Below are 60,948 nucleotides of genomic sequence, written 5' to 3'. Positions count from 1 at the left end.
AATAAAGTTTGTAGGTTAGTTAAATATCTTTATGGTTTGAAGCAAGCCCCAAAGCAGTGGCACGAAAAATTTGATAGTGCTATGCTATCGTTTGACTTTGAAATGAATGACTCTGATAAATGTGTGTATGCTAAAATGAAAGGTGATAGTTGTATTATCTTATGTTTATATGTAGATGATATTCTACTTTTTGGTTCTAACCTCTCTATTATTAATGAGACTAAGACCCTCTTAAGCGGTAAGTTTGGTATGAAGGATATGGGTTGTGCTGACATGATTTTAGGGCTGAAGTTGACTCGATCAACTGATGGAATAACAATTTCTCAATCACTCTATATTGAGAGAGTATTAGAGAAATATGGCTATAGCCAAGTTAAATCTGTAGTCACACCGTATGATCCTTCAAAAACTCTCCATAAGAATAAGAGTGGTGTGGCAGTGTCTCAATTAAGATACTCACAAATAATAGGTAGTCTAATGTATTTAGCAAATTATTCTAGACCTGATATTTCTTTTGCTATATCGAAATTGAGCAGGTTTACCAGCTGTCCGGACAGAACGCATTGGGATGCATTAGATAGAATACTCAGATACCTAAAAGACACTATATCCTTGGGCTTGTGGTATGGGAGATTCCCTGCAGTCCTGGAGGGATATAGTGATGCTAGTTGGATAGCGGACACTGCTGACTGTAAAGGCGTTACTGGTTATGTCTTTACACTTGGAGGCGGTGCAGTTGCTTGGAGGTCTGTTAAACAGACGGTTATAACCCATTCTACATCTGAGGTAGAATTGTGTGCTTTGGATACCACAGTAACTGAAGCTGATTGGCTGAAGAGTCTTTTTTCTGAAATTCCCTTGATGATGAAGTCAATACCTTCTATTTCAGTACACTGTGATAATCAAATAACAATAGCTCAGATTAGAATCTCCAAGTATAATCAGAAACAGAAGAGACATGTACGAATACGATTAAAGTCTATTCGTGAGTTAGTGTCTCTTGGAGTGGTGTCATTGGACTTTGTAAGTTCAAAGAACAATATTGCTGATCCACTCACTAAAGGGCTTGATTCTGAGAAAATCAAGAGATCCAGTAAGGGAATGGGACTGAGGCCTATCCTGGATTCATCTATAGCAGCAACCCAACCTATCTGATTGGAGATCCCAAGAAGTAGGTTCAATGTGGTATAAACAAGCTATAAGGATGAATCGTAAGCATCAAATTGATTGAGATATAATCTCATAGTCTCTTCCCTGGATAGATGCTTGACTGCTAGTAAGGATGAGCTTAGGAGCTCTTAATGAGTTCAAGGTCTTAATGACAAGATGCTTGCAGTACATCCTTGGAGAACTCACCTATGGAAGTGTAACTGTGGGGCCGCAGTATGGGGGGTCTAGGCAACTCTCCTTAGCACTTATGAAACAAGATTCGGTGGCATGGCCGTAATGCACCAACCCAGAAGGATTCAACCGTCGCCAGTGATGAGTTGTTACCAATTGATCTTCACATATAAAAGGTTTAAGATCAAGACTCAGTTCTCTTCAAACCTATGTGAATAAGATTGATGTACTTAGGTGAAAATTCAAACCGGAAGGTATTTTCACTAAAAGCTCATTGCAACCAAGCCTCAGAACTTATCTTTGTTTTCGACTAAAATAATTTGAATTAGTGGGGGATTGTTGAGTTTTAATTCACATTATTCCTTATGCTTTTAGTCACACATTGCTAAGCCAAGAAGGTTGGAAGGCCTTATATATGGAGTCCTTCCATCCATGCTTAGCAATGTTAAGGGGACTTACACGCATGCACGGGCTGAGCCCAAATCAGGTGGTTTCGGGGGGTTTGAGCAAGAAATTCATAAACCGGGCGCGACGCACGCGATCATCGCGCGCAGGGGGGGGGGGGGGGGGCAAATCCCCAGCTCATGGGCCTCGCGCTTGCGGGCGGCCTAGTCTGTTTTTGCCAATTTGGTGACCTGGTTTATTTTTGTTGGTCCGGTTTGGTTCTGTCCCTAGCACCTGGTGGTTTGGTTCTGTCCGCGCGATGAAGCGAAGCAGCGCGACGGCATCTGTTCGATTCTGTCCGCGTCGCGTGAGGATGTGAAGCAGTGCACCCGTGCGTGAGATGAGGAAGCAGAAGCAAAGCGTGCGTCGCTTCCTCTGCACTGCTTCAAGTGTATAAATACACTTCCTCTGCTCCTTCTCAACTCACTCCGAACAAAGCAAAGCATTCCTCTGCTCTCTGCTTTCTCTTTCTTCTTCTTTCCAAGTTTTGAGGCTTGGTTCTGCGATCTGAGATTGAGTCCGAGTGCGACGTTCGTCTTGGAGTGCACCTATGAACGACGCGAGCGGTTGTCGGATCTTGGGTGGATTTTACCGAAGAGCCTCTGCACCGTGAGCGGCAATAAATTCTCTAAAGACAGTCGGCAAGCCCGACGCTTCAACCGGAGATACACAAATTCTTAACCTTACTCTTATTACCGTTTATTGCATGCTTGTCATTTATTGGTGCAATTATAGATTACTGTGTTAGTGTAATCATATCACAATAGATGAGTCAACTAAATATCAGATTGACTTGATTGATGGTTGGTTAGTTGATTGAACAATTGAGTAAGGCTCAATTCAAAGCAAACAGCAAATATTTCTGTTTGTAACGAAGTTGCCTGAGGAGTTCAATTGAAACCAAGTCAACTGTCCAAGTTTATAATGCATTTGAAAATTTATACCACAATTTTATCTAAATGACTCAATTATCATGGGAAGGAGTCAACTGATATAATGTTGAGCCAACTGACGAGGATCAATTAGTCGATCGCATCAAGACAACCCAAGACTTGTGCCTGCAAGCTTATCTTGATGAGTCAACTACCAGGTGTCGGGGTTGACTGACATGGATAATAGTCAATTGGAAAGGCTTGGAGTCGACTGACGATAGCAGCTAACAAAGATTGATATTGCACAGATTAAGCTTCAGCCGACTAACCATGTAAAATAATCAATTGACATTAATACAGTATTGCTGTTGGAGCTCATCCATTGTCATTTTGAAAACAACCAGTCTCATAAAGTGCATACCAAACCATTAATAATATAACGAAAATATTATCTTTATAATCCAAAAGCGAAAGCTTACAAATAAAGATAACATGAACTAAAAGGACGAATCACTTGGACACGACTTCATTACCAGTCCCAACACATCTCTTGCTCCTCCTTCTCAACTTGTTCCTCGTCTTTATCTGGAGATGGGAGTAAGGGGGTGAGTGCTTAGGAAAACACTCAGTGAGTGGAATCGATCGAACATAGCATGACAGAATACAAAACATAGCAAGACATTCGGAATTCATGACAAAAACATATTTCATGAAACATGACACTAACATAACTTAATTGAAAACATATACTTTTAGCATTGTTAATCATCTTATTTTCTATGGTATTACTGATCAGTCTCTTATATGTAATTCCTCTAAAGGGTGAGACCATATATCGGTTATTATTACCCACCGCTTCAGGGTCATAACTTGTCATATTTTATCATGTTTTCAGAAATTTCCTTTAACTGATTAGTCCCCTATATGTAATTCCTCTAAGGGGTGATGTCATATATCGATTATTATTACCCACTGCGTCAGAACCATAACTTGTCATATCTTATCATATTTACGGAAATTCCATTTACCATGTCTAACTTAAGTCTTAACAGTGCATCTTGGCATAAAAAGAAATGAATTTACAATATAAAATGATGAAATGTAAACATAGCCCGCAACTATATTCGAAACGAAAAGCCCACTAGGTCAGAAACTTTTCGATTTTGGATAGAAATTTTACGGGACTTGAACTTGCACTTGTTGATTGAAACTTGGGCAGAAACTTGCACGAAATGTAGATGAGGTTTTGACAAATTTCTGCAGCACTTGGACAGGATGTTTTTCAAAGGATTCAAGTGTGCCTTTGGAAGACAATGCCTTGGCTATTTATAAGCCAACCATGGCTAAATGAAGGGGTGGACAAGGCATATAAAGAGATAGCTAGATGGAGGGTCATCCATTAAAAAGGCTAGGTGAAAGATCATGGCTAAATGAAAGGTCATCTATTAAAAAGGCTAGGTGAAATGTCATGGCTAGATGAAAAGTTATCCATTAAAAATGCTAGGTGAAAGGTCACCATACCATTACAACTTAGCACATGAAACATAGGCATAGCTAGAACAAGTCCAAATTACATAAAAGCATTAACACATGACTTATTATGTTATCATGATAAAACCAAAAGAAACATAGGCATACAATTTTAACATATGACTCACTAAGTCATCTTGTTAGGAAGCAAGAAGAAACATAGATATAATTAGAATAAAAATTTAAAACAGATAAAATTAACATGTGACTCATTAAATTATCATGATGAAGAACATAGAAGAAACATATGCGTAACTAGACCCAACATCCGAAGTCCCTAAGATCCAAACCTACACATGACACAAAGTAATCATAAACTTGGGTTCAATTTTATTTTTTTTATGGTATCAAGATTTCTAGGAGCCGAACCTGACTTAACCTTCAGGATGCGTTTGGTTCAAGTTATCATGTATAACCTTGGTTATGTGATTACCAAGTAATCACATAACCAAGGTTATGAGAAATAAAATATAACCAAATGTTATTTGGTTCAACCTAGGTAATGTAACAAAAACTTATTTGTTTGAAGGTTTTAATAAATAACCTAGTTTAATATTTTACTATATTACCCTTAGCTACAAAATCAACCATGTATATTATTATGATTCTTATTCTTATTATTTAAATTCTACGTTTTTTTATTTTTTATTTTTCACGTTTTCTTTATTTTCATGTTTTTTTTTTGTTTTTTTTAAATTTCTTTTCATTTTTCATTTTTTTTTGTTTTTTTTTAAAATTTTTTACATTTTTTAATTTTTTATGTTTTTTAATTTTTTCTATTTTTTTTCTATTTTTTAAAATTTTTTTACGTTTTTATTATCTTTACGTTATTTATTTTTTTAAAAAAAATTTACTTTTTTTCTTTCTATTTTTTATGTTTTTTATTTTTCCTCAATTTAAATTATTTTTTAAAATTTTTTTATGTTTTTTCTATTTTTTAATGTTTTTTTACCTTTTTATTTTTTTTAAAAGTTTTTTATTTTGTTCTTTATATTTTTCTTTTTGATCATATTTTTCTCTTATTCGAGGAAAAATTTCGTTAACCCCGGAATCAAGAAAAACCTCAATTTTTCGAGGTTTTCCAATTCTGGATTACATACCCCTTTTGCTGACGTGTCGGGCATGGAACATTATTCGGAAATCATCGATTACCTAACCAAACAAGGTTTTCGTTGATAACCTTGGATGGATAACCCCCAACCAAACGTACCCTCAAAGGTATGTCCATTAGTGTCTATCACCATGTCCAAAATGGGATCTTCACATTGGTAGCTATATCTTGAGAAGAATTATGGAATTTATGATTATGATTTTTGTTTGCATTAACAGATTCTTCCTGAGATTAACATCTAAAAATTTGGTATTTCGAAGATACATGAAGATGCTCTGAGTTTGTGGAGTCTTGATAAAGATGAGAATGATGTCAAATTATATAGGAAAAAATTGACCTATGAAGGCTTGTCGGATTTTGATTCATGAAGTGCAATGCTTAGGGTATTTAATGATGACCAACTATCCACATAAAGCATCTATATTTTTAGAAATACTTATCCATTTATCTATTAATCTACGAATCTAATGCTACTGTCTCCTTAGATGAATTTTAAAAAATGACTCAATCCCATCAAGTTGGGAAATGATATCAATATTTAATTGTGATTTTGTGGTTTCTTGACTATCAATATGCAATCTCAAAGATGCGTCTTTCTTGGGGGTTAACAAGGCTGGGCAAGGATTAAGATTATGTTCTGCAAATCCTTCAGCTAAAAGGGCCTTCTATCTGTCTGCATAGTTCAACTTTTTCTATAGGATTCTTTTTTTTTCCCTAGTACGCATGTTCTAATTTCTTTGTAGCACATAAGTATCGTACTATAATCCAGTTGTTCTCTCATTAATTTTTCTGTATTTATTTATTCATGCCTAACTACCATTCAACTTTTAGTCAAATGCATCTTCTGGAATGGGCGCTGCTGAGAATTGCAAAGAAATATTCCCTAGAGCTTCAGAGGAAGAAGACTGATCGTCATGATGAAAGTAAAAGCAAGTTGTCGTGGAGAAGACTGGAAACGCTACTGAAAGTTATGATGATTTTGTGGCATCTCTTCATTGCTTGGCAAGTCACTGTAGAGAATTGTCAGAAAAGCAAAATATTCTTCATTGCTTGGTAAGTCTCTCTATTCTAGATTGTTTTTTTGTTATTATTATTTCTTATATAGTTGGACTCTCTTCATACTTTTAATGCATGTACATATTATTTTAGGCTATGAAATGAATCTAAAATGCTCAAAATGGATAGAATGCTCATTGTGAATTCTAACTCTTAAAATGAAGTCAGTAGTTGGCTTGTGACATCCTCAAGAAATTTTATAAATTTGCAAATCTTGTCATCTTTATTGTTATTCTTGAGAGGGAACTGAAATTGAAGCCCGCCTTTTTTAGAGTAAATGGTTATAGTCTCCATCAGTGTCTCAACTGTGTCATTTATTAGATTGTTTTGTTGATCAATAACAGGAACCTGCTCTAGAAGTTCATCTCCTCCAGCGTAGCTGCAATTTATCATAGAAGCCTATTTAAGGGTGTAACTATTCTCTTCTTGTCTGTAAATATCAGGTCTCCTTTTGTGTCTCGAATCCGAGCTAAGATGCTGTATGCCACCTCCAAGGATCGGTTCAGGCGAGAACTCGATTTACGAGCTTCATGCTACTGATCTCACAGAATTGGACCATGAAATTCTGAGAGAACGAGCTCATTAATCTCACTGATCTCATTGACTCTTGAACTGCAATGCAGGCACTACCTTAAGTACTCATTTCATCGCAAGAAGATCATCTGAGATCCTGAGATTCCAGTAATCAATGGGTTACGCTGCTGGAATTTATGTTTGGGCAAAAATCATAAGCGACATCCCAAATTAAAAGGAATATCAGATGAACGCTCTTAAAAAAAAAAACATCAAATAGGCCCTCTCATGATTTTATTTTGAAATTATCAAATGATCTGATGAGGTTGTAAAAGTTATCGGATAATTTCTATGTGTAACAAGTAACAGCTACCGGGTAACAACTATTCGATAGTTGTTACAATATGTTTATGATGAATTTAGGATTTATGATTTATAATGTGTAGAAGCTGAAGGATTGTAAAGTACTAGAAGGGGATGAATAGCATGAGTCATTTTTTCATGTTTTTTCGTAAAACTTGAGAATGTAGCCGAAAATAGAAAGAGAAAAATAAAAAACTAATACAAATTTGTTTTACTTGGTTTGGAGCTTTCAACGACTTCTACTCTAAAGTTCGCACTCGCTGAGTGATTTAATTGGATAATCATTATGAGCTCGAATAAATCATTATGAGCTCGAATAATTATACAGATTTTAAGTACAAAACAAATAAGTAAAATATATCAACAACAAGAAAAGTAATAGTTTGAGCGTTAGTTGTTGGAGTAGCTTTTCGGTATCGTAGAGATCTTCTCGAAGTAGTGTGTGAGTAGAAAATCAGAGCAAATCTTTTATTGAGGCTGTTGGTCAAAGTCTCTTTTATCGGTCTTTCCAGGTGTGTGGACTACCCTCGGGCACCTCAATCAAGGTCTATCCGATTTTACTTTATTGCTGAGTTACTTGCCTTTGGGCACGTGGACTACCCCCGGGCGCCTTGACCATTGATGTTGTCACACCTCGATGAAGCTCTATTTGCAAAGTTCTATACAACTCTGGACGCTTGGATCGATCTGGGCGCCTGAATCTTGATGTGCGTCGACCAATTGGAACATGCCAACTTAGATGCACACGTGGCTTGTTTTGGTCCCATCCAAGCACCTGAACTCTTCCAGGGTGCATGGAGATTCTTTTTCTAGCCAACTTTCAATTTTAATTTCATATACCACAGAGTTAGCAAAACATACAATAATATGAAAAATAAGTATTATGTTTGATAGTGTCCGAACTATTTGGTCATGCCTTTGGGTTTCGCTGAAATCCTAGGCCTGACCGACGCTTACTGTTCCCTCAACGAGGAACACGTTCTCACTGAATTTCTCCTCGAGCTTTTTTACTTTTACTTACCATTTGTAGACTTAGTTGATCTTGATCTCTTGATCCACTAGGTCTTTTTGCTAGATGCCTATCTGGACTACAACCAATCGTCTAGCCCTTCCTGACCTGACTGGACTTCTTGCCAGCTGTCTAGTCCTCTCTGAGACTCTGACTCAGCTGGACTTCTTGCTAATCGTTTGGTCCTCCCTGACCTGACTTCAGCATGGTGTCTGGTCCTTATCAAGTCTTTCAGTGTTGCACATTTGATAAATGAATTAAAATACAACATATAACTTTAACTTTTTTTTATCATACATCAAAATCTGAATTTGATCGTCAGTGCTAACTGTACCAACATAAGCTTCTCGATAGCTGTTACGATATGTAGTGTAGAAGCTATAGTAGCTGTTATCACGTTGTTAGTGTGACTTTAGGGTTTAGTATATGTGAACATTATTATATCAAAATAGCTTGTACAATTATTTTAAAGTTCTTTTGATAAAGTTTAAATAATTTTAATTAAATTGATAAATAATATTTTAATATAATAGTGTGCAGATATCATAAATCTTAAACTTACATTAAATACGTTTTAACAGCTACTAGACAGTTTATATATAATATAAATCCTAAATCTTTACTCACCCTAAATAAGTTATAACATCTATTGGGTGACTTCTATACATTATAGTAGCTACCCTATAGCTCCTACAATAGTGCTAGGTTAAAAGATAATTTCAAAATAAAATCACGGAAGGAGTATCCATTTGATTTTTTTTTTTAAAAAAAATATCCTTAGATGATTTATAAATTTTGAAAAGCTCTTTTGATTTATGTCCTTCGGGTATTAATCAATGTGACAAAAGGTCATGTGTTGACCCTAGACGTCCCACACAGTTGGTCTCATAACCATGTATAGAGAGGTAAATTAAGAAATTATAGATGACCCTATGGGGAGGGTATATTCTTGATTTTTACTAAGATTTGACTTTTGCTCAATGGAGCAAGTCTACCACCCCATGGTTACCATCTTAGTTATGCCCTAAGACCCTTTATGTATTAATCAATTGTAACAAAAGGTGATTACGTTGATCCTAACGTCCCTCACAATTTGTTTTTAGATTAGGTAAAGCGAGATAAATCACGAGATCAACTTATAGCCGACCGCCAAGTGGTTAGGAGTTAGGAGGAGTTTTTTTTTCAAAGGACATGCACCTGCTGGAAATTGATCCCTACTATATTGTGGCAAATTTATTATCCTCTAGCCAATTTGATACTCTCGTAGGGACCCTTTATGTATTAATAAATTGTAGTAAAATGTAATTATGCTCATTCCATGTGTCCTTATAGTCCATCGCTAATTTATATGAAGGAAGGTAAATCATGGAGTGAGTTCACAGTCAACCGTTAGGTGACTAAGGGTGGAAGGAGTTTTTCTCCAAGGATATGTGTCATGTTAAGAATTGATTTTTATTCCATTATAATAAATATGTCACTTTTTAATCAATTGGGTAAAATCCCTTTATGTAATAATCAAGGATCAACCGAAACTTGACCCCACGGGTCATCTGAGATAGTAAGTGGTAGCATACTTGTCATATGAGGTCGCGGGGTCGAACCGTAGGGCTGTCGGGGTATAAATCTCTGGATCCTGTGCAACTCACCCCACCATCACTTGCCCTCTCGGCTGCCATGATTTACTTCCCTCGTGATGGCCTAGGATCAGATGCGATGGGGACACTGGGGACGAGCGATCTCATCTTTTACTACAAGGATCAACTGAAACTATATTGATAAATGGTAGAAACAATGAGCGTACTTATGCAACTGTAAGTACCTCTAAGATAAGTCTGTCTTTCTTTATAGTCAGATATTATTTATCGGCATTGTTACATTTAACAAATAGATAGGCGGTCATTCTTTATTGAATTCGACCGTTGCATAACGTTCGGGAGAATTATTGGCCTGCGAGCACAGCGAGAGGCATGTGACATTACTCTTCGCCCTATTTAAACTCCACTCAACCTTCCTGCTCTATCAACTCGCTGCTTGTTCACGCCAACCTACAACTACAGTGGTGACGCATAACTTGCCGCAGTCTGGTGAGAAGAGTAATTGGCTTGGGAATGGGGTTTGTTCTCGTCCTCTCTCTTCCTTTCATCCTCTTCACCGTCTTGCTTGGATTTGGGTGCTTCCTCCTTGGCAGAGCCAAAGGGAGGGAGGAGGCCCGCGCCGCCGTCTACGCAGCTCCGATGGCCCCGCCTGAAGTAGTTGCGAGGAAGGAAGGACCAGGCAATGTTTGAGAACTTGAACATGAATGAAGAGGAAAAGGAAGCACCAGGCCACGTTTGACAACTTGAATATGAAGAGGAAAAATCTACATGTACAATCTATATGCTTCTACTATGTTATTTTATCCGACTGTGAATTCTTTTATGAGCCGTCTATATGTCAAAAATAATTTTGATTTCTTTAGGAAAATGTGTTTTTATATTTAATGCATATGAATATGTATATATATTTTCTATGTGATTAGTCTACTCGATTCGCTTGACCTTTTTAAGAGGACAAAAGTTGAATGAATGAATAAAATAGTTTTATTTTTTTTTTTCAAAAAATATCTTATTTTTACTAAAACAAATATAATGACCATTATTTTTAATCCTATAAAATCCTAGATTTTTTTTTTTTTTGCAAAACTGAGAAGAAGGTATAAAAAATATAAGTTAAGCACAAAGCATAAGGAGTGATTATATAATTGTGTCCCCAAATATACGCTCACTCAACAGTTTATAGGAAAATATAATGACCATTATTTTTAATCCTATAAAATCCTAGATTTTTTTTTTTTTTTTGCAAAACTGAGAAGAAGGTATAAAAAATATAAGTTAAGCACAAAGCACAAGGAGTGATTATATATAATTGTGTCCCCAAATATACACTCACTCAACAGTTTATAGGAAAATATTCTCTTAGATTTAGTATATAGATAAGAAAATGTATTTTTGTGTTTTCTTATTTGAGCTAATTGTGGGAGTTAGAGGGCTTGATTTGATTAGTCAAGTCTAACACTTTTTTGGTCTGCCTAGATCACCTTAACCAATCAACACTTGCCTTGCCAATCAACTTACATTGATCAGCATACCCTATCTTGACTCGCCCAAATCGATCAATCCATGGATTTGTGCTTGATTTCCCTATTTTGCATATTCAACTCGATTGGTCTACTCGATGGCCTGCCTAATCAAGCCGATTTGTTGACTTGACAAACTGAATTGATTAATCAAATGAACTCAACTCACTTAACTATTCTAACACATCTAACTCATTGAATCCAATTGACTCATTTGGTATGTTGTGGTGCTCCTTCGGTACGCTCGAGCCCCTCCTTTCCTTCTCTCCTCAAAGCTGAGGGGGTATTGGTTCTTCGATCGCTCGGGCCTCGATCTTCTATGGGCCAAAGCACGTTAGCCGATGTCGGTGTGGACGGTGTGGTCTCTCTAACAATCAAGTTAGCTTGGAGCTGAAAGAAGAAGGATTGATTGTGGGAGCGCGAGGAAAATAAGTCTCTACGCACGAGAAAAAAAATATACCTTTACTTAAGCCATGTTTGGTAAGGTGTAATCTGTCTTGTAATATAATCAGGATTACATTATAAGATTGATTATTTTATTTGTTTTAACTTTAAACCTGTAATGTAATGTAATCTCAATTACAAAATGTAGTGAAGTTTTGTAATATGAATTACAAAGCAAATACTATGTAATCCGATTATATTACGAGGTTATTGTTTAATCAAAATTTGAATGTCGAATATACCCCTAGTCAGCCGTTGCCCGTCGACCGTCCGTTGCCCGCCGCCCTCCGTCGGTCATCGGTCGTCGGCCGTCGCCACTGCTGATCGTCGGCCGTCGGTCGCCGCTGTCGCCCGTCACGGCCGCGGCCGGTCGTCGATCGTCGACTGCCTCCGGTCGTCGGTTGTCGGCCGCTGTCGATCGTCGGTCGTCGGCCGCCACCGACCGCCGCCGGTCACCGGTCGTCGGCCACCGCCGACCACCGCCACCAGTCGTCAGCCATCGCCGTTGCTGTCGTCGCCCGACATCGGCCGTTGCCGATTACCGACCGTCGCCGATTACTGGCTGTCGACGACCGCAATCTCCAACAGAGGTGCAGCGGCCGTCGGTAGAAGTCGTAGGATATTTTTGTCAGTTTATAATAATGTGAATTACATTCCTTATAAAAAATAACGGATACCAAACAAAAAAATGTAATCACCTTTGTAATCAAAGATTACATACATTATATTACCAAATGTAGTAATATAATCAAGATTACATTCCATTATATTATAAATTTGATTACATTACAAACTCGATTATATTACATTCAACCAAACGTAGTTTTATTGTTGTTGGACCTTATATAATTGATGAAAAATAATTTCCACGTGTACTGCCCGTGTGACCTGTAGAAGGCGGGCTTGCTTGTGGGATTGCACTGTGAGGGCGACTACCCAATCAATACAAGACGAAGAAGAGGGCGACTACCCAATCGAATTCACCGTAGCTATATCAATTGTGGCAACCCTAGCTACATCAATATAATCTATTCACGACGTCCAATTGATCTGATTTATTCACGAGGTCCAATTGATCCATTTGATCAGATTAACTCATTCAGTCTACCTAAATTGGTTACAGCAAATCATTTAATTTGCTAAAATTCACCAGCTGAGATAAAACAAAATATTTTACAACTAAAAGTAAATATAATAAAAAAAATATTTAATATAGAAATAAATTTATTTACTTCACTATGTTTTAAAAAATTGTGAATAGTTTTAATATTATAATTTTCTCCTCTATATTTTAGCAAGTATTGTCATAATATCACTACAATTTATATATTGATCCTATTCGAAAATTTAAAAAATGGAAAGTTGAGGGTGTGTCGCTCCTACTGATTACATGTAGACTCCACTTTGATATGCAACATAGATGATATCAGTGTCGAGTCAGAGAAGGGGTCCCCGGTGTTGGCTCTCCAATGCTCAAGTCAGTCATCGACGATGAAGTAGAAGACGGAGAAAAAATGAATAGTAGAGAGCACAGTGTCTCGCGTATTGTGTATCTCCGTCGATGCTTGGACCCTTCTTATATAGAGCTCCTGTGGCGCGTGTGCACGCTTCCCAAGACAAGCATGCTTCCCAAAGTTTTCCTTGAAAAGACTTGTCAGTAAAGTGTCCCTGAATAGTATCTTAACGGGCAAATCATATCTCTGAAGTCACAATGGAAACTTCCGCTGTACGATCTTCTAGCTGTCCATGCCTGGCGTCGGCGACACCAATTCTCAAAAGGGTGTCGATGGATGTCAGAGGGAGTGTATTGCTAGGCCACGGGTTGGCCGCTCGACAGGAACTTCGCCGCTTTGGTGTCTCGTCTGGTCGACCAGAACCTCACTACTCCTGCGCATGTGTTCGCTCGACCGAAGTTCCACTTTACCATTGTCGAGACCTGATACCAGACCGAGTGAGGTAGTCGCTCGACCGAAGTTGAATTCTGGCCATATCAATTTCTACTGTTTGGCCGAGCAGGATAGCCACTCGGCTCGACTTCTGCACCTCGTCTCCTCTTCCGTTCGGCGTCCAATAATCCATTGAGCGTCGATTATTTACACCGCTCCGTGTCGAAGACGAGATCGGATCGAAACTTTCTCCCTCTGATTGGGGCATGATCACTCCGATTAACTTATGATATCTAAGCGTTGACCGTTTTTAACCTTTATTGTGACAACAATCTTCCACTGAATAAGACCCCTCCTCATTAACGCATCGTTTTCCATCATAATTTCACCCCTAACAAATTATAAATGCTATAGATTTAAACCAATTTTAGTTGTGTTCTGCTAGTGGAAAAACAATATATTTTTGTCTAATATTTTTTTTTAGAAGTTTCAAAATTTTACTACTTCATTTGGATAGCTGGGACCCACAGTCACGTGGCTGGGGTTCTGTTCTTCGCTCGGTGGAAACGGTTCGGTGTACTACCACTAAAATATTAAAGAAAAACTCCATCTAGCTGTTTCGTCGCAACTCTCTTTATCACGCTCTTAATCACACAAACTGCGATTGACGCTGCCGCACCGGTTACTGCCTGCCGACGCCGACCGGACGCTTCCCTGATTCTGGCGCCGCTAGCAGCCTCCTCCTACCATCCTCTTTTCCTATCTTCCTTTGCCTCTTTTCCTCTGGCTCTGTCTCCACGCGGAGTTAGCGCCGGACCGTATAAGCGAGCCAAGGTAAATGGCCGGGGGCACCCCTCTCGGCGGCAGCAGCGACCTAGGAGGCGGAATCAGCCCTTCCCTTGTGAAAATCGTTCTGGTTTCAATGGCCCTGGGCCTCGCCGGCTACATCGTAGGCCCCCCGCTCTACTGGCACATTGCCGAAGCCCTCGGCAGCTCCTCCTCCTGCCCTCCTTGCGCCGCTTGCGATTGTTCCGCTCAGCCCCTCCTCTCCGTTCCTGAAGGTTCTCCCTCCACCCTCCACCCTCCGCATTCGCTTTATTTTTCCTCCAGCCTTTCTCGACCAGATCTGACGACGATCTGGCGCATCTTCCCTCTTGGATCTTAGGATCCCCTCTTTTTTGTTTCAGAATCTGTTAGTGACATTAGGATTGTGGATTTTTTGTGTTCTAAAGTTCTGAGTAATATTTTTCTGTTTGCAGAGTTGATCAACGTGTCCTTCACAGGTTAGTTATATGCTTTCCATCCCTGATCTTTAATTGCTTTATAAATGTACATTTAATATTGAGTAGTTGAAATCATTGAGAATCGTGGATTCGAGTATAATCTAAGTAATTACTCTTACAGCCTATTTCTAATAACTTCTAAAATAGATGAACATAAATTTGATAATCTTATGTTAAGATGGTGACTGTTGAGTGTTTTATTACTCTTTTTTTTTTGGTGGCAGATAAATCTGTCCTAGGAGTTCAAAACGTGTCACATTGCTAAAAATAGAAAGGAAAAAAAATTACTTAATGGGTATCTTACGTGATTTAGAGTGTTTATGCTATGCTCTGTTTCTGTAGTACACCAGTTTAAGAAGAGAAACAAGATAGGTGTATCATGCTGAATTTTTTTATTCTGGATTGAATGTGTTTCTAACTATAACCTAGCGTCTTTGAGATGCACCATTATTGTTCCTTGGGAGTGGTTAGAATGATAGAATTACAATATATCAAACCACTTTGGATTTTATTTGTTGCACATCCATACAAATCCATTTGCTACATGTTATGTGAATTGCCTAAACGTGTTGACCATTTTGAGTGGAAGAATTAAAGAACAATCTAAAGGAGATTAGGACAATTAATTTGATGGAATTTTGATGTTGCAAAAGGGAGTTACTTAAGACTATGTTATGAAATATTTTTCATTTAAGAAGTTTCCAATTAGAGCAATTTAATTATAGACATGCTTGAGGATGTAGATTGATCAAGATGTCATCACTATGAAGATACTTCGAAAAGATTTCAGGAAAATCAAAGCATCAAGATGGTTGGTATAGGATAAGAATAATTGTAAATTGCTATGGCTTTTCATTTCTATCTTTTTAAGCCATTTTTCCTATACCTCAAATTCCGGTACCTTATAGCTTAGTAAAAACCTACATTACAATTATTATTGCATTCATCTACTGATTTTGATACATACAGTGTCAAATTTGGGATTAAATTCCAAAGCTCTTCCTTTTCCTTGTCTTCTTTCATCCCAAACAACTAAAATCATGCATGACCATAATAGTTACCGATAAACCTTCTACAAGAGTCAGTCAACGATTAAACTGGCTGTTATAGAATTTACTATCTATCTTATTTTTGTTTTCTTTCACCCCATCAGCTATGAGTCTCCAAACTCTATGTAAGAGTTCTTGCTATCCACCTATCTTATTTAGGTTCGAGTATCCTACATAGGTATAGATCTAGGATGCATTGAACTTTTAAAAAGTTTTATACATGGTCAGTAAGGTGATACTGTAAACATGAGTATTAGTGGCTGAATTTGACACAGGTATGATAGAGTGTAGACTAAGAGTCCAAGTAACATATCCAACCACCTACCAAAAAGATCTTGAACTCTAATTTATATGCTTCTGTTGGTAAAGAGAAATTTGAGCTCACTTCATCTTGGATCTTCAACATATTCTTTAATCTCAAGATATTCTCAAATAGGTTAAAACACATTATGGGACGTCATTATTCAGCATTTCTAATCCTCATGTCTCCCATTTAGACTAAAAAGCAAATCTTATCAGACTGTGTCACAGCCCATTGTAGTTTATGGTTTATTGGACTTTTAGGACATTACACCTACAAAATGTTTATGTAACAAAGATGAGAATTTTATGATGGATGTGTGGATCGATTAACAAGGGGAAAATGCTAATAATCAGAGCATTTAGGAGTTGTTCCACCATAAAATAGGTTGAGAACGTGTGTAAAGATGACCAATAGATTATAGTTACAAGACTCAAATATATTAAAGTGGATAGTACAAGAGGTAAAGGTTGACCAAAAACATATCAATCTAATAAAAATGATTTAACTAATTTGAAAAATACAAGTGGGACTGCCTTTCGTAGAAGCCATGGAGAGATAGGACTCATGTACTCAACCATAAAATAATCTGGATAGGCATGTCTCAATAAAGGGTAGTCCGGTGTACGAAGCTCCCGCCATGCAGGGTCTTGGGGAAGGATCCATTGTACGCAGCCTTATCTTGCTTTTTGCAAGAGGCTGTCTCCAGGATTCGAATCCGTGACCTTTTGGTCACATGGCAACAACTTTTGCAATAGGCATGACTCAATGAGGATGATTATGACAATGTTCATAAAAGTTGCCTAGATTGTTTGGTACTACGTGTGTGGCTTTTGCAATGGTGAGCAACCACTATGGATATGTTGCTGCATGTGTATTCGGCATTCTTGTCATCCAAATTATATATTACTTTCTGAATAGGTTTTATGCATTTTTCAAAATTGAATGCAAACTACACCTGGTCTCAGATTCTATACACTGACTGTTTGATAGGTATGAAAATGCAATAGCAGACAAGCAATCATCTGCAAGGTGCTACCCACACAAACTATCCATTTTTATGTAATATACTTATCAGTTTTCATTCTAATCATTCCCCCACAACTTAGGCTATGTGCGGTACCGATTATTATACCGATGATTAATTGGTGCAAACTTGTAGCTTCCATTGGTAAAAGAAAATTTCTGAATTGACCCCTTTTAAGAGGACCTGAGTAATAAGCATATGCATCTGAGAGAAATATACTTCTTGCAAAGAGAATTTTTACCGTTATTTCATGTGCTATAGGAACATGTTTAGTGGAGCTTTTAGTTGGCACTTCAACTACTCTGTGGTTGTGCCAGTAAGAATTAAGTCACAGTTAAATGCTTTCAGGTGCATCATGTGCTGTTAGCCACTTCAAGCTGATTATGTAATGCATGATTAAATAATACTATCATGCTCACTAATCATGATGCACGATTATGTCACTGAACATTGTTTTCATTCTGTTTGCTGTTCTTTCCCTATTCTGAGAAGCCTTTTTTTTTTTTTTACTTTTGCTCAATTCCTTTGTTGCAGATTGTGCAAAACATGACCCAGAGGTCAGTGAAGAAATGGATAAGAATTTCAGAGACCTTCTTGCTGAAGAATTGAAGTTGAAAGAAGAAAAGGCAACTGAAGCTCAACATCGTGCCGATGTTACATTGCTCGAGGCAAAGAAGTTGGCTTCACAATATCAAAAAGAAGCCGACAAGTGCAGTTCAGGGATGGATACTTGTGAGGAAGCCCGAGAGAGGGCGGAGGCAGCACTACTTCAACAAAAGAAACTAACTGCTATGTGGGAGCAGAGAGCTCGGCGGCGAGGATGGAAAAATGCTCATGCTTATTAATGATATCACGTTCCATTTCCTTGTGAACCAAATGTATCTTTCCGGCTGCCTCCGAAGCTCCGAAGCAATCTTCCAAGTTGTCCATACGAGATTTGCTCCTCAAAGGGAAGTGCACTAGTGAAAATTCGTTTCATATTTATGACAACGATTTTAATCCATACGCAGAATAACATCCTGCTACATACCGTCTTCCTCGCAAGACGCTTTTGTGTCCTTTTGTTGTATTAAAAAAAATGGTACCTCTTAATTAGAGGCATGATGTTGGGCCATGCTATTTGTTTTCTCAATATAATTTAGAGCAAATCAAGTCTGCACATGCCACAAACACATCAGTGCCACGTCGGAGTCGTGGAATAAATCTGAACCTTCTAATTCAGATTAAATGGTCCTCTCACAGCCCTAAACAGACGTGTCAATTTGTCTGCTTTTCGTCTCTCTGTTTTCTCACATGGGGCTCTGGCCACTGGAAAACGAAAGCCAACCACTACCTTCTGCCAATCCCAGACCTGTCGATAAGGGAGCCCGCTTGTCATCCTGATAGCTTCCCATCCTCTTCGATATCAAAAGCAACATTTCAACTAGAGATCGGCCCGAGCCAGCCAAAAGCAAGTACGTATTCCAAGCAACCTTAGCTGCCTCTGGGACTTGGAAGCTCCCATGCCTCCAATAATGGGTGGTCAATATCCAAGCCAACGATGATACATATCCAAGCTCGTAAACAAGGTTTTGATTTGCACTTACCCTTTACTATAAATGTGTGTGGCTCTCTTTCCTTATCTTCTCCACTCCACTCACCTTCATACCTCTACACCTATGCATCAGTCCCAACATTTGCTTCTCGCGCACCATGTCGCAAGAAGGGAACAGCTCCCCTTCGTGGCTGGAGGAGCTGCAGCTGTCCGACGTGCTGACGTCCGACGCAGTCCGCTCGCTGCACGCGACGATCGAGCAGGAGTGGGACTTCCTCCGGCGCAGCGCCTGCCAGACCGCGGCCGGCCGGGCCTTGTGGAGCCACGCTGTGCATGACCCCATTGCCGCTGTGTTAGCAGGGGAGAGCTACCTCAGGAGCCTCTACGAGAAGATGACGCAGGACAAGCTCAACAATGCCCAGGAAATTTCCGGCGTCATTCTTGCGGTCCGAACTTTGTGGTTCGATTCCCGGCTGGAAGCCGCCATCGACTCCTTCGTCACCAGGCCTGCTCAAGTTGTTCTGCTTGGTGCAGGTCAGTGTGAAATGGATCGAACGGAACGAGTCATTTATAGAAATAAATGAATTCCTCAGCGCAAGCTTAAGACCTTACAACTGACAGGGATGGATGCGAGAGCTTACAGGTTGAACTGCCTCAAGGAAAGCATCGTGTTCGAGGTCGACTTCCCGGAGCTGTTGCAGGTCAAGGCATCTCTGCTCAAGGAAGTGATGGTGTCGTCCAAAGAGCACCAGATTTCGATGCGAGCTAAGTCGTTGATCAGAGTGGCAGCAGACCTCAGAGAAGGAGACTGGATCGAGAAGCTACAGAAGAGTGGATACCTGCCTGAGAGGCAAACAGTGTGGGTGCTGGAAGGCATTCTCTACTACCTCCCTCACCTCCTTGCCATGCAAGTCCTGGAGGCCATCGCCGCCGGTTGCACCTCCACACACAGCGTCCTGCTCGCGGACTTCATGAACAAATCCTCCGTTTCGCTCTCGGACTCCACCTTCCAATTCTACAGTGATTGGCCAGATCATTTGCTGTCCAGTATGGGATACGGACAGGTCAAGCTATCCCAAATTGGAGACCCTGATGCCCACTTTGGGTTGCTGAGTGACTCCCAGAACCTGTTCCATAAGCTAAGGAGCTTGCCTAGGTCCATGGAGATCGACCCTGACGACGGAACTCCTTGCCGGAGGTTGTACCTGGTGGAGGCCTCTAATTAATCGTCTCTCTATACAACCAGAAAAGAAAATTTGTGGTTTTGTAATACTCTTCTAGTAAATTTGCTTGGAAATTAAGTAGAAGATTTGGCATAAACAAGACTGTAAGCCTGTAACACAAATTGTATATTTGCATGACTATTTGAATTTGGAATTCAAATTAGATGAGAAATTCCACGTGGACCTTAAGCTAACTTCCGGTTGACGGAAACCCTAACATCGCTCCCCAACGCCCGCCTTTATTTAAACTCCCTGGGCGAACCTTGCGGTGTGCTTCATGGCATTTGACGGCGTCTTAGCACTCGCCTCACTTTCTTCAGCATTTCCATATTTCTGCTCCTCCGATCTGTTATTGACCTGCGAAGATGAGAAAGTGCGTCTCGCTCCAGCATGGCTTCCAGGTTCGTTTTCCTTTCTCGATCTCCCTTTGACCTACTGCTTTCTCCCCATTTGTTCATGATCTCGTATCTTCCGTCCCAGAAACTTTAGATCTATGAATGCTTGTTGCGGTTGGTTGTGGGATCTAGCATTTCGTTGTTACTTCGGTGACCCTTGTGTGCTGATCTGTTTTTTATTAATGAAATTTGGCTTTTTTTCCCCCTTTTTACTTGCTTCTCATTGCTTGTAGAAATGCTGTGTTTTACTTGCAATTTTGTTTGTATCTCTATATGTTCTTCGTTACGCTTCAAATCCTTGTGCACGTCCGATGTTTTGCATTCTAATAATGAATGATTGTAGAAATCTGTTTGGATCTAGTTACCCCGTCTGATGATGTCCAAATTCTGAAGATGCACGTTATGCAATGTGTTGGAGACCATCTCTAATTACACAATGGCACTTAAACATTCGCCTCTGAAGGCCTGGAAGTCGCTCTCCAGGTCCCTTAAATGGCTTAATTTTTGCTTTCTTGACGCTTTCGATCAAGAGGGGTCCCGATCGCTCTTTTCATCTCTCCCTCCGTTCATCCCCCAAATTCAAACTTGAATTAATTAGCTTCTCTAAATTAGCGAAGTATACATGAGCGTTACGCAGGCATACACATGAAGAAACAAAGTAAACTCAGCATTGAAAGTACGATCGTCATTGTGGCAAAATCACGTACCAAAGGTTTCTGTAATCTGATGATCAAAGTGTCAAAAATTTTCTTTATGGTCTTAACTTTAACCTAGTTATAAAATTTTCTTCTGAAATGCATGTTACCAGTACCACCACAGCAATCAAGAAACATCGATCTGTCATGATCACTCCTATTCCGCTCATATGAACACAAGTGCGCAGGCGACGATCGCCACCAGGACGACCCTGCCGATAGCGAGACGGGCCACTGCCAGCGGTATCGGCGCCGAGCTAACTATCTGGATCGGGAACAGGCAGTTGCCTTGCGAGGCATTGACGGTGGTGGTAACGGCGAGGCCATCGAAGTCGCACGCCCGAACGTCCTGGTCTTGCATCTGGAAGTACATGTTGAAGGCATAGGAGGTGTTTCCCCTGTTATCGAGTTGGTTGCAGGAGGAGCCGTAGCCCAGAGAGGTGCAGTCGGCATTGTAGCAGGCGTAGTCTATGTTGGTCCCCACGAGCGAGTCGTCCTTCACCTCCGGTTTCAGCACGCACCACTGCGCCGGTAGGTACTGCACGCCCTTCGCCCCCACCAGGTACTTGTCGTTGCCGTTTCCAGAGAGGTCCATCGGGAACTTGGGCCGGCCGTCGTAGGTAAAGATCCCCCAGTGGCGCTCGAAGTTGCCCGGCAAAATGCTCTTCATGTCCTCGTCGATGAGGCCGAAGAGGTACGCCTCCATGGGCCCCGGACGCAACGGCGTCCCCACCTTCTCGGCCATCCGCTTCAGGAACCCGTCGTAGAAACGCTTGGCGCTGGAGAGGGTGGCGTACTCGTTGCCGTCGGTGGGCCACCCGACCTCCCCGACCACGATCTTCATGTCTCCCACTCCGGCCTTCTTCAGCGCCCACACCAGCGTGTCGAAGTTGGCGTCGAACACGTTGGTGTACTGGTGGTTGTTGTCGCTGATCGAGCGGCCGCCGCCGTCGAAGAAGGCGTAGTCGACCGGGAAGTTGGGGTTCAGGTTGAGGCTGAGGTAGGGGTAGATATTGACCATGAACGGGGATCCGTGGGAGTGCATGAAGCGCACCATGTCCACCATAAGGTCGTGGATATCGGAACGGAAGTCGCCGGACGACGGTACGGGATTGCTGGATGGGGAGTTGTAGACGTCGGCGTTGAGGGGAACAGTAGCCTTGATTCTGTCTCCGACGCCGGCCTCATTGAGGGCCGTTTGGATGTTCTTCAGCGCCGGAAACGTCGTCTTGATGAAAGTCCCGTTGTAACTGGTCAGGAATGGTTCGTTTCCAACGGCGACATAGCTAAAGAATTACAGAGCGATCCATTTATGATAAAAAGATAAGCAAATCAAGAACGATTCAAGATAACATAAAAGCAGCAGATCTCGTTTAATTACTTGATTTTGATTCCTGCATGATCATACTTGGTGACGTTCTCCTTGACCCATTCCTTGGCGTTTTTACAGTTTTCGCTCATTCGGGCGAGCTGGTTGTTGGGGATGGCGATCGTCACCTCGATATTGGTGCCGGCGAAGGCGCTGAGCGTCCATTCGTCGGCGTCGAACAGCTTCACCTTCTTGATCCCGTTGTCTTGGATCATTTGCACGACGGTGGAAGGGAGCATGGGGTGGGACATGATGGTGCCCCAGTTGACGCCAAGGCCAGGGACGACGGGCGTGGAGGCTGAGGCCAATGCGGCCGCGGCCACGGCCACCGCGAGGTAGGTCCACATCACGGTCGCGGGGCTGTCCATGGCGTGGAAGGAAATGCGAAGCGGGCAAAATAAAAATGGCGAATGGATAGGTTTTAGAGAAGGTGGTGGCGCAGAACAGGGAGGTCCCCTGGTTTGAGGAAAGATCCAGCGACACAGAGAGATGGAAGAAAATAGAAGAGGGATAGAGAATTGCGATATACTGATAGATATATCTATCTATCTATTTATAATTTTTTGCTTGTCAAGATCCAAGAAAAGAATTCGACAAATCCACTCTTAAAAAAATTTCTATTTATTTTCCCAGAAAAATAAATTCTACTTTAAATGAAGTCCAAGAGGGACTGCCGGACTGCCTGCACTTAGCAACAGGAGACTTCAGTCTGTCTTTATTTATTTATTTATTTATTTTTAATATGATTTCTTTTTAATAAATAATATTATTAAAATAGTTATTCAAATTTACTTTGATTTGAGTTTAAGCTTCAATCGAATTTTCAGCTCCAACTTATTTGATTATTAAGAGTTATTTAACTCTTAGAAAGGTTGATTAGGGAAATTATTGCAATTAAGGTTTTTATGGTTGAACTAGGATGTTTAGGAATCCAATTTATCGCTAATATAGTGTCAGATAACTAGATTCTTTGGTTGCTTCAACCAAACTTCAATAGAGTTAATTAAGAATTTTACAATCATTGAATAACAACGCATATGCAATGTTAAATTATTTTGAATGATGTATTTGAAGCATAAAATTGCGAACCATGTAAATATTTTTGTAATATAAGGCATGATTTTTTAAAAAATATTTTATTTATCCCAATTAATATGGAGAATAAGGCGTGACTCAAGGATAGTACGAGGGCGACAATAATCAGGATGATATTTCAATCAAAAGTTAGAGGAGGTGATGGTCAAAGTCAAGGACTATGCGCCTGGCTGGCTCTATGCAGGTCAGATACTATTATACTTTGCGTAGTTTCCGATCTATGCCGGGCCGACTCCATGTCGGTTGGATCCCATTCTACTTTGTATAGTTTCCAGTTTACGCTCGGCTGGCTCTATGCTGATCAGACCCCATTCTACCTTGCGTTGTTTCTGGTCTATGCCTGGCTGGCTCCATGCCGATCGAACCCCATTCTACTTTCCATAGCTCCTAGTCTATTCTTGGCTAGCTCAAGGCCGATCAGACTATTACTAGGAGACAACGTTGTTAGAGAATCACAATCACTTGTCATAGAGTAACGTCTGTTTGTTAAGGAATATTCTGATGCTTTGCCATATGCATGAAGCAAAACCTTTCTCCATCCAATGAGAGTTCATCGTACATCTCTATCACTCGACATATGTTGACATTCAACATTCTATGATGTTTGATGATTATGGAAGTTACGAAATGCAGTATAAAAAGGGAGGTCTTCTCTGTTGGCCAAGTATGCTCGCTCACTCGCTCACATGCATCTACTGCAGTTCTACTTTTTCATATTTTTTTCGCTCGACCTCTTTCTGACTTGAGCGTCAGAGGGCCCGCGCCAGGGACCTTTTCCCTGGTTCTCACTCTAATGCTCCCCGGTGCTTGGTCTGTGGTATGCGCAGGCCCGTGGGTACCATCAATAACCCCCACTTCGCATGAAGGTTGAGAGCTTGTGTCGAATCCTCCGACCCTAGGTCAAAATCTTCTCCCCGTCAGTGTCCCTACCCTCGTTACCAGCTCTTATCTCAACAATCGCTCTGTTTGGCTCTTATCTCAATAGCCGCTCTGCCTAGCTCCTATCTCAACAACTGCTTTGTCTGGCTCCTATCTCAACAGGCGCTTTGCCCGACTTCTATCTCAATAGCTGCTCTGCCCGACTTCCATCTTAATAGTTGCTCTGCTAGGCTCCTATCTCAATAGCCACTTTGTCTGACTCTTATCTCAATAGTCATTCTTCTAGGCTCCTATCTCAATAGTCCCTCTGTTGGCTCCTATTTCAATAGCCACTTTGTCTGGCTCTTATCTCAATAGTTGTTCTTCTAGGCTCCTATCTCAATAGTCACTCTACCGACTCCTATCTCAATAGTCGCTCTGCCAACTCTTATCTCAATAGTCGCTCGGCCCAACTCCTATCTCAATAGCCGCTCTGCCAGGCTCCTATCTCAATTGTCACTTTGTTCGGCTCTTATTTCAACAGTTGCTCTGTTTGACTCCTATCTCAATAATCGCTCTACCTAGCTCCTATCTCAATAGTCGATTTTTCCGGCTCCTATCTCAACAGTCGTTTTCCCCAGCTCCTATCTCAACAACCGCACTATCCGACGCCCATCCCAATATCTGCTTTACCTAGAGTCGTATCTCAAAAGCCGCTCCACCTGGCTCATATCTCAATGGCCGCTCTAGCTGGCTCTAAATGTTTGAACTCAAAAGATAATCATTGCGTTATAGAAAAGGGAAAGGCAAACAAAAAGGCAATCGAAAATAATGAGACAACGCAAGGATCAATATTTCATTATCCAAAATTATTAACAAGCACATAATACAAAGATATTCTGGTCAATCAAACTCAGAAAAAGTATTCTCTGATCTCTCTCCTACAATTATTAGAGGGTCTAAAATTTTCGGACGGGTCAGCCATTAGGTATCCCTTGTAGAGTTGTTGGACTGCTCCTCCAGCCCCAGGTGAGAGCGTGTGGTCGAACTACAACCCAAACAAAAATACACTGCTCACCGAGCCTCCCAGTGTTTGTTCTCCACGTCCTTATAGACCCTCAAGGCAAACTTGGAAGTCTCTACCTCAAACTGTTCATTCTAATTTGGCTTGTAGGGAGTCTAGCTCAGCCACTTGTGAATCTGGGTTCCATCACTGCTGCAATATTGTCAAGTCCTTGGCCTTTGCCTCCTTAGTCGTGTGGGACATTGCGGGAAAACACTTCATTCTCAAGTCATGTAGTGCCCAAGACTTATCGACTAGGTCTAATGAGGCTTTTTTCTTCAGGGCAATATTGGTATGGACTCAGGACTTGATGATGAGAAGGCACACCTCGAGTTCCTTCTGGTTCAAGCAATGAAGATCCATGACTTTCAGTGCCTCTGCTAAGGCTTTCTCCTTCTTAGCAAGTAGTTGAGTTTGGTGGTTCACCTCTAGCCGTAGCTGCTGGATCTCTCGAATCATGATCCAGGGATGAGATTCTGACTCCATTACTATGGTGGGATTCACCGGAGGAAGATGAGAAAGAGGCACAATAGAGACAAGGGATAGGCGGGTGCTAGAAGTCATTGGTCCTTTTAAAGAAGGATCGTGTGACACAAACCATATGATCACATTGAGAGATGAGCCACCCCCAGGACCGTTGGATCAAGAGGTAGGTGAATAGTCACTATATAGGATGTCACATGTTAGTTATGTTGGTGCAATATCCCCTGGGTCAAGGTTGACTAGGTTGACTAAGCTTGAGTTGGCTCATGCCTGAGTCTAGATGTTTGAGTTTCGATGTTTGACAATACATGGAGATTGCAGATGCAATCGTCCGTTTGGAAAGATTGTTGATACATTTCCCCTCTGGTCAAGGTTGACCAGTTAGATGTGAAGAAGAGTCAAGTAGGTTAAAGGGTTAACTAGATACTTGACTGGGAAAGTCCTAACTGGAGGTTAGGCAGTTGGAAATCCTAGTGGGTGAAGCTACGTGAAAATCCTGGTGAGTGACGCCAGGCAGCTGTAAGTCCCGATGAGTGAAGCCGGGCAGTGAAAAAATCCTGGTGAGTGAAGCCAGATGAAAACTCTAGTGAGTAAAGCTAGGTGAAAGTCCTGGTGAGTGAAACCAGACAGATGGGAAGCCCTAGTGAGTGAAGCTAGGCAGATGGAAAGACCTGGTGAGTGAAGCCAGACACGTGAAAATCCAGGTGGGTCAAGGTTGACCGGACACTTGGTATAGAAAAGTCCAAGTAGGTCAAAGGGTTGATTGGATACTTAGCACAAGGAAATCTAGATGAGTCAAGGATGACCGGACATATGGTGGAAGGAATTCCAAGTGGATCATGGAGGACCAGACACTTGGCACAAGATAGTAAATCTAAGTGAGTCAAGGTTAACCGGACATTTGACACGAGAAGAAAAGTCCAAGTGGATCAAAGGGATTGATCGGACACTTGGTAAATAAGTCCTAGTAGGTCAAGATTGACCGGATGCTAGGCATAATATTCCAACAGGTCACGGTTGATCGGATGTTGGAATTGGAGACCTTGGACTTGGTTTTAGACAAGTCAAAGGGAGACCAATTGATCAACTTATCGATTGAACAAGGGTTCAATCGATCAACCGATCGATTGAACAGGGGTTCAATCGATCAGCCGATCGATTGGGGTTGTGCTGCACAAGAAGTGACCCAATTAATCGGTTGATCAATTGGGAGCTTATATCACGCGCACAGAAGTGTTCCCAATCGATCAGTCGATCGATTGAGCATCTCCAATCGATCGGCCGATCGATTGGGGGCTGGAAATCACGCGATAGAGGCTGAATCAATCGGGCGATCGATTCAGGCGATTTCCAGAGAGCACAGAGGTGCTTTGAATCGATTGACCGATCGATTTAAAGTCTTCCCAAATGATTGAGAGCCATTCAATTAATTGAGATCCGACCGTTGAGCAGGTTATAGCTATTGGTGAGTGTTTTCCTCCGCAGTGCTTCGCATCCCTCTCCAGCGACGACAGTGCGATCTCAGCGACGATTCATGCAAATTCTCCACTACTCACAGCCGGTTCTTGGAGGCTCTTGGAGACAAGTGCTGGTGCACTTCCAAGGTTCAAGAGGCAACAACAAGCAACAAGTAAGTAAGAAGAAAGAGTTCTCATTTATATTCTTGTATTTTTCTTCTTGTGTGTGTTATATTTTGTTGTGTGGATTTATACGAGGCTTCTCCACCTCCGCCTGCGATCGAGAAGGAGCGTTTTACTAGTGGAGAGCGTGTGGATCCTTGGATTAGTCACCTCTTCTTGAGGTGAATACCAAGTAAATCCTTAGCGTTAGTGTTGTGAGTGTGTTTCTTGTTGTTTATTCCGCTGTACATCACCGAGTGCGACGAGCTATTCAGCCCCCCTCTAGCATATTTCGACCCTAACAAGTTATCTAGCTTGGGAAAAGTAAGTCGAATAGAAGTATGGTAGTATTGGAAAGAAGCAATATTTATGGTAGTTGCAGAAGGAGGAGACTCCCATCTTTTCTTGCTAGCTGAATAAATTGTGATGTTTTATGATGTTTGGAAGGAGTTAAATCACGTGGTTTTATAAAAAAGTATCTTTTTTGATTTTTTTTTAAATGTGAGTACATAGTGGAATAAAATAAAGCAGAAATCTAAAAATAAGAACTCGAGAAGTTACTTGGTTCGGAGCCTTTGATGACTCATATTCCAAGACTCACAATCCCTTGGACCGTATCAATGAACAATCCACTAAAAACCTCTTATGAAACTATTGGAAGAGGAAATCGAGTATAATAGAAAATTAAGGATAAGTGTAACAATCTACTCTTTCATTTATGTAGTAATTAAACACTTAATTAAAACTTTTGTTACCCAACACTTGAAGATTATTGGATCGAGCTTAGTATCAGATGACTTCTCAGCAGTAGTAGAGCATAGCAGCGTCGTAGCGCAGCGGGAGAATGAAATCAGAGCAACTAGAAGCTTGAAAGATCGCTTGTACAAGTTGTTTCTAAGTTGTGTCTTGATGGCTGCTTGAACAAGGCTTATATAGACTATTGAGGGGGCCTCTAGCTTCGTCTGAGGTGCCTCTAGTAGTAAATTTTATCCCCTCAGCTTCAGAAATGATAACATCTGCAACCTGCCAATTGTATCCTCTGGAGGCCGCCTTTAAATCTCTCCGAGGGCCTCCAGCGTCAAGCTTTCAGGCGCCTCCATCTGCATGTGAAGCGCCTCTACGCCCTTCTATGCGGGGACTTTGACCAAAGCCTCCAAGGTGCCTTCAGTAGCACAGGAGGCACTTCGAGCACTATTCACCCAAGTTTTCTTGTTATTTTTGCTCCTGCATAACATTTTAGTTCAATGGAAAAATATCTAACCGATAAAACCAAGTTAGCACAATGATAAAATAATGTTATTAATTAGACCCTATTTATCCAAGACTAGGATCTAGTCAATGTCTCAGTTTAAGGATCCAAAATAGACCTAAACTGGACTTGCGCCTAAATTCCCAAATTGAGACTTATCCTCATTGGAACGCTCTCCTCTAGTAACTTACCTTACTTACCATGCAGAATCGCTTGACTCTACTTTGGTCCACCAAGTCTTCCCACCAATTGGTAGGTCCGCAGTCTCAACTAGACTTCGGCCAACTATTAGGTCCCACAGATCCAACCAGATTTCCCGTCAGATATCGGGTGCTTGACCTATCCGGACTTCTACACCAGCTATCAGGTTTTCTAGACCATGCTGGATTTCATCCTAGTGCCAAACTAGTCAAGTCCTGTACACTTGATAGAAAAGTCATATCACAACACATCTAACTTTAATCTATTTGTTATTTATCAAAACTTAAGTTTGATCATTGGTGCCAATTGAACCAATGATCTCCTCCTTTTTGATGAAATGACAACCTATATTAAAGTTAAAAAATATGTAAAAAGAAATAGCAATAAAAAATGATTGAAGGGAAAAATAAATAAGTCAATTTCTATTTTATTCTCTTGATTATTTTAGGGTTAAGATTTTTAAATTTTCAGATTTGTCTTTAGTTTTTCTTACTTAACTTTTACCCTCTCCCTTTGACATTCATCAAAAAACATGCAAATAAGTAAGAGAAAGTATGAAATAGATAAATAGATTAAGTAATTGTTGGTACCCCGTGATAGTTTTGATGTGATCAACTAAGTCAGGTTAAGTCTTGTTGGTGTTTAACCCTGTGTCTAAGTGTGTAGGAGCTTAGGAGCACAGGAAGTCGAGCGAAAGATGCGACTAACGAGAAGGACGACACAGGAGAGAGCCGACGGGCTCGGTGCGTCTAAGGGATGAGGTGCTGCGGAAAAGTACATCGGTGGGTGAGAAGGGCGCGCGCGGCGGTCTGAGGGATGAGAAGCCACTTTTCCCAGGGGATATAAAAAACCCCCGAACCTAGAAAATAGAGTAACAACTTCTGTACTTATTTCCTAGCTACTTTCTGAGCTTCCAACGAGTCTAAGAGGTTTCTCCGTCTTCAAAGAAAGAGATCTTTAATGCGTTTACTTGCCTTGGATTAACAACCTCCCCAGTTGTGACCAAGTAACTCTTTTGACCTCATTTTTTTTGTTGTTCATTTATTATGTTTTTTTACTACTAATCTGAGTTAAAACTCGAGGAAGGTTTTTTAATAGCCAGTTCACCTCCCCTCCCTCCGGCCTACCTAGGCCAACAATAACCACATTAAGCAATAAACTCTTCAAGGATTTCATAAGAAAAATTACAGGTCTATTTCAGAGAAGATTTGCCAAGTAAAAATTTCAAGGATTTTGTAAGGCAGTTTTCAAAGAAATTTTCAAACCACTTTTCAAAACATATATTTGAAAAGTATAAAAGCATTTTCAAACTATCTTCAAAGACATTTTACGTAGCATTTCCATGTATTTTTCAAGATCATTTTAAAAGTAATAATGTTCATAAAAAGGCACTTTTCAAAATATTTTTTTTAAAAAATTTGCAAGTATTTTGTAAAACATATTTCAAAGTATTTTCAAATCAAATTTTGAAAGTCAGTTCTGAGAGTATTTGCAACTTGCAAGACATTTTTTAGAATAATTTCAAGGTAATTTTAAACCATAAATTTTAAAATATTTTTCTAAAACTTTGCAATAATTTTGTACAATATTTTAAAAGAATTTAAGCAAAATAATTTTGAAAACATTTTAAAAATATTTTTCAAGTAAAGTTTAAAAATATTTTTCAAAGTACATTTCAAATATTTTTTCAGTTGTCCAAACATATTCACCCCCTTAACCTGATATTACTTTAAAAATAATATTCATCTAAAAATAGTCCTTAAATGTCTAATGTTTAGTTACTAACTAACTACCAGAAGATAACAGTATTCACTTTGTTAGTCAAATTAATTATGTTAATCTAGCTAGTGATTTACTAAAATGGACTACTTAACTTGATCAATGTATTTTTTGTATTTAACGCCCAAATTTATTTTGATTCACTGATGTAAGCATCTGAAGTCTAGGCACAGTCCTAAGCATCTCACAACATTCTATGTTGTTGAATATACAAGCAAGGTAATCCTAGTGTGCTTGCAAGATGTTGGCTGCCTAAAACTATAGGATCATGATTTCTAAGGGAAGTTCTAGGATAAGTCCATAACAGTTTTGAAACATTAGAAAAATAGGAATTTTGAGAAAACATAATTAATAAATTTTCCTAGAATTTGAAAATTGGTTAAGGAGAAACACATCCTATCCTTTAATTATATTTTCAAAAATAATTTACTAGATTATCAAAATAATAAGTAACTACTAGATATATAAACTAAATAAGTCAAGTAGATAAGTCAAGTCAAGTAAACAATATATACAAGTGCACTGAATAAGGTCTAATTATCATCGGTAGGTGGAGGTGGGGGCTGATCAGTCACGCATAAGGCCTGAAGTATAACCTGTGTCTGCTGGTCAATTTGCCTAAATCCAACAGTCATCTCATCGCGGAGAGAGGTGAAGCCCTCTGAGATTGATTGTCAGATCTATGTGGAAGACTGCTCTAGTTTGACAAGGTGCTCATCTAAGAGAGTGAGGTTGAAGGCTGGGTCGTGGTCGGAAGAGGTGCAAAGAACTCGTTAAATGTAAACTCTAGCATCTCTTCCTCCGTAGCCGTGACTGCCTTATCTACCTCGGCTGGAATGACTGGTGGGATGCCCTCATCGGCCTCGTCTAGAATGGCTAGTTGAAGACCCACTCTCTAAGCTAGTCCCCCCTGAGCTGTAATCTCTATATGTACTAATGCAAGCTGACACTGACCAATATCATCATACTTGCTAAGGGTAGTGAGTGTACCCTGGGTTATGTCTAGCCTATGGTCGAAAATATGAATGTCAAAATATAATAGTAGGACATATGAACTCATCTCCTAGTGATGAGACTGGATGCCTGAATAACATTCTGAAACATATGTTGATATGGGTTATAATAAGTGGACCCTTTGTAGGAGAAAGAAAGGGGATAACAAGGACAAGGAAGGCGGAAAAGGTTTGACCCGATGAGGGGGTCGTTACACGTATGGCAGACAGAGATCGGTCGAAATTAATAAACCGCCCGAGCATATAGGTTCGGCAGGCAAAGGCCGACTGAGGGAGGGTTGACCAGGCGAGAGGGCTTATATATGCCCAATTGATAAACTTCGGTCGACAAGGCATGATTTGCCGAGTCCCATAGACCGATTAAGTACAGTGGATCTGTGGAGCATATAGGACCGGCAGACGAAGACCGACTGAATATAAAAGACTGATCAAGCATGTATGGTCGGTCGGATATAACGAATCAACCCGGTGTAAGGAAAGTTTAACCTTAGGTGATCCGGAGCAAGACAAGGTCACTCGAGCATATGAGTTTGGTAAGCAAAGACCGGTCGAGGACGGGTACCTGATCGGGCATACATAACCGACCGAGCATAGAGAATCGACCGAGTGTAGAAGTTCTTAACCTTGTACACACCAGACAGAGATCGGACGAAAGTAATAGACCGATTAAGCCTATAAGTTCGGCGGGCAAAGGCCGACCGAGTTCCATAGACCGGCTGAATATAGAGACATTTAGTCTCACATAACCCTTAGCTTACGACCGACTGAAGGAAGGGCTATTGGATAATAGTGTCTCTATAAGCCCTACTGGTTGATCTTGGTAAATGATGTAGGATCAGTCGCGCCCAATAGACCGTCCGAGCATATGAGTTCAGTAGGCAAAGACCGATCAAATGTAAGAGACCGATCGAAAGTAGAAGCATTTAGCGTTAAGCTATCCTGAATGCCTATATACGCCCGACCGATTAGTCTCGGTCAATAAGGTAGGATTGACCGAGCTTAATAGACCGGTCGAGCGCAGAGGCAGTTAACATCATACGATCAACCAAAGGGAGGGTTAAAAGACAATGGTGCCTTCATACGCCTGACCGATTAATCTCGGCCGGCAAGGTATGACCGTCCGGGTTCAATAGATAGGTCAAGTATGAGAAGTAGATTGAACATAAAGGTCTTCAACCTTATAAGGTGATCCTGTCCGAAGGTTGAATCAATGAACGCTGGGCACGGAGCGCTCTTCGACTACTGACGTGGCTCTCCTACTGCTAGAACGAAGCTCCGGCGAACCTGCACAAAAATCGAGCCGGGAAGGGGGTTCCCGGCGGTGACCCTCTGACGCTCAAGTCAGGTAAGCAACGATGAAAAAGGTGGCTCCCAAAGTCTCAGAATGCGTACCTCCGGCGAAGTCTGAGGCTCTTTATATAGAGTTGTGAAGGGTTAGGGCACGCATACCGAGGTGCATATGTGTCCTCTGTCCTTTCCTCGGTATGCGGTTGTCAGAAAGCTCACTTGACTCATACCGCTACAGTCAAAGCATGTCCTCGATGGGACAGCAGAATCCCCTGTCACAAGATTTGGAGCATGGCCTACACGTGAAACATACCTGCTGTCAGAAAAAGACCTCCCTTGTCCTTTTCCCCTTTGCTCCAGATCTAGCGTCCGGGCGGACAACTCCCTCAACATCCGGCCGGACATATGCGGTGGTTTACTTGGGGAGATTCTCCATCACATGCTTTATGGGGACTATTAGCAGTGTTACCTTATGGCTTTGGCCGAGCGTGGGGTCCGCTCGGCCCACGACCTTTTCTCCTGAGCGCCGGAACCTTGCTTTCGACAGGGCACCTTTAACCATCAGCTGTATATCGTCCGGTCGGCAAGCCGATAGGACCCATCCCTCTCCGGGCGTTCGATTTCATCGGCCGGTCGGACGTCCGGTCGGACCCTGCCCTTTCCGGACGGACGACTACCACTATGGCTTCCACATGGCGTTGACTTCCCATGGCGGGGCCCCCTGCTCTTACTACCGGATCACTTGCCTCTCCTTCAAGTCTAGTCGAAGGAGGCGAATTGTCCGACTGACTGGACTGCGAATCTAGCCGGGCAGATCCTCCGTGCTAGTATCCTCCGATCAGCCTACCGCAGAGATGGCCTTGAACAAATCAACAATGGCATTCGCCGGATCTCCTCGGGTTTTGCGCCAATCTCCGACATTAAGGTTGAGCATGCTTTCATTAAATGCTCCGAATGGTAGAATGCCACGTGGCGCAATGCCATCAGCCTACGGCGGCGGTGGCATGGTGTTTTGATGCGATCGAAGCGATATGAAATGGACGGCGAGATGCACGCTTTGATTCCCGTGACCTGGATCCAACGGTGGAGGCCGGCCGGCCTCCTCCCTATAAAGCCTTCGTTTCCTTCTCTCCCTCATTTGCTTCCGCGTTCTCGACCACTGCTTCCAGTGCTTTGGAGCTCCAGCGATCTTGTTTCTTCCCTCCGACACTCTCCGGCGCCTTTTTCGCGATCCTTTCCCTCGCAATAAGATTTTATATCTTTCCTTCCTCCTTTCCGGTGTTTCCTCAGCGTTTTTTCCTCAATTTCGATCCTTGAAACCTCCTTTCGTTTGCTGTCGTTTTTCTCCTGCCTTTTTGCCTTTTGATTCCTTCCGATCGGCCAATGGCTAGTTCTTCAAATCCCGAAGACCAGTCGCTCGGCCCATGGTACACCACCATGCAGTCCCGATTCGAACAGCGGGACTTTGATATTTTGACTGACAATTTCGAAATCCCAGAGGATTTCGAAATTCGTTTAGCCGGTCCTTCCGCTCGGCCTCATAGGCCGCCGCGCGGAGCTTTCTATGTCTTCCGAGACCAGTTTACCGCCGGTCTTCGCTTCCCTGTGCATCCTTTCATCATAGATGTCTGCAATTTTTTCGGTGTGCCGCTCGGCAGTCTAGTACCCAATACCTTCCGTCTCCTTTGCGGTGTTGTCGTTTTGTTTAAGATTCACAACATCCCCCTCCGACCGGAGGTCTTCTTTTATTTCTATTACCCTAAGCAAGCCGAGCCAGGCACCTTCATGTTCCAAGCTCGACCCGGCTTGGTCTTTTTCAACAAACTCCCTTCTTCCAATAAACATTGGAAGGATTATTTTTTCTACATCCGCATGCCCGATCAGGCCACCTTCCCGACAAAGTGGCAAGTCAACTTGCCTCCTACTCCCGAGCTGAAGAAATTCAAGACCCGACCGGACTACTTCCATGCTGCAAACATACTAGCCGGTCTGCGACTCGACATCAATAAGCTCCTTCATGAAGGAGTGATGTACATCTTCGGTCTGAGTCCTATACGGACTCCTCTTCCGACCGGCTTCGATAAGAACTTTACTTGGGCATTTGCTTTGATCGCTAACTGATTTCTTTTCTTTCTTTTGCAGCGGACATCGTCATGGATTCGGTGATGGCCGACGTTTTGAAGAGAAGGGCGGCAGCGTTAGAAGCCGCGGCCGCCAAAGAAATGGAAGCACTGGGTATCCAGCCGGTCGGATCCCACGAAGGAGGAGTCGGCCGCTCAGGCCTCTCAACAAAATGTGGCCAGCGGAGCCACCCCTCCCCAAGAACGAACTGCACCAGAGGAAGGTTCCGCTCAGGAGGAGGAGCAGCCTCCACAGAAGAGGCGCCGAGTGGAGACTCCTCTGCCCTCGGCCACGTCAACGGTCCAACCGTCCGAGCGAGCAACCGCCGCCGCTCGAGGCAAGGCGCCAGAGGTCGAAGCCATTTCGTCCGACCGGACTCCTTCTGAGTGGGACGAGCCGGAAGCCCCCATTAAGGCTATTCCGGTCAGCACCCGTCCACCCGTTCGGCATTCGGTCAAGAGCTCAACTATCCATTCGCAGTTTTCTGCGCCGGCTTCTGATCCCGGTCGGACGATCCCTGGTCACGGCCGCACAGTACGGGTCACCCTTCATCTCCCTACTGAGGAATTGCTGCCAGAAGCCGACCGGCCAACCGCGCCCGAGCATACCATCACCTTGAAAGGGCCCCTGGCCGAGATGTGGGCCGACGCTCAGGCGCGCATTGCAATGATCCCCCTCCGGAACTTGGCCAATAGCCACATGCAGGAGTCCACGGGGGTAAGTTTTCTTTTATGAAGCTTCACTTGCATTTTTCCGCTTGGCCTTTGACAATTTCGCCTTTTTGCATCAGCGATGGGTGGAAGAGATAGCCGTCTCCAACCGCCTGGCTATGGTGGACGAGGAGCTGAGGCAATTGAAGGCGGCAGGCGGTCCGTCCGGCTCTCAGGGCCCGTCTTACTCCGAGCTGCAAAAGGAGCTGAAGAAAGCTCAAGATCTGTTGGCGGCCAAGCAAAAGAAAGCGGCCGATCAGGCCCACGCCCTAGCCGAGTCCGAGCGACAAGTCAAGTCGCTCGACACAAAATTAACCCTGGCCACCACCCGAAAAAATACGGCCATCTCCGATTTGGAGAAAAAGAACGTGGAGGCTCGGGGCCTGGAGCTTAAGGTAAAAGAGCTGATGGAGCAGCTCGACAGAGAGAAGGTGGGCCGCTCGGCCGACGCGGCAAAGCTTCAGAGTCTGAATGAGGCCCTCACTGGCTCCCAGGCTGCCTTCAAGGAATATCAAGATGCCGAGCCGAGTCGAGTTGTTGCCTTAAGACAGGGCTACATCCGCTCGCCTGAATTCTCGGAGAAAATCTGTGAGCGGATGTACACAGCCTTCGACTTGGCTATGACCGCGACCACCAACTATCTGAAGTCCAAGGGTCTTCTACCAGAGTCCACTACCATTCCGGCCGACGATCAAGTGGCGCTCCTGGAAAGCATTCCCAAGACCCTTTACGATTACATAGAGTAACTTTTGTAATTCGGCCACTTGGCTAGATATGATCCTTTTTGTACTTAGGCCACACGGCCTAAGGTTTTAATTTTAATGAAATGCTTTCCTTTCGTGTACTCTATCTTTTCGCACTGTCCCCTTGCTAATACTTGTGCTGCCCGCTCGTCTACTATCACACCTTTGGCACTCGAGGTGTATTCTTGCAAGTGTTTTCCCCAGCTCTCCGTTCGACCGAATATCACTCTCGAGTCTGAGCGGAACTTAGCGTCGGTCTAACGATATCGGCGGAGAATACGGATAATTGCAGCGACGGAGCTCGTCGATTCGTCCGCTCGGATTATTTATAGATGCCGGCTCGTCTCTCGATCTTTAACGACGGAGCTCGTCGGTTCACCCGCTCGGATTATTTATAGACGCCGGCTCGTCTCTCGATATTTAACGTCGGAGCTCGATGGCGCGGATATTTATAGCCGGACGGCGCGGCTCTATGGTTTAACGTCTGGGCTAGACGGTATTCTGCTCGGAGGGTTTATAGACGCCGGCTCGTCTCTCGATCTTTAACGACGGAGCTCGTCGGTTCACCCGCTCGGATTATTTATAGACGCCGGCTCGTCTCTCGATATTTAACGTCGGAGCTCGACGGCGCGGATATTTATAGCCGGACGGCGCGGCTCTACGGGTTAACGTCTGGGCTAGACGGTATTCCGCTCGGAGGGTTTATAGACGCCGGCTCGTCTCTCGATCTTTAACGACGGAGCTCGTCGGTTCACCCGCTCGGATTATTTATAGACGCCGGCTCGTCTCTCGATATTTAACGTCGGAGCTCGACGGTGTGGATATTTATAGCTGACTTGAGCTTTAACGACGGTGCTAGACGGTATTCCGCTCGGAGGGTTTATAGACGCCTCGCCTCTCGATCTTTAACGACGGAGCTCGCCGGTTCACCCGCTCAATTATTTATAGACGCCTGCCTCGCCTCGATATTTAACGCCGAGCTCGACGGCGGATATTTATAGCCTGACGGCGCGGCTCTACGGTTTAACGACGGTATTCCGCTCGGAGGGTTTATAGACGCCGACTCGTCTTTCGATCTTTAACGACGGAGCTCGTCGGTTCACCCGCTCGGATTATTTATAGACGCCGGCTCGTCTCTCGATATTTAACGTCGGAGCTCGACGGTGTGGATATTTATAGCCGGACGGCGCGGCTCTACGGGTTAACGTCTGGGCTAGACGGTATTCCGCTCGGAGGGTTTATAGACGCCGGCTCGTCTCTCGATCTTTAACGACGGAGCTCGTCGGTTCACCCGCTCAGATTATTTATAGACGCCGGCTCGTCTCTCGATATTTAACGTCGGAGCTCGACGGTTCTTCAAGGCTAACTCCTTACCAGGCCGAGCGGCCTTGGCCTTCGTATTCGAGCGCTTGGCTCAGATAATCTACCTCCGGTCGAACGATAAGGCTGAGAATGCTCAATGAGTTCATCTTTTTGCTTCCTGCATTACGAGTACATAGGCGACTAGCATATACACCAGAATAAATTACATTCGTGCACCTTTCATCTAGCTCGATAGGGCTGGAGATGATTTGCACTCCACGGTCGATCCAGCTGCCGCCCTTCCTCATCCTCCAAGTAATATGCGCCCGAGCGGAGCTTCTCGATGATTTTGAAGGGACCTGCCCACGGAGCTTCAAGCTTGCCAACGTCGCCGACCGGCTTGATTTTCTTCCAGACCAGGTCGGCAACCTGGAATGATCTGGGAATGACGCGCCGGTTGTAGTTTAGCCTCATCCGTTGACGGTATGCCATCAGTCGAACGGATGCCTTGGCTCGCTCCTCGTCAACCAAATCCAGCTCCATGCTCCTTCGCTCGGCGTTGCCTTCATCGTAACATTGGACCCGGACGGACTCGACGCCGACTTCAACCGGAATGACCGCTTCGCCGCCGTACACCAGATGAAAAGGTGTGACGCCCGTTCCTTCCTTAGGAGTCGTTCGGATGGCCCATAAAACGCCCGGCACTTCATCCGGCCAACTCCCTCCCAAGTGGTCGAGCCGAGCGCGCAGAATACGGAGAATTTCCCGATTGGCTACCTCGGCTTGACCGTTGCTTTGGGGGTAAGCCACGGACGTGAAGTGTTGCTCGATGCCGTAGCTTTTGCACCAATCTTCTAGCACCTTCCCTGTGAATTGCCGCCCATTGTCGGAAACCAATCGGCGAGGGATACCGAACCTACAGATGATGTGTTGCCAGATGAATTTTTTGACCATCTGTTCGGTGATCTTGGCTAGTGGTTCGGCCTCTACCCACTTGGAAAAATAATCGACCGCTACCAGCAAAAATTTCCTCTGCCCGGTCACCATCGGAAATGGACCCAGAATATCCATTCCCCATTGATCGAACGGACATGAGACGGTTGATGCCTTCATCTCCTCTGCCGGTCGGTGGGAGAAGTTGTGATACTTCTGGCATGAAAGGCATGTAGATACTGTCCGAGCGGCGTCTATTTGTAAGGTTGGCCAGAAATATCCAGCTAGCAGGATCTTCTTAGCTAGTGATCGTCCGCCCGGATGTCCCCAACATGATCCTTGATGTACTTCCTGGAGGATGTAAGCCGAGTCCTCTGAGCTTACACATTTCAGCAACGGGCGCGAGAAAGCTTTCTTGTAAAGCTGATCTCCGATGAGTGTAAACCGACCGGCTCTTCTTCTGAGGAGCCGGGCTGCATATTCATCGGATGGTGTGGTGCTCGAACGGAGGAATTCTATAATAGGTGTCCTCCAGTCGCTTGGAAACGTGAGGCCTTGCATCCGGTCGACATGCGCCACCAGCAGTATTTTTTCAATTGGTTGCTGAATGGCGACCGGCGTTATTGAGCTTGCGAGTTTGGCTAACTCATCAGCCGCCTGGTTCTCCGTTCGGGGAATCTTCTGAATAAGCACCTCTCGGAAAGTAGCTTTGAGTTTTTCAAAGGCCTCAGCGTAGAGTTTAAGCCGAATGCAGTTGATTTCAAAGGTGCCGGAAAGTTGCTGAGCGGCCAACTGTGAATCCGAATAAAGTGTCACCCGACCGGCTCCCACATGCCGTGCTGTCTGCAATCCGGCTATAAGGGCCTCATACTCTGCCTCATTGTTGGTAGCTTTGTAATCTAGCCGGACGTATAGGTGCATCTTTTCTTCTTGAGGTGAGAGTAGTAATATTCCGATCCCACTTCCGAGCCGAGTGGAAGACCCATCCACATATATTCTCCACATGGCTTCCGGCTCTGGCCTTTGTACTTCGGTCACAAAATCAACCAAGGATTGTGCTTTGATCGCTGAGCGGGGTTGGTATTGGATGTCAAATCACTCAACTCCGTCGTCCATTTGATGAGCCGTCCGGACGCTTCTGGATTCAACAACACTCTTCCTAGCGGGCTGTTCGTCTGGACAATGATGGTATGAGCCAAGAAATATGGTCGAAGGCGCCGAGCGGCTAGGACCAAAGCAAAGGCCAACTTCTCGAGCCCGGTGTAACGAGATTCAGCATCTTTTAAAATGTGGCTTAGAAAATACACCGGCTGCTCTTCGCCGCTTGCCCTCACAAGTGCTGAGCCTACAGCATGCTCAGTTGAAGACAGATAAACATAAAGTGACTCACCCCCGATCGGTTTGGCTAGTACAGGCAGGGAATTAAGATACGTCTTCAATTCTTCGAATGCCCGATCGCACTCCTCGTCCCAGTGAAATTTAGTGGCCTTGCGCAAAATTTTGAAGAAAGGGAGGCTCCGGTCGGCCGTTTTGGAGATGAATCTGGACAATGCGGTTATCCGACCGGTCAACCGCTGTACTTCCCTTGTATTTCTTGTAGAGCTTTCACCTTGCTGGGATTTGCTTCGATTCCCCGCTCGGTCACTATGTACCCCAAGAAACGCCCTCCTTTTGCTCCGAACAGGCACTTCTGGGGATTTAGCTTGACTCCATATTTGCGTAGCGCTCGGAAGGTTTCTTCCATGTCCTTGAAGAGATCGGCCGCTCGGACGGATTTGATAAGAATGTCGTCCACATAGACTTCCAGATTCCGCCCGATCCGCTCCCCCGAACACTTTGTTCATCAAGTACCGATAGGTGGCCCCGAGTTCTTCAATCCGAACGCATCACATTATAGCAATACACGTTCTGGCTTACTTTTTTGATCTTCCCAAGAGCGCACTTGATGATATCCTTGGTAGGCGTCGAGCATACAAATTAATTCGCAGCCAGCCGTCTATCTATCCGAGCAGGGGATAAAAATCTTTGGGGCATGCTTTGTTTAAGTCCCGAAAGTCGATGCAGACTCTCCACTTGCCGCCCGGCTTGGAGACTAGTACTACGTTAGCCAGCCAGCTCGGGAACTGCACCTCGCGTATATGGCCGGCTTCCAGAAGCTTTTCTACCTCCGCCCGGATGATGACATTCTGCTCGGCGCTGAAATCTCTTTTTCTCTGCTTTATTGGCCGAGCGTCCGGTCGGACATGTAACTCGTGCTGCGCTATGCTCGGCGAAATTCCAGGCAGTTCATGTGTCGACCAGATGAAGACATCATGATTTCTCCTGAGGCATTGGATCAGCCCCTCTTTCTGCTTCTCCTCCAGGTCGGACGCAATAAAGGTGGTGGCCTCCGATCGGATTGGATGAATCTGCACTTCCTCTTTTTCCTCATAAATTAAAGTTGGTGGCTTCTCGGTGATGGCGTTTACCTCGATTCGAGGCGCCTTCCGAGCGGAGTTGGATTCTGCTCGGATCATCTCGATGTAGCATCGCCGAGCCGCTAACTGATCTCCCCGTACTTCTCCCACTTTGCCTTCGACGGAGAACTTGATCTTCTGATGGAAAGTTGAGACAACCGCTCGGAATTCGCTGAGCGCCGGTCGCCCCAAAATTACGTTGTAGGACGAGGGAGAGTCGACCACCACGAAGTTTGTTGTCCTTGTTCTCCTGAGTGGCTCCTCTCCCAGCGAAGTAGCCAGCCGGATCTGTCCGACCGGCTGAACTTCGTTGCCCGTAAACCCGTAGAGCGGGGTCGTCATGGGTAGCAACTCGGCTTGATCAATTTGCAGCTGATCGAACGTCTTCTTGAACATGATGTTGACCGAGCTCCCTGTGTCAACGAATATGCGATGAATAGTATAATTTGCTATTACCGCTTTAATGAGCAGAGCGTCGTCGTGGGGCACTTCAACCCCTTCTAAGTCCCCGGGCCCAAAAGTGATCTTGGCAAGCTCCAGCACCTTGGCGACCTTGGATCCCCTCTTTGAGTTGCCGACGCCCGCCTTTCCGCCGCCTTCTGATGCGCCTTCGCCACGTCGTTCTGCATCTTCTCCGTCGCCTTCGCCCGCTGCTCGTCCAGCTTCCGACTGCTCTGGACGCTCGGCGATTCTCCTGCCTTGGAGAACGATGCCGATCGGGCGTATGTTGATGTCGCCTCTCGGTACGGGTCCGGTCGGCTTCATGGATCCTTTGTCTCCTGTCGATGGAGGGAGATTGTCGTTCGGCACTCCTGGGAACGGGATTAGCCACGAAGGGAAGACTTCGACAATCCCTCGTGTTATGCGTGTCCGTCCGGTGGAAGGAGCAGAACATAGGGGTCCATTTCTTCTTTGGCTTGCTCCGAGCGGCAGCTACTTCTTGCACTTGGGACCTTGCACGAGGGGAGCGGATTGCTTCGGCCCTTGGTCCTTTCGGCAGTTGATGAACGGCGAAGGGTTTTCGCTCGGCAGGTGGAGCCCGTTCGGTTGGTGTTTCTTTTGTCCTGGCCGCTTGCGCTTCCTCCACGTTGATATATTCATTGGCTCGGTGTAGCATGTGATCATAATCTCGAGGCGGTTTCCGAATGAGTGATCGGAAAAAATCGCCATCCACCAGGCCTTGCGTGAAGGCATTCATCATCGTTTCCGAGGTGGCCGTTGGAATGTCCATTGCCACCTTGTTGAACTGCTGGATGTAAGCACGAAGCGATTCTCTCGGCTCTTGCTTGATGGCGAATAAGCTGACGCTTGTCTTCTGATAACGCCGACTGCTAGCGAAGTGGTGGAGGAAGGTCGTTCGGAAGTCCTTGAAGCTTGTGATGGATCCGTCCGGCAGCCTCCGAAACCACCGTTGAGCCGATCCCGAGAGAGTGGTAAGAAAGACTCGGCACTTTACTCCATCTGTGTATTGATGGAGCGTAGCTGTGTTATCAAACTTACCCAGATGATCATCCGGGTCCGTTGTTCCATTGTACTCGCCGATCGTCGGAGGCACGTAGTGCTTGGGCAGAGGGTCTCGTAGAATAACCTCCGAAAATTGGCGATTGACCCGCTCGGGGGGCTTTCCCCTTTCTGTCATCTCGCTTAGGCATTCATCTGAAGAAGATCCTCTATCTCTTCGGGCTGGTACAGCTTCAGGGGTGCGAAATAAAGCACGATGGAATGCAGGAGTGGCTTGAGGTGCTTCCGCTCGGCCACCCGACGCAGATGTTGCTTGTTGCTCCGGCCGCTCGGCGGATGCTTTCTGTTTTTGCTCCACAAGTTTGGCGGCCCTTATCTCGACCAGAGCGTCGAGTTCTTCCGTCGAAAGCGTCACCGTGTGTTGTCGTCCAGCCTCATCCATTGTTTCTGGTCGGATGCAGGAGCGTTCCCACAGACGGCGCCAATTTGATCCTGTCCGAAGGCTGAATCAATGAACGCTGGGCACGGAGCGCTCTTCGACTACTGACGTGGCTCTCCTACTGCTAGAACGAAGCTCCGGCGAACCTGCACAAAAATCGAGCCGGGAAGGGGGTTCCCGACGGTGACCCTCCGACGCTCAAGTCAGGTAAGCAACGATGAAAAAGGTGGCTCCCAAAGTCTCAGAATGCGTACCTCCGGCGAAGTCTGAGGCTCTTTATATAGAGTTGTGAAGGGTTAGGGCATGCATACCGAGGTGCATATGTGTCCTCTGTCCTTTCCTCGGTATGCGGTTGTCAGAAAGCCCACCTGACCCATACCGCTACAGTCAAAGCATGTCCTCGATGGGACAGCAGAATCCCCTGTCACAAGATTTGGAGCATGGCCTACACGTGAAACATACCTGCTGTCAGAAAAATACCTCCCTTGTCCTTTTCCCCTTTGCTCCAGATCTAGCATCCGGGCGGACAACTCCCTCAACATCCGGCCGGACATATGCGGTGGTTTACTTGGGGAGATTCTCCATCACATGCTTTATGGGGACTATTAGCAGTGTTATCTTATGGCTTTGGCCGAGCGTGGGGTCCGCTCGGCCCACGACCTTTTCTCCTGAGCGCCGGAACCCTGCTTTCGACAGGGCGCCTTTAACCATCAGCTGTATATCGTCCGGTCGGCAAGCCGATAGGACCCATCCCTCTCCGGGCGTTCGATTCCATCGGCCGGTCGGACGTCCGGTCGGACCCTGCCCTTTCCGGACGGACGACTACCACTATGGCTTTCACGTGGCGTTGACTTCCCATGACGGGGCCCCCTGCTCTTACTACCGGATCATAAGGTTTCTGGTATATTTATAATAGTAAAGTCCTGGTCGGGTATAAATAACCGACCGAGCATAGAATACCGACCGAGACTAGTACAAACAGAAGATATTCCTCATATATGTAGAATGAGCTTATGTGACTAACCAAATATGTGTAACAGGTGAACCATAACCATATATACAATCATATGACAGCTTAATTAAATTGGCGGCAAATAACTTCTAGAAGTCTCCGTAGGTATGCTAAACGACAAAGATGGTACACCTGGTGTAAGAAAAAGATTCCTTAAAAACTATTATTGCAGTTCTGGCTTACGCCATCTCTTAACAAACTTTAACAAACCGGGGTCACCTCATGACTGTGGAGGTTATATGAGTTAGAATAAAAAGGGGAATCCTCTTCACTGGCAAGGTACGCAAACATACGCATTGCATCCGAACCAAACCCTAATTTTCATCTTCTTCACTGCTTCTTCTTCCTCTTGCCGGAGACTAACTTGAGCATCGGAGGGCCTAGCCAGGGTTTCCCACCCCGGTTTTAGGTCACTAACGCTTTGTCGGTTAGCCTCATTGTGTGCAGGAAGACGAGGCCATCTACTGGATTGTTGAGTCTTGATTGATCCACGGTGTCACCTCGCCGGAATTCCTTTTTGCGAGGTATTATTCATAGATCCACTTTGGTTTTCTCGGATCGATCATTCTGTATTCAAGCATCGGTAAGGTCCACTGTGGGTTTCTCGAACTTTTCCCCATTCATCGATATCAGAGTTATTATTTGTCACCACTCATCGTCGCCCAGTGCTTCATCTCGCAAGCTCTCAAACAAGATCAAATTTGGCACCGTCTGTAGGAATCTTACCTAAATCTAAGACTACGTGATGGAGGACGCTGGAAAGCCTAATACTATTACTCTGACCCAAGAAGACTTGGAGTTGCTCATCAACTCCAGGGTTCAAAAAGTATTACAACAGCAACAGCAGCAGACCAACACTGGAGGTACCTTACCGATAGCAATAAATCCAGCGATCTCAACTACAGATCGCCGTAAAAATAGAGGTATGGAAGAAGATGATGTGGCTTATATAACCCCTGCTCCTGTTTCCCCCACTAGACATCCTCGGGCATTCTTTCGCACTCCCATGGAACAAGGAGGACGAAAGCTGGCGCTGCAAGAATCCTCTGATGAGGCACCAGTAAAGGAAAAGCGCAAGGGAAAAATGGTGACCAGTGATAGCTCTCTTGAGAGAATTGTTACTCCATTCTCTCAGAGAGTTCTTGATGATCCATTGCCAAAGCGATATCAGAATTTGAATGTCGAAGAATACTCTGGAACTACAGAACCAGAGGATCATCTTGCTAAATTTGAAAACGTCGCTCTGCTATAACAATTCTCTGATGGGGTTAAATTTTGAATGTTCCTTACCACCCTTGGTGGAGCAGCTCAAAGATGGTTTAAACGCTTACCAGAAGGCTCTATTCGACACTTCAAGGATTTCCGTAAGTTTCTACATCACTTCTCTAGCAACCGAAGATATCATAAGACCCCTTGGAGTCTTTTCTCTATCAAACAAGGGCCTAAGAAAAGTATCAGAGCATATATTAAGAGGTTTAATAGAGAAATATTTTGACCAGTTGCAGATAGAGTCGAGTGAGCTCCAACCCATGATAACTCCTCTTTATGGTTTCACGGGCAATGAAGTTTAACCGCTCGGTCAAATAAAGCTAGCCATTTTTTAGGGGAGGAGCCCCTAATGAGAATCAGGAGATCCTATTTCATGGTGGTGGATGCACCTTCTGCATATAATGTTATACTGGGTCGACCGACCTTGAATGAGTTTCGGGCGGTCGTTTCTACTTTCTGCCAGAAGGTGAAGTTCCCCGTTGACGACCAGGTAGGGGAAGTCTGTGGAGATCAATTACTCGCACGAAAATGCTACATGGAGATCATCCGAACGGAAGCCAATGTCGTTCATAAAACTCAGAGGATGGAAGTTAATGCTATCTAGGAGAAGCTGCCCAGTTTGATATACGAAGAAAAGGAAGAAGTACAAATACAGGCCGAACGACCAGAAGCTGTAACTTATGTGGTGGCCGACCTAGACCTTTGTTAATGACCCGCAAGTGTACGGATACGTCGTCAGTAATAAAGAAAGATATCGTATCCACAGGGACTGGTATAAGCACTAAATATATCTCAACACGAATTAGCTAAACAACTAATCAATTGATTTATGAAAACTAGAGCAACTATGAAAAGTAACGAATAGAGATAAAAGAATAGAAATAAGAATAAGAGCTATGATAAAAGGGTTGTTCTAGGAGTTTCAGTTTCTTTGTAATGTTATTCAATGTAGGTGATCTACCAAATCGTATCTCTCAATTGTCCATCATTTGTAGAAGGTTGCCGGTTCTCTCTTGCAATAGACAAACGACCTAGGACTGAAATCTATACCTAAATGTGATCAATTAGGAATGATTCCTATGTTGTCCTTACACGGGCTTACCTGTCACGTGCGTCCCTCGAAAAATCAACATAAAAATTCATTACTTCTCAACCTCATCAAGATATGAAAGATTAATGCATCCAATCTATCCTACCCCCTTGAATGCCCTTATTTCACCCTTAAGATCATCCCTCAATCGTCCTTACACGGGCTTGTCTGTCACGAACGTCCTTCGGATAATCGAGTGAGGAATCACCTCTACAAGATCCACAAGATACCCAAACATTCAATCAAGTATAGTAATTAAGCTCAATCACAACAATCCACACAAGATCAAATAGATACAAACAGGACAAAATCATAGAAATAGGAAATTGACAAATCCACAAGAGTTTACATCAAATTCACATTACAAATACTCCCTCCATCCTAGAACATAGAGATCTAATCCATAGAATAAGAAAAAAAATCCAAAGACAAGAAGTTTTCAAGCATCTTGATCCCAAAACCCAAGAAGATAAGGGAAGAAAAGCTTATCTACGATGAAGAACCATCTTCGGATCCAATCCTCATTCCCCGGAGTCGATTCGTTGAAGATCCATCCTTAGATTATCGGAAAATCCCTCCAAGAAGGTGGAGGAACGCCCAAATCTTGATTTCTCCCAAAAGGAAGAACTCCCCCTTTCAAATGAGGGAGAACCCCTTATATAGAGCTGGGGTTTGGGCACCACACGACCCTGAGACATGACCGTGTGAATCTTACACTGCTTGGTCCATTTCCTTCACTGCCCAAGTGACACGGCCGTGTGATGCTCACACGGCTGTGACATGCTCTGCTACTGTCCCCTTGCACGACCGTGTAGATCTACATGACCTACTCTGTCTCTGGCTCTAGAACTCCTGCACGGCCATGTCTGGGACACGACCAGGACTTCCTTGGCTTCTGGAAATGTTGCACGGCCGTGTGACACACACGACCATGCACTGCTTCGGCTCTGGAAGGCTTGCACGGTCGTGTGATTCTCACACGGCCTGGGCACTCCTTCATTATGCCAGGGCTGCAGGGGTGAGGATCACCACACGGCCTGGGCAACTCCCCATGACAAGGACGTGTGGCACACAGGAATGGTGCCTTCCTCCTTCGTTCAATTGTAGATTACGCCTTGAACATCAATTCTTCTCAAAAATTGACTCTTGCGTAAAAAAAATGTACAAAAGCAGATCTCCAAATAAAAAGAGTAAATATGCTAAAAACAAAGCTGGAAGTACAAAAATACATAGATAAAGCATGAGCAAAATATGTGAATGTGCATCAAAACATGCTAAACAAGTGTATACAATCTAAGCACATCAACCTTCCACTCAAAACTGAGTTAATACAGTGTTTGAGCCAAAATAGCGATGTGTTCGCATGGACTCCCAAGGAGGTCACAAGTATTTCTCCTCTAGTAATGGAGCATTCATTACATGTTTATCCTGATGCTAGGCCTGCCAAGCAAAAGAAAAGAGACTTTAGGGCCGATCAAAACCAAATCATCAAGGAAGAAGTGGATAAGTTACTGGAGGCGGGATGTATTCGGGAGGTACAATTTCCTAGTTGGTTAGCCAATGCCGTCCTAGTACCTAAACTAGGAAATAGGTGGAGAGTGTGTATTGACTTCCGGGACCTCAACAAAGCTTGCCCAAAAGATTACTATCCTTTTCTGCGCATTGACCAAGTGGTAGATTCTACCGCTGGATGCGAGTACATTTGTATGCTGGATGCCTACCAGGGCTATCATCAAGTACCTCTTGCTAAGGATGACCAGGAAAAGGTTAGTTTTATTACGGATGAAGGTACCTATTGTTATAAAGTTATGCCTTTTAGACTAAAGAATGTAGGGGCAACCTATCAGAGGCTTATGAACAAAGTCTTTCGGAAACAGATAGGAAGAAATATGGAAGTATATGTGGATGACATCTTGATTAAATCTCTTCAGGCTGTTGATTTGTGCAGAGACATAGAGGAAACATGCTGAACCTTAAGACAATATGGACTCAAGCTCAATCCTAGCAAGTGCTTGTTTGGGGCCAAGAGTGACAAATTCCTGGGCTATATGGTGACCGAGCGAGGAATAGAAGCAAATCCCAACAAAGTCCGAGCAATCCAGGATATGGAGCCCCCACGCAATATGAAAGAAGCTCAAAGATTAACTAGACGAATCACTGCGTTATCCCGCTTCATCTCTCGATCAGCCGATCGAAGTTTTCATTTCTTCAAGATACTTCGGAAGGCCAATAAATTTCAGTGGGATGAAGAATGTGACAACGCATTTCGAGAGTTAAAAGATTACTTGTTAACTCTACCTGTGTTAGCTAAGCCTATAGTAGGAGAAACCTTATGGGTTTATCTTTCAGCAAATGAGCATGCTATAGGCTTAGTACTGGTGAGGCAGGAGGGTAAGGGACAACAACTTGTGTATTTTTCAAGTCATCTAATGAAAGGAGCCGAGTGTAGATATGCTACACTCGAGAAATTAGCTTATGCTTTGGTCTTGACCTCTAGAAGATTGCGCCCTTACTCCTTATCGCACACAATCATAGTGCTAACTAATAGCACTCTTGGGCGAGTGCTCCTTAATCCAGAAGCATCGGGGCGATAGATCAAGTGGACGACCGAGCTTAGTGAATACGATATACAATATCAGCCTCGTTTGGTAATTAAAGCACACGCTCTGGCAGATTTTATAATAGAAGTGCATGGTCTCGTAGAAGAACGGACTTGGAAAATTTATGTAGATGGGTCTTCTACTAGACAGGGTAGTGGTATTGACATTCTTCTTATATCTCCCAGCGAGGATCGAGTTTAACTTTCTGTCAGACTAAGTTATAGAGCCACCAACAATGAAGTAGAATATGAAGCATTGATAGCTAGCTTACAAGCAGCTCGACATGTAGGAGCTGCTAAGGTATGAATTTATTCTGATTCTCAGCTGGCAGCACAACAATTGTCGGGCAAATTCGAGATTAGCAGTGATTGACTTAAGTTATATGCAGAAGCTTTTGATAAATTGAAAGCTACATTCCAAGAGGTAAATATACAAAAAATCCCCCGATCAGAGAATCAAGTGGTGGATGAACTAGCAAAGCTTGCGTCAGTAATAGTACCTAGGAACCGAGACCAACCAGTGGAGCAAATAGTATTGGTGTCTTGTATTGAGAGACAAGCTAACACAGAAATACAGGGCGTCTGGAGAGCGCCGATCATATCATTTTTGCAACAAGGTGTCTTACTGTTGGAGCAATCCCAATGGTTCGTGTGACCATGTGTTTTAGTGTTTTGGTAAAGGGTTTAAGTTAGGTTTACCCTTGTTATTTGATATGTGTATGTGAGTGTGCAGTTTTGCAGGATACACATATGACTCAGCTTCATGGCTTCGGGTCCGGTGAAGGATGGAGCATCCGAGAAACCGTGGACAAGGCAGCAAGGACAAGGGCCGAGGGAAGCAACTTCGAGGCATACGCGAAGGATGACATTGGGGACGAGCCGCGGGCTTGGATGCATCCGAGGGACGAGAGCCAAAGGAAATAGCTTGAAGGCAAGAGGTCAAAGCTGCAAAGAAGAGTCAAGTGAGTCGTGAGGGTCCGAGTGTTGAGAGAAATGTACTCGGGATGAGAACCCTAGGTATAGGGTTGTACCAGTAAACTGGTACTGGGATCAGTCGACTGGTGGTGAGCACAGAAGCTCTTTGTGCCCGAAATGGCTGGGATCAGTCGACTGGTCCTAGGACCAGTCGACTGGTAGATAGTCGTTGGCATGCTGTTGGGCTAGCACCAGTTGACTGGTGCAAGGACCAATCGACTGGTAACGGGCAAATCAGCTTGCTGATTTCTTCCAAGCTCTATAAGAAGGAGCTTGGGATGGTCGGCCAAGGTGACGAAATTAGACTTGGTTAAAGCCTAATTAGTAGTCACTAAGTGCTCAAGGTTTCCCTTGTGTCTAAGTATTTTGGTGAGTGTTGTGGTGAGGTTTCTCCACCCACAAGGAGGTTTGAGCTAGCCAGAGTTTCCGGGGACTAATCCACTGACGGATTGAGGGATCGTCCACCTTACGGACAGCCGTGGAGTAGGAGCAAGTTATCTCCGAACCATGTTACATAGACATGTATTGGTTTGCATTTCTTTCTTGTTTATGTTTGTATTCATATTTGTATTTGTTATTGTATTTTCGCTTGTGCACTAACAAATACGTAGGAAGTAATTGATTTGAGGGCGTTGTCTATCCAACCCCCCTTCAAGCCGGCCACCGATCCCCTACAAGTGGTATCAGAGCAAGGTCGCTCTCCATCAGACTAAGCGCCGAGGAAGCTAAGAAGATGACCGGCTTCATAGAACCGCCAAAGTTCGAATGAGGAAGTTTATGGGACATCACCTTTTGGATGGTGAAGATGAAGAACTTCCTCGAGACGGATTGGGACACAATGATGGTGGTGGAAGAGCCATTCGAAGTCCAGAGAGAAAAGAAAGGGAAGAAGCTCCGACCACGACATTGGACGGAGGAGCAAACCACACGGGCAAAGGTAAATTCAAAGGTAATATCAATTTTAATTGATATTTTGCCTAATGATGTAATGAGTCATGTAGGTGAATACAAGAATGCTCACGATTTGTGGAGCAAAGTGAAGAAAGTTCTAGGAGAAGAACTCATGCCTACACAAGAGGAGAAAAGATTCGAAGAAAGTGATGAAGTGATCCAAGAGGAGAAGAAGGACCAATCGGATGTGGAGACCAATTCAACATCAAAAGAGGAAGAGGAAGTGAATTTGGTCACATTCGAGGAGAAGGAGGATGAGGAACCATCATCAACCTCCTCAAAGGTTGAAGAAGAATCCAAGACAAGCAAAGAAGAAGAGGAAATCTTGGAGGTCAACCTAGTGAGCACCTCCACCGAAGTAAAGTCAAAGGACCACATAATATGCTTCAGCTGCAATGAAAAGGGACACTACAAGAGTAGATGTCCTATGGGTAAGAAAGGTATCTCCTAAACTCAATTCAATTCCTTTAGAATCTAATTTGAGTTATAGGAAAGAAGAAGTCCAAAAGAGGAGAATGCGCATCGTGTGCTTCACGTGTGGGGAGAAGGGCCACTACCACACCAAATGCCCTAAGAAGAGGGAGATTAAGAAGCTAGCGCATCTAAAGAAGTGGGAGAAGAAGAAGAGGAGCTTGAGTCAAGGGGGAACTTCAAGGGTAAGGGAGGTATACCCTAATTTGAAATGCAAATATAATTCAATTTTTCATTCTTCTATGCATGCTAGGAGAAAAGATCGTGTTAATCATAGTATGACCATGCAAAATTTTGGATTTAAATATCATGATAGGAATAGGATAAATATCGATCATAACCCTAGGAGACCTATGCATGATAGACCTAGGAAAGTTAAATTCTCATTACCTAAGGAGAAGAAGGTAATAGAGAACCAAGGAATTAATCCCAAGAAGGGGAGACATATGCCTAGGAAGGGTTGGTCTAGGAATGTCCAAGGTGGACATGTTGACTCTAGGTTTAGGAACCTAGAAAGGGAAAATCAAGCTTTAAAGTCAAAGCTTGATAATTTAGAGAAATTCCTTAAGAGATTCGCTATTGGATCTAAGGGTTTAGATATGATGTTGGGTAGTCAAAGACCCAACAACAATAGATCGGGTTTGGGATACCGATCTAATGTCTCCAATGTTAAGGAAAAGTCTTATGCTAAGATTGCATATGACTATAGCAAGGATAAGTCAAGAAATGGCAAGGGAAAGTCATTTAAAAGTAAGGAGAAGTTAACCAAGGACAAGGTGTCCAAGGTTAAGAAGGTTAGTTTTGTAGGCCAAGTGTCACCGGGGGTGCACTGATGTGGCCTAGCAATTGTAGATGAGTCACCTAGGGAGGTGGCTAAGGCTAAGGGCTATAGGGAGAGCTCAAAGAGTCAAATTGGGACCCATGGCCAATGGATCTCAGGTGGGTACTACTTGGGAGTCTAAGTTGGGTCATGGAATGTGCCAAGTGGTTTGGAGACAGACTTGAGTCTCAAACCTAGGGATTTGGCACAATTGATTTGTGTTTCATGCAAGAAATATGACATTTGGGGTCATATAGCATGATAATTGATTTTGGATGTATAGATGTCATATAAACCAATGCTAGAGATGCATTATGGGTTGGTATGGGCAAATACATCAAGAAGAAGCCAAAACTAGGACTTTAGGTCAAGGTTTAATTGAACAATTTAGCTAGTTTTGGATTTTGTGTCAATCTTGGGATTGGTGATAGATACATTTTGTAATGTATTTTTCCCAAGTAGACATGGGTAAAACGAATCTCTCCATAAAATTTGAGAATTTTTAGAGGTCTTTGGAATTTTTGGTGCATTTATGAAGTTAGCCTGAAAAGGTTAATTTTTTGAGAAATAGGGTATCAGTCGACTAGTGCAGATACCAGTCGACTGGTAACAGTATTTTTCAACCACAGAATGCTTCTGTAAGGTTGTGTCGAAGGAAGCAGTCGACTGGTACTTGGGGCAGTCGACTGATACCAGTCTGAAAGTGTTTTTCAACACTGATCTTGACCATGTCAACTCGTTTAGATGTATGAGATCCATGGGGGGGGGATAAATATATGAGTTTAGAGTCTGTTTGAATGATAAGTTTTCAACAATTGGGATATTGTTGGAGAACTTTTTGGATGTTAGGCAAAGGGGGAGAAGTAAGGTTTAGTTGGGAAAACCTTAAGTGCCTTTGCGTAGGGGGAGCCTTGTGATAGGTTCTTAAAAATCCCTGTGGAAAAATCCTAGCTCATTGGGGAGCTTAGGTGTAGGGGAGCCTTGGGCTAGGTTCCAATGTATGTTTCTTTTTGTTTTGGCAGTATAAGTTCAAGTGTGTAGCGTTGGCAACGTAAGTCCATTCGGCAGTGTAAGTCCAAGTGTGTAGCCTTGGCAACGTAAGTCCATTTGGCAGTGTAAGTCCAAGTGTGTAGCCTTGGCAACGTAAGTTCGTTCAGCGGTGTAAGACCAAGTGTGTAACCTTGGCAACATAAGTCAATTCGGCGGTGTAACACCAAGTGTGTAGCCTTGGCAACGTAAGTCCATTGTTTCTTTTTAGCATGTTTATTTGCTATATGTTTTCCCTAACTTAAACGTATTGCCAAACATCAAAAAGGGAGAGATTGTTGGAGTAATCCCAATGGTCCGTGTTGATAGGATCTTTCGTACGGCTAGAGAGGGGGGTGTGAATAGCCGCCCCAAATCGCTCTCGTTTCTTCCTACAATTAGGTTAGTCGCAGCGGAAAATACAAAGAAACGAAAGAGAAGAAAACCAAACCTTAACACGAGGATGTAACGAGGTTCGGAGATTAGGGCTCCTACTCCTCGGCGTGTCCGTAAGGTGGACGAGTCCGGTCAATCCGTCGGTGGATGAGTCCCCGGAGAACCGGCTAATACAATATACTCCTTGTGGGTGGAGAAACCTCGCCACAAACGTTTGCAACAGCAAACAAAGAGTACAAGAGCAGTAAGAAAAGCAATACAATATGAATACAATCGCACTCTACCAATTGCTTGCTTTCTTGTCGACTGGAGGTGAAGCAGCAACTTCACGCGACGCCTACAACAGCAGGAACCCAGCCGGAAGCTCACGCGAAGCTTTGGAGGAGCTCAACAAAGCTCAAGCACAGCAGCACTTAGAACAGCAAGAAGGAAGAAGGAGATTTTTTCGCACAGAAGATGCCTCGATCCTTTATACCTGCGAAGAAGAAACAGTGAAGAAACTAACCGCTGTGTCGCAACGTTAGAACCTCGACGGTCTACGCACCGATCACCCTAGGCGCATGAGGCTTCGCTTGTCACCGATCGTCCCCGGATCGATCAGGTGTCGCGATCAAGCCCCGATCGGTCTGTGGACCGATCAGGAACCTCCGATCGGTCCATAGACCGATCAGCCGCCCTCACGCCATCGATTATTCCCGACGGCCCGCATCGATCAAATGGGTGGATCGGCCGCACCGATCCACGGTTTTCTTCTCGCGAGGTTCCCGATCGGTCTCCGCATCGATCAGATTGCAACCGCGAGCCACCGATCCGATTCTCGATCGGTCACCGATCGATCGGGCAAACGCAGATCACCGGATCGGTCACTGCACCGATCCAACTCCTGCTTAGAGTGCCCTCTAACCTAGTTCGGAGAACGAGCCACCGAGCCCTCTCCGACTCCATATGCCAAGCTTCACTCACTTGGACTTCTCAACACCGATGTCCGATCACCCTTGATCCATCTGGATTTTCCTCGCCCGCCCACTCACTGTGACTTTCCACCGCTTCACTCACCAGATTTCACACGCCAACATCCCGCTTAGGACTTTCTCATTCACCTAGCTTCACTCACTAGATTTTCACCTTCTTCACCAGGATTTCCAATCGCCCGGCTTCACTCACCTTCTGGCTTCACTCACCAGACTTTCCCTTGCCTGGCTTCACTCACCAGGACTTCCCAACCGCCTAACATCCCAGTTAGGACTTTCCATCGCCTGGCTTCACTCACCAGGACTTTCCAACCGCCTAACATCCCGCTTAGGACTTTCCACTGCTTCACTCACCAGACTTCTCCGCCAAGTCTTCATACTTGGACTTTTCCTGCCAAGTCTCCATACTTGACTTTTCCAGCCAAGTCTCCATACTTGGACTTTTCGCGCGCCAAGCTCCTGCTTGGACTTTTCCAGCCAAGTCTCCATACTTGACTTTTCGCCAAGCTCCCTGCTTGGACTTTTCCGCTGCCAAGTCTCCATACTTGGACTTTTTCCCGAATCAGTCAACCAGTCAACCTTGACCTACTTTGCACCAATAATCTGCCAAACATCTATTCTTGTCCCATATCAAGAATAGAACTCTCTCACGAGTGTCAAACATCAACATGCAACACAACTAGGTCAACCTTGACCTAAGGTTGCACCGACAATCTTCCCAAGTCAAACATCAAAATACAACTCGAGTCAAGTCAACTCGAGTCGGGTCAACCAGTCAACCTTGACCTAAGGTTGCACCAACAATCTCCCCCTTTTTGATGTTTGACAAAACCATAATCAAGTTAGGTTAACCCGATAACCTAACTTAGGTTTTCCAACCATCTTCCAATGTCCAATGTTCTTTCCTTGAACATTCTCTAGACATTCTCCCCTTAGGTTAACCCGATAACCTAACTTGGGTTCTCTAATAATTCTCCCCTGACACACATCAAAAGTATTCCAATGTTCTTCCTTGACATTCTTTCCCTAGCTTAGGTTAAACCGATAACCTAACTTGGGTTCTCCAATAATTCTCCAATGAACACTCTCCCCTTTTTGACACACATCAAAAAGAATAAGGAGGGTATCAAGGTCAAGAGTTTCTTCCTAATGAAAGTCCCATACCTTTCATTGAAACTCTTATTTTCCCCTTGATACTAAGCTCAACAGTCCACTTAGTGATAATCCCATATCACTAATCCTCAAGGAATAAAAACTCCCCTAAAGTCAACTCCCTTGACTATTACACCTAAAGGCCAACTCCCCTTGACCATTGCACCAACAATGTCTTGGAGAGTTTCAAACCTTTAGAAATCTAAAACCCAACTTTCAGCTGAAATTTCAGACATTCGGTCGAATTTCAGCATTTGGCACGTACTGATCGGTCACCAGACCGATCCAGACCTCCTGGATCGGTCCCAGACCGATCCACCTTCTCCTGAGCGTCTTGCCTTCTGATCATTGTTTCCTCCGAAATTCGAAACCCCTAATAAATTCCAGAAAATTCAAAAATTGTGAAATTTTGAGGATACATTCCTCATATCATACACTACCATGGAAAAATAATTTTCTATGAAAATAGTTTCCATTTTCAAATCTTGATACAAAGTTCAAAAACTTTGAAATAGTTCAAGTTTAACTCAACTTTGTATCACAATGTTCAATGATGAATGCTATCACTAGGAAAGCTTCATCAAGGTTTTTCAAATCAATTTTAAAATGTTTTTAAAACCATTTGAATTTAGGACCATAATCTTAGGGCTAAATGTACATGACTTGTACATAAGCTTTCCCTATGATCCTCCATTTCTTGAATTAGGGTCATCTAGGTACAAGAATTATGCACCTTGATCCTAACTCATGATCCTAATATCTCACACACATCTAAAGTGTATCAAACCACATTCAAGTCAATTTGATGTGAGATATGGGTTAAGGTCAACTTAGGCTAAGTTCTCATGCATTTTCTAAACATCAATTTGATCTCAATATCAAAATGTGTTTTTCCTTAAATCAATTACATTGATTATAATGCAAGAGATGATGACATGGCATATAATGATATCATAAGTAAAAACATGTGCCAATGTCATGATGTCATGGCATAAAGTTTGAAAACTTAAATAAAGCATGACATATAAACTAGCCTAGCACTATCATGACATTTCAAATGATGATAAAACTAAACATGATGTCATGACATGTCATATGGCAAACAACCATGGTAAGTTAACACAAATAAAATACCTAGATTACCTATCTAAGTATCCTTAATCTCTTAGTTAACTTAAATTCTAATCCTAGATTGCCCATATATCCCTAAGAGAAAACCAAAATCCCAATTATGGTTTTTCTCTAGGTTTCCTTAAATTGTGCCAAATAAGATTAAAATATTCTCACTTTGGCACACTTTACTCTTCCAAGGAGTGAATGATAAAGATTATCCCCTTTCATTTTCAAAGGTTCCCAAAAACCTTGAAAATGCTCCTTGAGTGTCAATTTCCTCAAAGTTGGGTTAACTACCCTTCTTATTGGAGTTGACACTCTCTAACCCATCTATGGGGTAGAGAAAATGCTCCTAGGAACCCAATACCTACTTGAGCTCATTGGGTTCACTAAAAATTCACTAGGGATGACTTCCCTAGCAACCCTCCTAATGACCCTCTTAGGCTTTAAAGCCTTGGTCATTTGGGTCTCATCAAGATCAACTCTAGGGGTGACTCCCCTTGTGACCTTGGTGGTGATCTTCCTAGCCCTAGGTTTTATTCCATAATCGAATGGAACATTGTGGTAAGTGGGCTTGACCACTTGGGACTTAGGTTTGTGACCCAAACCTTTCTTGTCCTTGGACATTGGTTTTTGACTCTTAGAGCCTAGAGATGACTTCTCCAAATTCTTAAGAGTCTTTTCCAAAGTATCAAGTCTTGACTTCAAGACTTGATTCTCCTTCTCTAATACCTCAATTTTTGATTTATCACTCTTCCTTGAGGTATTCCTAGGCATGTGTCTAGTTGTTTTGGGGTTTCTACCTAGGTTCTCCTTAGCCTTAGATGAGTTAATTCTAGGGTTAGCATTTCTAGAATTGTTCTTATCTAGGCTAACATGTTTGGCACCTAAGCATGTGTATCGATTTCTAATGTTATCATGCTTATCATTATTGACTAGTGCAATAAAATTTCTAGCATGCATCTTACTAGTATTGCACGAATGAGACTTAAATGATACCTTAGGGTTTGCCTTAGCTCCCCCTATAGAAGTGCTCGGTCTCTTGCCCTTGTGAGGTTGCCTCCCCCTCGGACAATGGCTCCTATAGTGTCCCCTTTGCTTGCATTGGAAGCACACGATGTGCTCCTTGCCCTTGCGTTTGGCTTCCTTGACCTTTGGCGCCGGTGGAGTCTTTCTTACCCTCTTTGGACACTTACTCTTGTAGTGCCCAAATTCCCTACACTCAAAACACATTATATGCAATTTACTTGAACTTAAAGTGTTTGAGTTACCTAGGATTGAGGATGAATGGATGTTCTCTTCTTCATCCCTCCCGGAGGTAGAAGCTTCTTCTTCGTGCTCCGAACTTGAGCAAGAGGAACTCTCCTCCTCTTCTTCCTTGGATGTTGAGTAGCCCTCAACTCCCAATTTGCTCCCTCCATGATGTGAGCTACTTGGCTCACTAGGCTCCTCTTCATGGCTTGAAGTGGAGCTCTCCTCATGGTACTTGGCCAAGTTATCCCACAATTCCTTGGCATTGTTGTATTTACCTATCTTACACAAAATATTAGTAGGTAATGAAAATTCAATTGTTTTAGTTACCTCATTGTTGATCGTGGATTGGTGGACTTGTTCCTTCGTCCACTTGTTCTTCTCTAGAGGCTCTCCTTCTTTATCCATTGGAGGAGAAAACCCTTCTTGTACACAAAACCAGTTCAACATATTAGTCCTAAGAAAATACATCATCCTTACCTTCCAATATGTGAAGTTGTCGTTGTAGAAGGGTGGAATCGTGATGTCTTCTCCGAATTGATCCATCTCTAGCTTTGCTCCCACGGGTGTTGATCCGACGAAGAGCGTCCTCGCTCTGATACCACTTGTTAGGATCTTTCGTACGGCTAGAGAGGGGGTGTGAATAGCCGCCCCAAATTGCTCTCGTTTCTTCCTACAATTAGGTTAGTCGCAGCGGAAAATACAAAGAAACGAAAGAGAAGAAAACCAAACCTTAACACGAGGATGTAACGAGGTTCGGAGATTAGGGCTCCTACTCCTCGGCGTGTCCGTAAGGTGGACGAGTCCGGTCAATCCGTCGGTGGATGAGTCCCCGGAAAACCGGCTAATACAATATACTCCTTGTGGGTGGAGAAACCTCGCCACAAACGTTTGCAACAGCAAACAAAGAGTACAAGAGCAGTAAGAAAAGCAATACAATATGAATACAATCGCACTCTACCAATTGCTTGCTTTCTTGTCGACTGGAGGTGAAGCAGCAACTTCACGCGACGCCTACAACAGCAGGAACCCAGCCGGAAGCTCACGCGAAGCTTTGGAGGAGCTCAACAAAGCTCAAGCACAGCAGCACTTAGAACAGCAAGAAGGAAGAAGGAGATTTTTTCGCACAGAAGATGCCTCGATCCTTTATACCTGCGAAGAAGAAACAGCGAAGAAACTAACCGTTGTGTCGCAACGGCTAGAACCCCGATCGGTCTGCACCGATCACCCCAGGCGCACGAGGCTTTTTGTCACCGATCGGTCCCGCATCGATCGTGTCGCGATCGAAGCCCTCGACGGCCGTGGACCGATCAGGAACCTCCGATCGGTCCATAGACCGATCGAGCTTGCCTCACGCCATCGATCTATTCCCGATGTCCCGACCGTCACGGGTGGATTGCCGCCAGACCGATCCACGGTTTTCTTCTCGCGAGGTTCCCGATCGGTCCGGACGCATCGATCGATTGCAACCGCGAGCCATCGATCCGATTCGATCGGCCACCGGATCGATCGTGGCAAACGCAGATCACCGGATCGGCCACTGCACCGATCCAACTCCTGCTTAGAGTGCCCTCTAACCTAGTTCGAGAACGAGCCACCGAGCCCTCTCCGACTCCATATGCCAAGCTTCACTCACTTGGACTTCTCAACACCGATGTCCGATCACCCTTGATCCATCCGGATTTTCCCTTGCCCGGCTTCACTCACTGGGACTTTCCACCCGGCTTCACTCACCAGATTTCACACCGCCTAACATCCCAGTTAGGACTTTCTCATTCACCTAGCTTCACTCACTAGGATTTTCACCGGCTTCACTCACCAGGATTTCCAATCCGCCACTCACCAGGACTTTTCCGTCCGCCTGGCTTCACTCACCAGGACTTTCCCTTGCCTGGCTTCACTCACCAGGACTTCCCAACTGCCTAACATCCCAGTTAGGACTTTCCACTGCCTGGCTTCACTCACCAGGACTTTCCAACTGCCTAACATCCCAGTTAGGACTTTCCACTGCCTGGCTTCACTCACCAGGACTTCTCCAACTGCCTAACATCCCAGTTAGGACTTTTCCGTGCCAAGTCCATACTTGGACTTTTCCGTGCCAAGTCTCCATACTTGGACTTTTCGCGTGCCAAGCTCCCTGCTTGGACTTTTCCAGTGCCAAGTCTCCATACTTGGACTTTTCCAGTGCCAAGCTCCCTGCTTGGACTTTTCCGTTGCCAAGTCTCCATACTTGGACTTTTTCCCGAATCAGGTCAACCAGGTCAACCTTGACCTACGGTTGCACCAATAATCTCCCAAACATCTATTCTTGTCCCATATCAAGAATAGAACTCTCTCACGAGTGTCAAACATCAACATGCAACACAACTAGGTCAACCTTGACCTAAGGTTGCACCGACAATCTTCCCAAGTCAAACATCAAAATACAACTCGAGTCAAGTCAACTCGAGTCGGGTCAACCAGGTCAACCTTGACCTAAG

The 60,948-nt window shown here is 43.9% G+C and overlaps 3 protein-coding genes and 1 long non-coding RNA gene across 4 annotated transcripts; 3 read left to right on the top strand and 1 right to left on the bottom strand.

Moving 5' to 3' along the window:
* The first annotated feature begins 14,311 nt into the window (after window positions 1–14,311).
* On the top strand, window positions 14,312–18,476 carry LOC122027102. Its single transcript, XM_042585947.1, has 3 exons — window positions 14,312–14,745; window positions 14,944–14,967; window positions 17,879–18,476. The coding sequence occupies exons 1-3, from the start codon at window positions 14,523–14,525 to the stop codon at window positions 18,187–18,189; spliced, it is 558 nt and encodes a 185-aa protein (XP_042441881.1). The 5' UTR covers window positions 14,312–14,522; the 3' UTR covers window positions 18,190–18,476.
* A 486-nt stretch (window positions 18,477–18,962) lies between these two features.
* Window positions 18,963–20,273, top strand: LOC122027101 (putative S-adenosyl-L-methionine-dependent methyltransferase Mjls_1072). The gene is made up of 2 exons (XM_042585946.1): window positions 18,963–19,412; window positions 19,500–20,273. Exons 1-2 carry the CDS (start codon window positions 19,037–19,039, stop codon window positions 20,102–20,104), a joined length of 981 nt encoding a protein of 326 aa, XP_042441880.1. The 5' UTR covers window positions 18,963–19,036; the 3' UTR covers window positions 20,105–20,273.
* A 95-nt stretch (window positions 20,274–20,368) lies between these two features.
* On the top strand, window positions 20,369–20,762 carry LOC122027103. The gene is made up of 2 exons (XR_006124289.1): window positions 20,369–20,502; window positions 20,582–20,762. It is a non-coding gene; the product is annotated as an uncharacterized LOC122027103 (long non-coding RNA).
* A 494-nt stretch (window positions 20,763–21,256) lies between these two features.
* Window positions 21,257–27,326, bottom strand: LOC122027100 (glucan endo-1,3-beta-glucosidase 8-like). Its single transcript, XM_042585945.1, has 3 exons — window positions 27,304–27,326; window positions 22,573–22,899; window positions 21,257–22,477 (listed from the first exon to the last, which is right to left on the bottom strand). The coding sequence occupies exons 1-3, from the start codon at window positions 27,324–27,326 to the stop codon at window positions 21,358–21,360; spliced, it is 1,470 nt and encodes a 489-aa protein (XP_042441879.1). The 3' UTR covers window positions 21,257–21,357.
* Between the last annotated feature and the right edge of the window lie 33,622 nt (window positions 27,327–60,948).

Source organism: Zingiber officinale, chromosome 10A (assembly GCF_018446385.1).
Source record: "Zingiber officinale cultivar Zhangliang chromosome 10A, Zo_v1.1, whole genome shotgun sequence".
NCBI classification, from domain to species: Eukaryota; Viridiplantae; Streptophyta; class Magnoliopsida; order Zingiberales; family Zingiberaceae; genus Zingiber; species Zingiber officinale.
The sequence above is the reverse complement of the archived record's forward strand: the minus strand, read 5'-3'. Positions and strand labels throughout refer to the sequence as shown.

Excerpts from the sequence above, each read along its gene's own strand:
- LOC122027100 (XM_042585945.1), bottom strand. The coding sequence starts at position 27,326 with ATGCTCAATCGATCGACTGATCG. Across the intron at positions 22,900-27,303 it reads CTCAATCGATCGACTGATCG|CTACCTCGCGGTGGCCGTGG; the intron begins ATTGGGAACACT and ends CGTGATGTGGAC. Across the intron at positions 22,478-22,572 it reads CATGCAGGAATCAAAATCAA|CTATGTCGCCGTTGGAAACG; the intron begins GTAATTAAACGA and ends GTAATTCTTTAG.
- LOC122027102 (XM_042585947.1), top strand. The coding sequence starts at position 14,523 with ATGGCCGGGGGCACCCCTCTCGGCGGCAGCAGCGACCTAGGAGGCGGA. Across the intron at positions 14,746-14,943 it reads CCTCCTCTCCGTTCCTGAAG|AGTTGATCAACGTGTCCTTC; the intron begins GTTCTCCCTCCA and ends TTCTGTTTGCAG. Across the intron at positions 14,968-17,878 it reads GATCAACGTGTCCTTCACAG|ATTGTGCAAAACATGACCCA; the intron begins GTTAGTTATATG and ends CCTTTGTTGCAG.
- LOC122027101 (XM_042585946.1), top strand. The coding sequence starts at position 19,037 with ATGTCGCAAGAAGGGAACAGCTCCCCTTCGTGGCTGGAGGAGCTGCAG. Across the intron at positions 19,413-19,499 it reads AGTTGTTCTGCTTGGTGCAG|GGATGGATGCGAGAGCTTAC; the intron begins GTCAGTGTGAAA and ends TACAACTGACAG.